Source organism: Hyla sarda, chromosome 5, assembly GCF_029499605.1.
Source record: "Hyla sarda isolate aHylSar1 chromosome 5, aHylSar1.hap1, whole genome shotgun sequence".
NCBI lineage: Eukaryota > Metazoa > Chordata > Amphibia > Anura > Hylidae > Hyla > Hyla sarda.
The window spans coordinates 168972549-169043823 of NC_079193.1; the positions used below are offsets into that span (position 1 = coordinate 168972549).

Consider the following 71275-nt stretch of genomic DNA (forward strand, 5'->3'; position numbering starts at 1 on the left):
CTCAGCTATGTTAATAAATAAACAGTTTTTGTTTTAATGTGACCTACTGATCCCTTTTTTTGTATATTTCACAAATGGGCGTACCATTTATTTTTTTTTTCATAATCTGGTCAGCCTTTAACCCCTTAAGGACTCTTTTTCACCCATTTTCACCTTAAGGATACACCCAATTTTATTTTTGCGTCTTTGTTTTTTCCTCCTCGCCTTCTAAAATACATAACTCTTTTATATTTCCATTCCCAGACCCATATGAGGGCTTGTTTTTTTGCATGACCAGTTGTACTTTGTAATTACATCACTCATTTTACCATTAAATGTATGTAATCCCAAAAAATTATTTTGTGTAAGGAAATTTAAACGAAAATCATAATTTTGCAAATTTGGGGGGGGCTTCGTTTTCGCGCTGTAAACTTCTTATTTTACCGTCTTCAGGGATTTGTGAGGGCTAATTTTTTGCTATGCAGTGCCGTACATTTACAGAGAATCTCCTTAAGGGGTTAAGAAAAGTGAGCAGTGGCTGCTAGTAATATAAATTACAAACAGGAGTACTCGGGCAAAAAAAAAAAAAAAAAAAAAAAACACACTGCTGCATTCACACCACGTTTTTGCAACACAGTTCCCGTATATGTTTTCAATATGAAAACCGTATGGAACCGTATTGAAAACCGTATGCATTGACTCTCCATTGAAAACCTTATGCCAAACAATGCATCCGGTTGCATCCGTTTTGCGTCTTGTACGGTTTTGTCCCATACCCATAAACGTAACCTTCCATGATTTTTGGTCTGGGTAAAAACCCTATTGAAACCGTATACTTTTTTTTTTTTAACATGGGAGTCAATGGGAACCGTAGAGAACCGTATATGCCTCCGGTTACATCCGGTTTGAACCATAAGTTTTTTTACTTTGCATTTTTTTTCTTGGAATTTCAATCAAACAAGTGAAACTTTATTCATAATGGAGTCTCAGTATACAGGACTTGGTCAGTAACCGTATGATGATAATATGTAGGGTGATAATATTTCCTCCTTAAATACTGGTGTTTTTTGATAACTATATGATTTATTTCAAGGTAAATGTGTTTATCACTGGAAATTGTCTTAGCTATGTTTATATATATATTAGTTCCAGAAAAAGCAGTACACCAAAATTCTGAAGTATATAGTAGATATAGCAGTAATGCAATTCTAAATCATCTATATATTTTTATGTGAATTGTCTTGCTTCCTGTAATTTTAGCCTATGAGCTAAGCTAGGACGCCCACAGAATCCTAAAACATAAGGACTATGAATCCCTTTTATGCTTTTTTTGACATTTTTATCATTGTATGCCTACAATGACACACCTCAAAGAATTACCGTACATTGGAGGCATCCATCATGAATTATTTCACATCTATTTAGTTCCTCCTAAATACTAAAAAATGTAGAAATACATGCATTGGTTTTAACAAGAAAGAGGAACAAAGAGTAAGTGGAATCATAGTTTAACTTTTTCATAGGAGGATCCAACACAGTGCATGCACGTAAAATCCAATAAGAACCTGTAATGATAGACCTGGGGAGGGGAACGGAATTTTGACAGAGTAACCTACACCTGTACATCATTGCCTGACACTAATAGCCCGCTACCACCATCTAGTGGACAATGCCATGTGAACAAGACACTGGGCATGTTCTAAAAAACAGGAAGACTTTATACCATGGAAAATGAAAGAAAAAAGCTAGTATTGATGTCTATAAGCCTAGCACCTTAAAAATTTCCCAGGGAAATATCTGAGAAACAAAACATATTACTGTCCTAAACTTAACCTTAAAAAAAATGTAAAATAAAAATTTTTAAATGATAGAATAGTCCCTCCCCTAATATAAAATAAAATGACCCTTCATTTCCTATTTTACAAAAAATAAAAATAATAAGGCTGTCCCCATAACAGGGTTAATCCCCATAACAGGACCTTTATATTAGATTGTATTCATTGTACTCACTGTATTATGCTGTGCCTTTTGCATAGCATTATACAGTGTGATCAGCATGACACTAATATAGCCTGGTAAGCAGCAGTTAAGGGGACCCTCCGTTGCTATTTTAGCTAATCAGACGCCCACAATCACGTTGTGCGGATCCCAGGCTATATGTTTATGTTCAGGCTATATGTTTGATACAGTGGTGCTGATCATATAGCTCAACAGTCTGCGTGCCCTCGGGGGTACTTAGCAGTTCTTCTGGGGGTACGTGAAAAAAAAAAATTGGGGCACAGTCATCGGAGGGAGCCTACAACTATATGGGGGTCCAAAGCTGGACAACATGGGGATTTTGTAAAAAGGCAATGTGCTGGAGTAAGGAGCCTAAAATTTTTGTCTGGCAGGTGCCATAAAGTCTTGGCCGGGACTTGTCTTTATCAGTCCAGTTTTTGTTTTAATGTGACCTACTGATCACTTTTTATGTTAATCGTATTGCAAATTTTTAGGGCATTTTTGTATATTTCGCAAAAATGGGTGTACCATTTTTTGCCATAATCTGGTCAGTCTTTAAGAGAAGTGAGCAGTGGCTGCTAGTAATATCAATTACAAACAGGAGTGTGTACCTTCCACGGTTTTTGGTCTGGGTAAAAACCCTATTGAAACCATATACTTTTTTTTTTTGTTTTGTTTTTTAACATGGGAGTCAATGGGAACCGTATGTGCGTACGGTTCCCGATTCCATCCAGTTTGCATCATACGTTTTTTTTTTACTTTGCAGTTTTTTTCTTGGAATTTCAATCAAACAAGTGAAACTTTATTCATAATGGAGTGAAAAGTTAAAAACGTATGTTTTTTTTCTTTAAAAAAACTGATGCAACCGGATATCATTTTCTCAAACCAAATACGGTCTTGTTTCTTCCAATATCAAATTGTAAGTATAATTAATACTGTGAAAAAATGCATGCTAATATATACCAGTTAAATGGATGGTATACACACAGCTGAAACATAAAATACAATAAATGACTTTATTTAAAAAAAAAAAAAAAAAAAAATTAATAACATTTCCAAAAAACATCCATCAGTGAGGTTTATAAAATTTGCTCTGAACGAAAACCCTGGGGACACAGAGGCCTTCTTTTTTGTTCACAGTCTCTCGCAGCACGTACTCACTGGAGACTTCCCTGTACCCAGCTTTTCTAAAAAGATGTTGTAAATATTCTGAAATAAAGGAAACAGCATGACTAAACTTAATAATGTAACAGCCAACTTCTCATTCTCTGAATAAAAAACTGTATACATTGATAGTTTATGGACAAGTTGCCTGGGTATTCCTAATTGGGTATTCTTATCGCAGTGAGCCCATGCTTGCACAGTAATCAGTCTTTTCGTCCTTGCCGGGGGTCTATATTAATTACAAACATGTTGCATGTGCCAGACTGATGTCACCAGAACGAAGCTTGCCTGATGTGTCAATCGGGCACCGGCATTTCGCCAAAAATATAACACACGATCCAGCACTTGAGACGAACTTGCAGCTTTATTAGGAATCACGGGAACACAGACAGGTAAAATCGGTACAAGACAACGTCAGACGCGTTTCAAGCGCATGCACGCTTTTCGCCCACTATTCAGAGCAGAGCGGCAAGTGGAAGGTAAAGGTGCTGATGGGAATAACCCCTTTAACCACTTCCAGATAGGCTTTTTAACCCACTTCCTGGCCACCCACACATATTTTCAGAATTTTTACTACACCCATGTAATTTAAAAATTTTGATTTTATATATTTATTTAGTTATTTTTAAATACCACAAAGTGACACTTAAGGCCATTGCTATATAATGCATGCCCCTTTTATTTAATAATTATTCTTATATATGTTTATTCAAACATTCATTTATTTATTTTTTACTTTACTGTATATACAGAAATCGAGAAGGCAGGCAATAGGCCGAGCGGTAGTTTGATGCCATGAGCCACGGCATTGGTCAGAACATCGCTGATTTGCTGGCAGGCATTGTGATGCGCTGACCACGACCGGACCAGGAAGAAGACAACGGCGGAGGAGTGAAGCAAGATACCGGGACACCAGCGGAAGGCGAGTCCTGTTTATTGTTTTATTTGCCGGTGTGAGGTGGTTTTTTGCGCCCCCGTAGATCCATGCGTCCGCTCCTCCCCCAGCTCTCCGAAGCTTTCCAAAGCTAGAGCTGGGGGAGGGCAGAGCAAGGGGAGGGAGGAGGTTCACGCCCCCTCCCTCATCTCTCCGAGCTCGGCTGGACGCAGATCTCTATGGCACGCCCCCTCCCTGAGGACATAGATCTCCACGGCAGGTCCCCTCCCTCATCTCCCCTCCCTGAGGACGTAAATCTCCACGGCAGGTCCCCTCCCTCATCTCCCCTCCCTGAGGACATAAATCTCCATGGCAGGTCCCCTCCCTCATCTCCCCTCCCTGAGGACGTAAATCTCCACGGCAGGTCCCCTCCCTCATCTCCCCTCCCGGAGGACATAAATCTCCATGGCAGGTCCCCTCCCTCATCTCCCCTCCCTGAGGACGTAAATCTCCACGGCAGGTCCCCTCCCTCATCTCCCCTCCCTGAGGACGTAAATCTCCACGGCAGGTCCCCTCCCTCATCTCCCCTCCGAGGACATAAATCTCCATGGCAGGTCCCCTCCCTCATCTCCCCTCCCTGAGGACGTAAATCTCCACGGCAGGTCCCCTTCCTCATCTCCCCTCCCTGAGGACATAAATCTCCATGGCAGGTCCCCTCCCTCATCTCCCCTCCCTGAGGACGTAAATCTCCACGGCAGGTCCCCTCCCTCATCTCCCCGAGCTGAAGACGTAGAGCAGTGCTCCCAATGAGCTCTATGTGTAAAGGGGGACATACTGTACGGGCTAAAGGGAGACATACTGTGGAGATCTACGTCCTCAGTTCGGGGAGATGAGAGGGGGCGTGTACTTCTCCCCGTGGAGATCTGCGTCCAGCCGAGCTCAGGGAGGGGAGATGAGGGAGGGGGGCGTGAACCTCCTCCCTCCCCTTGCTCTGCCCTCCCCTCTAGCTTCGGAAATCTTCGGAGAGCTGGGGGAGGAGCGGACGCATGGATCTACGGGGGCGCAAAAAAACACCTCACACCGGCAGCCCGAGCATTACGGAATAACATGATTTAAAAGGGTACTCCACTGGACATTTTTTGTTTTTAGCAACTGGTGCCAGAAAGTTAAGCAGATTTGTAAATTACTTCTACTAAAAAATCTTCCAGTACTTATCAGCTGCTGTATGATCCACAGGAAGTTTGCAGTATTCCTGGTATTCATTTTGCTAAATCCATCCCCCCCCAATTTACTTTCAAGGGACTTTTTCTAATGGCTCAGAATAGGTAAACAGGACTTTTATAATAATAAAAAAAAAAGATACTAAAACTTACCTGTAGTGAAAAAAAAAGACCGTGTTCCATCTTGCCTGACATAGAAGTTTTCTCCAAGTTTATTTCCTGTTTTAAAGCGTAACATGGCATGATCATTAACGCCATAGTCCCGAAATAAAACACAGCCGCCAGGTTTTAGCACCTGTAAATGAAAAAGGAAAGTGGGGATTATTGAAGCTTTTCTGGCGTAAAAAAACCAAAACAATTCTGCACCTTTTCTGTGTATTAGTCACTTTTGCAGCAACTCTGCCAAAGTGGTGTGGATTGAGCACAAAAGGGATGTGGTTTAAGTAAAGTGAGTTTTTAGCCACATTTATTATAAATTTAGCAACGTAAAAAAAATAAATAAAAAAAAATATAAAAATCCAACTCCACTCAATAGGTTGCATATAAACTACACCTTAAAATAAGTGCATTGAGAGAAAAGCCATAAATTCATCCTACATTGCAATACAGATTGGTATATTTTGTGCAGCTGAAATTAGCATAAAGAAACAGCAGCTTAAAAAAAAAAAAAAAAAAAAAAGCGTAAAAAAGTATCAAATAATAAAATGCCCACATGGTCTACAAGATTTAAAAAAATATATGATCACTGCTACATGTATAGCCAGGTGCCCATAAAGATGGCCAAGCTGCATCACAAAGACGCAGGAATCCTGAGGCAGAAACAACAAAAATCTACTATATATTGGAATACTTAGGGCCCATGCACATTATGGAAACTCAGCTCTGAATTATTTCAAGCATAATCCCGCCTGCAGGAGTCTCTGGCGGAATTGGCCCCAGTGACAGCAATGCCGTTCTGAGTGGAATTCCCAATAAAGATTGAACATGTTCACTCTTTCAGCAGAATCGGGATCCACCTGGGAAGAATCCGGATCCACCTGGACAGATGTGGTACTGTTTAGTCTTATATTTCTTTTTAATCTAGGACAACCCCTTACCAACTATGTGCAAGTGTGAGTCATTTTTTTCTAGAAAAGATTTGTCCTATGGGCCTTGGCCTAAACAGTGAAGGCTAAAGCCTCTTTCACACTGCCATTGTCATCCTGTAAATGATCCCTGTTATGCTCTCCCGACCTGAACTCCTGATAACGTCTGTCAAAGGATCCCATTAATGTCAATGGGACCTTCAGAGCATCCGTTATCACCAGTTGCAGTCACAGGGGTGTGGAAATGAAAAAAAAAACTACTTGTCCAAGGGACTAAAGCGGAACACAATCTACTTGTCCCTCAAGAAAATCCACTTGTCCTGGTAGATGAAATAATTTCAACCAAAATAGTACGATCCACCCCACTAGACCACCAGGGATGGATATAAGATCCCTCTAGACACTGACAGCGGTGATCTAATGGTTTAATAGCCGGTCACAGCAATCGCAGCATGCCAGGATATTAGCGGCGGGAGAGCTGTAGCTAGCACCCCCCCCCCCCCATCTGACCCCTATAACTCACTCCAATGTCTCCATATACAGGGATGTATGAGGGTAATCTTATGTGCCGTGATCTGTAGTTTTTATCAGAACCATTTATTATCAGAACTTTTATTAGGAAAGGGGCTTATTCACATATATACGCTCTTTTTAAAATATTTTAATCACTATTTCTCAGTCTTCATAGGGACTTATATATGGAGTATTTTGATTGGAAAACACTGAACAGCGCTGGGGGGGGTTCTGCTTCTCCAGTTTATATGCTGCATTTTATTTACTCTAATTTATGTGTCAGAAAATGCTGGAAGTTGCATTTAGTTACTAGATAACTACAACACCCAGCATGCCCTGATACAGCCTATAGATCTGTGGGTGTTGCAGCATGTTGCACTGTATAGTAGTCCAGTTAAGGTTATTGTGTAACAGCTGCAGAGCCATAGGCTGTGTCAAGGAATACAGGGAATTGCAGTTAGTAACTACAACACCCAGCATGCCCTGATGCAGCCTATGGCTCTGCAGCTGACCCAAACCAAAACTACAACTCCCAGCATGTTACACTTTATAGTTCTACAGTTTAGGTTATGGTGTAACATGCTGGGAGTTGTAGTTTTGGTTGGGGCGTGTTTGTGTGCATCCGTGGGGCTCTTGGTCAGCGGGTGAGTATGAAGGGGCGGGATTCTGGTGGTGCAATTTAGTGCAGGTGGCCAGAAGCCACTAAAAAAAAAAAAAAATTTGCACAACTGGCAGCAGCACTTCCGCCCAGTACAAAACATACATGCATACACATATCATACATACACCGGCCACTGCCCCCTATATCATACATTACATACATACAGACACATCATACATACACACATCACACACAGACAGATATCATACACACATCACACAGACAGATATCATACACACATCACACAGACAGACATCATACACACATCACACAGACAGACATCATACACACATCACACATACACTCAAACCATACATACACCATACATATGCACACATCATACATACACCCGCCGCTGCCCCCATCATACATTACATACACAGACATCATACACACATCATACATACACACATCACACACATATATATTTGCACAGGGAAAACACAGAGCAGGGGGGGGGGGGAGGGGAGAGAGGACGTCTATGACTGCTATGTGTGAGGAGGACAGACTGCACTGCATGGGGAGGATTTCTGTGTGTGAAGGAAGACAGACTGGGGCAGGTTCTCTTAGCAGCGGCCCCCGGCTACTGAAATCAGCTGGGGGCCGCCGCCCCCTCCATACACTCTGAGGTGCAGACTTGCATCGGCTCCTGCACCTCACACCGCCATTAAAGAAAAATAAGGGGGAAGTCGGCCTGTCCCTGCTAGCCTGATACAGGGCTAAATCTATAAAAAAAAAATTCACCTACCCGGCGCCCAAAACTACTTGTCCCGGGCGTCGGGCGATAGGATTTCCACATCCCTGCAGTCAGTTATGATTCTAGTCTGTTTTATTTTATTTTTTTTGGGACGGGCGAAATAACGGTGCATACACAAATTTTTTCATAGTTGCCAAGAAAAGTACATTTAGGTAAATTTTGAAGAAAAATATATTTCTATGGGAAATGTATTTATTCACCGGAAGCATCAATGCAGTATTTGCCACATAAAAAATGGCATGGTCATTTAAAGAGAGGGGATTTGGAGAAAAAGGAAGTAGCCAAGTAATGTGCTGATGATCAAGAAAGTGTCCAACACGGAATAAAGACAAGCCTGGAGAAAAAATGGGCCAAAAGCACTGTGGGCAGATGTTAGCTCGAAATTGCAGCATGCTCTGCAAAACCACATGTACCCAATGTTTTTTCTGCCATTGCTTTTCCCATATTTTTTAGACCAAAATACACAAAACAAAATCTGCGTCTAAAGGAAGCCTTATCATTAGATAGAACAATGCAAAAGCTACATTAGAAAGATTACCTTGTAAATATTTTCTACGGCAAGATACATTTTGTCTGGATGGATAGCTGAGAGAACAAAGATTAAAGTTGCAACATCCACACTGTCCACAGGGATATTGTCTGTCAAATTGTCTTTGGTCATATCACACTGAAAAGCTTTACAGGTCTCTGCATTGTAACAGGCATTTTGCTGTAAAAGCAGATACAAAATCCACAGGGTTAGATAGAAATATTATTTACATTTTCATTTATTGTATTTTTTTTTTTTTTTAGGTTTTGTTTTTATACATATTCACAGAAAAAGGTACCCAGTTTTAGGGTGCATTCACACCACGTTTGTGCCTCTGTGGCATGGATACGGCGGGAGAAGCTCAAAATCATCTGCCGACATATTTGCGCTGGACCCCATTCAATACAATGACCCGAACGGAAATACCTAGTGACTGACTAGTTCATGTCATTTTCTTACCATATTTACCCTCTTTCTCAGACTGAAAAAAATGAAGTTCAAACTAAAAAGCTACATATGGTCAGAAAATGACCCGGTCGCTAGGTGACTCCGTTTAGGTAATTGGATTGAGCTTTTATTGCCAGATTCATGCCATGGAGGCACAAAAGGTGGTGTGAATACACCCTTAGGGTACGTTCACACGTATAGGATCCTGCGCAAGATTTGTAACTGCAGATTAGAAGCTGTGCTCAGTCATTTCGTTTACATAGAGATCTGCAGCAGAAAATCCTCCCCATCAAATCTGCGTACGTGTGAACGTACCCTTAAGCTGGACACGCATACTAAGGCTTTGTTCACAAGTCTGCCAGATATTCATACAACTGACTTACCTCACTTACAATGAGGTCCAACCTAGTACAGTGACCCCCCCGACTTATGATGGCCCCGACATATGATCATTTCAACATATGATGGCCTCTCAGAGCCCATCGTATGTTGAACGCAGCCTCAACATATGATGCTGCTGTGTGTCGGGGCCATCGTACAAACAGCTATCTGACAGCGCTGACAACTTCAGCAACTGACAGATAGTTGTTTAATGTGCCCGTGTGTCCCGTTCTGCCTCCTGTTACTCACATGCTGTCCTGCTAACTCACGCAGGCTTCCACTATGAGCTCTGTGTAAGCCCCGCCCCCCAGTGCAGCTATAGCCAATAGCCTGGAGCATCTTGCTGCAGGCACCCAATGAGCTGCTGGCTGCCCTCCCCTTCCTTTCCTATAGAGCTGTAGTCGGCAGGATCGTAATGGAGGACATTCTGTCCCCCCTGAAGGTATTTAAAGAACTGTACAGTACTGTATGCGATGTCACACATCACATATAATACATATACACACTATACACCCCATACATCAATGTTTCCCTATCAGTGTGCCTCCAGCTGTTGCAACACTATAACTCCCAGCATGCCCAGATAGTCAATGGCTGTACATGCATGCTGGGAGTTGTAGTTGTGCAACAGCTGGAGGCACCCTGGTTTGTTAAACACTCCCCATACACTCCACATACAATGGTCATCCCAGAACCAATTAGCAGTTTCCCATAGAGATATGTATTCAACATACAATGGTTCCGAGGCCCCAGAACCAATTACCATTTTTACATAGACATATGTAATCGACATATGATGGTTTCAACATATGATAGTTCTCCTGGAACCAATTTATCATATGTTGAGGGACCACTGTATTTATTATTTAGACAACAGGAATACCGTACCGTAAAAAGTGAAATGGAATTAAAGATGGAAGCTCCAGCGCCTATCAGTTCTTAGAAGACAATGGCTCAGATAATTCAGTATGTGTGACTTAGAAGGACTAATGAACTATGGTCAGAATCGCTAATATTCAACTGGCTATTCAGTAGATTTTAGCAAACTAAGTGACTGGTGCAGGAACTGTAATTGAATACAATGCGATGTATGTAAAGTACAAACCTTCACAAATTGTATGGCTCTAGGAGAAAAGTCACAAGCATATACAAAGAGATGAGGGTCTTCTTCTAAGAGCGGAAATAAACAGTTGCCTACACCACAACCAGCCTCCAGCATAACCAGCCTTTGGTTGTCAAACTGAAAAACAGAACATGGGGCACAGTCAGTCACATCTTACTAAAGGGGTTAGGCACATCTTACTAAAGGGGTTAGGCACATCTTACTAAAGGGGTTAGGCACATCTTACTAAAGGAGTTAGGCACATCTTACTAAAGGGGTTAGGCACATCTTACTAAAGGGGTTAGGCACATCTTACTAAAGGGGTTAGGCACATCTTACTAAAGGGGTTAGGCACATCTTACTAAAGGGGTTAGGCACATCTTACTAAAGGGGTTAGGCACATCTTACTAAAGGAGTTAGGCACATCTTACTAAAGGGGTTAGGCACATCTTACTAAAGGGGTTAGGCACATCTTACTAAAGGGGTTAGGCACATCTTACTAAAGGGGTTAGGCACATCTTACTAAAGGGGTTAGGCACATCTTACTAAAGGGGTTAGGCACATCTTACTAAAGGGGTTAGGCACATCTTACTAAAGGGGTTAGGCACATCTTACTAAAGGGGTTAGGCACATCTTACTAAAGGAGTTAGGCACATCTTACTAAAGGGGTTAGGCACATCTTACTAAAGGGGTTAGGCACATCTTACTAAAGGGGTTAGGCACATCTTACTAAAGGGGTTAGGCACATCTTACTAAAGGAGTTAGGCACATCTTACTAAAGGGGTTAGGCACATCTTACTAAAGGGGTTAGGCACATCTTACTAAAGGGGTTAGGCACATCTTACTAAAGGGGTTAGGCACATCTTACTAAAGGGGTTAGGCACATCTTACTAAAGGGGTTAGGCACATCTTACTAAAGGGGTTAGGCACATCTTACTAAATGGGTTAGGCACATCTTACTAAAGGAGTTCTCAGCACAGGAAATTAAAAAATAACCATTAGAATAAAGGTGAACAGTGCTAGTGCTCTATTATATGGCTCGATCGTGAACTGTAAACAAGCTCTCATCTTGTAGATCAGTGCTCATGTACAGAGCCTTTACACAGCACGAGACTTGGGCAGGAAAAGCCATAGAAATAGCTGGGTTGTTAGTGCGGCCCTTTGCTGCAGTTATCCATCGGCAAGACACCTCCCATTACACAAGCATTTAGTCATGGGTGGGCTGATTTCTGGCCTGTCCGCCCAATCCTCACCCTGTGTAATTGGGCCTCTAGTTTAGCACAGTGGCTTCTTTACAGTTTTTCATTGAACAGTGGTATACCTGATCCCCCACAGTTCTCAGAGTCCAGGGGTTGGTCTCCCACCAGTCAGAATGTTATGGCCATCACCATACATAAATGAGTATATTTTTTTTAGGTGACAAAGGGCTAGTTCACCTCTGTGCTGGCAATGTAATTGCCTTGTTCTGTCACATGAGCAGAACAATGAACCCCATAGTAACATGGTTCATAAGGTCCATCAAGTTCAACCTTTATCCCTAATGAGTCCCTACTGAGTTGATCCAGAGGAAGGCAAAAAAAACCTCATACTAGAGGTAAAAATTCCTTCCCGACTCCAAATATGGCAGTCAGAATAAATCTCTGGATCAACGCTCTGTCCCTATAAATCTAGTATCCATAACCTATATTGTTATTAATCTCCCAAAATGCATCCAGGCCCCTTTTGAACTCTTTAACCGAGCTCACCATGACCACCTTCTCCGGGAGAGAATTCCACAGTCAGCTGCTCTTACAGGAAAGAACCGTAGAGGATGCCCCCTTGCGTAGAGGATGCCCCCTTGTTATAGATACAGTCCTGGGTATTAATAGATCATGGGAGAGATCTCTGTACGGTCCCCTGATATATTTATACATAGTTATTATGTCTCCCCTAAGTCTTCTTTTTTCTAAACTAAATAACCCCAATTCTGCTAATCTTTCTGGGTACTGTAGTCCTCCCATTCCCTGTATTACTCTGGTTGCCCATCTTTGAACGCTCTCCAGCTCCACTATATCTTTCTTGTACATTGGTGCCCAGTACTGTACACAGTATTCTATGTGTGGTCTGACTAGTGATTTGTACAGCGGTAGAATTATTTCCTTGTCGTGGGCATCTATGTCCCTATTGATGCACCCCATGATTTTATTTGCCTTGGCAGCAGCTGCCTGACACTGGTCACTACAGCTAAATTTACTGTTAAAGGACAACTGCAGCGCAATATACACTTATCCCCTATCTACAAGATAAGGGATAAGTGTTTGATCACGGGGGGTCCGACCGCTGGGACCCCCCACGATCTCCTGTACGGGGCCGCGGCTCTCCCGTGCAGGGGGCGTGCCTGCCGCAGCATGACCTTGCGGCCGGCACGCCTCCTCCATTCATCTCTATGGGAGAGCTGGGGAGGCAGTGTTCGTGCCTCCCTGGCTCTCCCCATAGAACTGTATGGGGACGGGGAGGAGACAGGGCGTCACCGTCTACCTCTAGGTCGACGGTACGCGCCTTAGCACTCACTATGAGCGCTAATGGTGGCGCCCCGTTAGGGAGATCTCGGGGGGTCCCAGCGGTCGGACCCCCCGCAGTCAAACACTTATCCCCTATATTGTAGATAGGGGATAAGTGTATATTGCGCTGCAGTTGTCCTTTAACTAAGACTCCCAAGTCCTTTTCCACGTCAGTCGTCCCAAGTGTTCTCCCATTTAATACATAATAATCCCAGCCCGGATTTTTCTTCCCCATGTGCATTACCTTACATTTATCAGTGTTGAACCTCATCTGCCACTTCCCAGCCCAAACCTCATACCTATCCAGATCCATTTGTAACAGTGCACTGTCCTCTATAGTGTTTACCACTTTACAGAGTTTAGTATCCTCTGCAAACATTGCTACTTTACTATTCAACCCCTCTACAAGGTCATTAATGAATAGGACTATATTGGAGACCCATAGGTTTCCATCAGGGTGTCCAATATTTCACCGGACAAAATAACACTTCAAGCATCACTATTTTGCCTAGTATTTCTTTGCATCCTGCAAGGCTTTTTTTTTTTTTGTATAACTGTTTATCTGCAACAGAGGCTTTTAATAGAACCTCTGATGCAGATGTGAACCCACAATCAAAGCAATAACCAAACACCCACATCTATATTATCCCACCTCTCTGCAAGCTTTAAGTTCCTCAAACTCCCTGGTGGTCCAATGCCTGTCCTTGAAGAAATTGGTGCTGTTTCTCTTGTAGAAGAGGTCCCAGTTCTTCTGCGCTTCTTTTTCTAACTTGAGTTGCTTGAATTCAGATACCAATACGGCATCATTTTGGACACTCTGAGCCACAGTAGTGTTTGGAGGTTCAGTCTTATCAACCTTTTTCGGGAATGGTAGCTCTGGAGAGGAAAATGGTCCACACGTCGAGTCAGTATCCACCATTGCATTGTCTCCATCCATGTTCTCTCATTCTAGTGGGAGAAAAAAAAAAAAAAGGTCATGTGTCCGAATTAGAAAAGAAGGTACTTATTATAGGGGTACTCCGCTGCTCTGTGTCGGAAGCTCCGCTCCCCAGCGTCCGGAAGTTTATTGTTCCGGACGCTGTGTGCGGGCTTCCGTGTTCAGGGCTGCCCCTCGTGACATCACGCCCGCCCCCTCAACGAAAGTCTATGGGAAGGGGGCGTGACAGCCATCACGCCCCCTTTGCATAGACTTTCGCTGAGGGGGCGGGTGTGACATCACAAGGGCGGGCGTGACGACACTAGGGGCGGCCCTGAACACGGAAGCCCGCACACAGCGTCCGGAACAATAAACTTCCGGACGCTGGGGAGCGGAGCTTCCGACACAGGGCAGCGGAGTACCCCTTTAAGTGTCGTCTACTATCCTTCTGCTCAGCTCTGGAAGCTTTGTCTTTCATAGTAAAGGACCTTCACACAAAGTATTTATTTTAAAATATAGGGGATGCAATGAAGTGACCAAGAGAAAAGGGAAGTGGCTATACATATATTATATATTCCTTTAGCCATTTAGCCACGTCATTGCATTATTTACATATATATATATATATATATATATATATATATATATATATATAGAATTTTTGCCTGGAACTGGGTCTTTTTTTTTTTTTTTTTAAGTCAATGGGGTATATCGGGCACAAATAATATGAAAATATGAAGGATCCCACACTGTGTTGTCATTTGTTGTACTTTCTGCCACCGCAGTGGTTGGTCGGCTGATCACTGGCTCTTTTACATAGGGCAATGATCACCATACACTCTGCATACAGTGAAGATCTGTGTGTGTGTAACGCATATGGAGGAAAGTCATGTTCACTCATTACAGTGTTTCCCAACCAGGGAGCCTTCAGCTGTTGCAAAACTACAACTCCCAGCATGCTGGGAGTTGTAGTTGTGCAACTGCTGGAGGCTCCCTGGTTGGGAAACACTGACTCTGGGGGAGATTTATTAACACCAGTTCAGAGGAAAAGTTGCTGAGTTGCCCATAGCAACTAATCAGGTTGCTTCTTTCATTATTACAGAGACCTGTGAAAAATGAAATAAGCCATCTGATTGGTTATGGGCAACTCAGCAACTTTTCCTCTGAGCAGGTTTTGATAAATCTCCCCCTGACTCATTGGAATCTGATGCTAAATTCACAGGTACCTACGTCTCGCTTCGCCGAGAGAACAGCCTGCTGCCTAGTCCCTTCCAGGCACGTGACTGATCACCTGGTCACAACGTCACCAAAGGTCCTTTCGCACTGTAGGGTTTAGCGTCTGCGTATGTCAGCAGTGCGCCTGCGCACCTTAGACGCTCAGAGAAGACGCACTTACTGCTTTGTTTATGTGACTGGCAGCCTAGTTTCCTACGCTCGGAGAAATGAACGGGACACCGCCCCCACCGCCTCTGGACCGGGAGGAACACGGGCTGAGGTTAGGAGAGAGCTTCGAGAAGAGGCCGCGCTCCTCCTTCCACACAGTGCGCTGTGAGTACCGGGTAGTGACGTCACGTAGCGGCTGCCAATCACGCGCTGCCTTTTCAAGTGACGTAATCGATGTTTATTGTTGTCCACTGACCGCTGTCATATTGCTGATGTCATTGTCAGTGACGTCTTGTAGATGAGTAAGAGCGCCCCTTTATTATGACTAGTGCCAGCCTGTGAGCCAATAATACAGGTAGCCAAATACTTATGTACGGTTTTATCAGTTTTTTTTCCCCTTACACAAAACCGTAGTCTAGTACGGTTTTATGGCCGGGTGAAAAACCAGATACAACCCATATACGTTTTATTTTTTTATTTTTTAAATGGTGGTCTATGGGAACCGTACTGAACCATATGCTCATATGGTTCCATCCGGGTTTTCACAATACGGTTTTGCAGTTTGCACATGCGCAGTGTGCGCTGAAAGTTCTTCCCACAAATAGAACAAGAAGAACTTTATTTAATTAAGGACAAACATAAAACCGTATCCGTTTTTTTTCTTTCAAAAAAGGTATTAAACCGTATGCAACCGGACATCCATTTTCAAACCGTATACGGTTTAAAACCGTACAGAGGTATATACGGTTGTATACGGTGTCCGGTTTTGAGACATACGTTTTTTTACAAAAAACCTGAAACAGGAACCTTATTGCAAAATCGAGATGTGAATGCAGCCTCAAAGAGGCTGAAGTTGGTTTCTTATTCGGCAGCTTCTTATTCACTGATGTTGGTTTCTTATTCGAGCATTTTCTTATAAATGACTATGACTAATAGACCTTTTCTCTTATTTCTCTACAGTAAACCTGTTTTTTATACATAAATGTTGAATATTATTTGGGAACAATCGAATTCAGAAAAAATAATCTAGATTGTGTTTTTGCTGAAAAAACTATAGTAAAAGATTGCTGAAAAAATATGCGTTTTGAATAATGGGTTAAACGCGGTTGTTGAAAAATTAAGAGTATGGGCCCCTCCATAATACCCAACTGTATCCAGCCTGGCCCAAACAGTGGATTGGCATTAAAATAGGTGCCAACCTTGCCAACTATGTACATTTTCAGTATTTTGAATAAGTGAGGAATTTAAGGGGTTAAATGCAGTTGGGCCACAGAATTAAGGGTGGAAAAATAAAGAATAAAGGCCCCTCCATAATATCCAACTGTATTCAGCCTGGCCCAAACAGTGGATTGGCAATAAAGGAGATATTCAGTGGTGAAAAACTTATCAGTTTCAGATCACGGGGGGTCCGACCGTTGGGGGGCCCCCCGCTATCTCCTGTACGGGACCCCACCAGCCCGCTGGAAGGAGGTGTGCTGACGCCCCCTCGATACAAGTCTATGGCAGAGCCGGAGTGCTACCGTCTACAATCTCCGGCTCTGCCATAGAGTTGTATTGAGGGGGCGTGTCGGCTGCCGCTTCTTGTGCTGGTCAGCACGCGCTATCTGGCCAGCGAGCTGGGGCCCCGTACAGAGAGATCGCGGGGGGCCCCAGCAGTCGGGCCCCCCTGCGATCGGAAACTTTTTTCACCACTGGACTACCCCTTTAAAACAGATGCCAACTATATGCATTTTCTACATTTTAAATAAGTAACTGACGAATTTAACCCCTTAAGGACTGAGGGCATACCCATACGCCTCCGTTTTAGAGTCCTTAAGGACTAAGGGCATATGTGTACGCTCGTGGGAATTCCGGTCCCCGCCGCTAGCCTGTCGGAGACCGGACCGGGTTTCCTGCTGAAATCATTCAGCAGGCCTCCCGGCACATCGCTGAGGGGGAGTCCTGAGATTTTCCACCGCAGCGCAAACTCCTAGCAGGAAACTCACCATAAACCCCCGCCACTGCAAATGTACCCTAAAAACACTACCCTACACTAACACAAAATAAAGAGTAAAACACTACATATACACCCCCTTACACTGCCCCCCCCCCCCCAATAAAAATGAAAAACGTATCGTACGGCAGTGTTTCCAAAACGCAGCCTCCAGCTGTTGCAAAAGAACAACTCCCAGCATTTTCGGACAGCCACTGACTGTCTAGGCATGCTGGCAGTTTAGCAACAGCTGGAGGCACCCTGTTTGAGAATCACTGCATAGAATACCCCTATGTCTACCCCTATGCAATCCCAAATTTAGTCCTCAAATGCGCATGGAGCTCTCTCTGTCGTGTTTCAAGGAAACTGTTTAGGGCCACATATGGGGTATTTCCGTACTCGGGAGAAATTACACTACAAATTTTGTGGGGCTTTTTCTCCTTTTACCCCTTATGAAAAGGAAAAGTTGGGGTCTACGCCAGTCTGTTAGTGTAAAAAAATAAGTGTATGGAAATCTATATATTTATAAAAAGAGAAGGACTGACTCATCAACGCCCAGCCCAATGCCTTGGACCTAGAAAGCTGAATTTTTTTCACAGGTCTTGTTTTTAAGACGTAGACAAGGAATAAGAAAGCATTTTTCGAAATCCAACCCTTAAGGGGGTGAAAAAGGGGTTGAAAGTTTGTATGGAAGTCCATCATTTTTGAAGCTAGAAGCATGAAACGTTGTTTTCAGGCTAACAATTAGAGGTAAAGAAATGCGTGTTTTAACGTTTTCTAAAATTCCACTCCTGAAGGGGTGAAACGGGTTCAATGTTTGTATGAATTAACCCTTTACTGCAGAATGCCGGGTATACCCGGTGCAGCGGCACGGGAGGGTTATGAAGCGAGCTCAGGAACTGAACTCGCATCATACCCACATGGTCCCGGCTGCTATAAGCATTCAGGACCCGTGGCTAATGCCGGACATCGCCGTTCTAGCAGATGTCCGGCATTAACTCTTTAGATGCGGTGATCAAAGATGCACAACAAGGCTCAGGAGTGAGAGCGCATTATGTACATTTGAGTCCTAAATTGGTGATTTGCAAAGCGGTGGCTGATTTCTACAGCGGTTCTAACATAAACGCAAAAAAAAAAAAAATTAAAAATTCCCACGTGTGACCCTATTTTGGAAACTACACCTCTCACGGAATGTAACAAGGGGTATAGTGAGCCTTAAATGGGCACTGTCATGAAATAAAAAAATTGATATGTTGTAGTACTTAAGTACTACAACATATCTCTAATATAGTTTAATAAAAAAAAAGTGATTTTAAACCAGTTTAAAATCACTTTTAAATTCGGCCACTAGGGGTCGCCCTCCTAGTGGCCGAATGCATTCGGCAGTGACGTCACTACAGAATTTCGTCTCATTTGAGCCTGGCAAATGAGTCGAAATTCCAGTCACTGCGGTGCTCGCTCCCGCCTGTCAATCAAACAGGCGAGAGCGAGCACAGTGAAATCCAGGGCTGCGCATTGGCTCCCTGGACTCTCACACTGGCCGCCTCCCTGCTGCATATTCTCCCTGCAGCAGGGAGGCACATGGCTCTTACCTCTGCTTACAGCCCCGGCTCCAGTGGGGATACGCCGCCTCCTCACTGCTCCTTGCAGCTGTGTACTGTCATTGCCGGGGGGAGCACGTTATATGGAGCAACAAGTGTATGCCCGGCTTCCTGTCATGCTCCTACACTCTGGTAACTCTCTCTATGGTTCTGGAGGACTTTCAATCCTCCAGAAACATAGAGACAGTTTCCAGAGTGTACGGGCATGACAGGAAGCCGGGCATACACTTGTTGCTTGCTACGGACCCCCGCTCAGGTGAGGGGGAGGGGGGGATGCGATATTGGTCGGGGGCTGGGTGTCTTCCAACACAGGGTGCCTTCAGTTGTTTCCCCACTACAACTCCCAGCATGCCCTGACAGCAAATAGATGTCAGGGCATGCTGGGAGTTGTGGTGGTGAAACAGCTGGAGGCACCCTGTCCTGAGAACTATGGGCGGAACTCGGCCCCCAGCAGGCATCAGTGACGTGGTGCCTGCTGGGGAAGTCTGCCTGGTAGTGAGCACACTACCAGGCAGACAAAATGCCATTTTTAAGATAATAAAAAAATAAATAAAGGCAGAGAGGGGGTTAGGGATAGATGGGCAATAGGCAGGGACAGAAAAAAAAAAAGAGGATGATGGGAGCTACCCTTTAACACTCCACAGGTGTTTGACGAATTTTCGTTAAAGTTGGATGGGAAAATGAGAAAAAAAATGTAACAAAATTTTACCCTACATTTTTACCCTAAATTTTTCATTTTCACAAGGGACAATAGGAAAAAAAGCCCCCCAAAATTTGTAACCCCATTTCTTTTGAGTAAGAACATACCCCATATGTGGATGTAAAGTGCTGTGTGGGTGAACTACAATGCTCAGAAGAAGGAGTGCCATTGGACTTTTGGAGAGAAAATTTGTCCGGAATTGAAGGCCTTGTGTGTTTACAAAGCCCCCATAGTGCCGGAACAATGGACCCCCCCCCACACACACACACATGGGACTCCATTTTGGAAACTACACCCCTCACGGAATGTAATAAGGCACCCCTTATTAAAGGGGTACTACCGTGGAAAACTTTTTTTAAATCAACTGGTGCCAGAAATTTTGGGGGATTTCTCTCCTTTTACTCCTTGTAAAAATTCTAAAACTGGGTCTACAAGAACATGCGAGTGTAAAAAATGAAGATTTTGAATTTTCTCCTTCACTTTGCTGCTATTCCTGTGAAACACCTAAAGGGTTAACACCTAAAGGGTTAACAAACTTTCTGAATGTCACTTTGAATACTTTGGGGGGGGGGTGCAGTTTCTATAATGGGGTAATTTATGGGGTATTTCTAACATGAAAGCCCTTCAAATCCACTTCAAACTGAACTGGTCCCTGAAAAATTCCGATTTTGAAATTTTCGTGAAAAATTTGAAAATTGCTGCTGAACTCTGAAGCCCTCTGGTGTCTTCCAAAAGTAAAAACATGTCACCTTTATGATGCCAACATTAAGTAGACATATTGGCCGGCATTTATCATTATAGGTGTAAGTGAAGCATTTTTTTACACCTTTTTTTGTGTGCCGGTAATGTGTAGGATCACCAAATTTATTAAATGGTCACAGAGCATTTGATACATTTTGTGCAGGTCACATTTTCTGAAATTTCTCTCTTAAAGGGAACCAATCATCAGATTTTACCCTATATAATGCTTGGCAAAGCGTTATATAGGGTAAAATTGTTGTCCTCACCATCCCCGGGGGACGCTCCTGCCCCCAGGGATGGTGAAGATATGAAGTTATAAACTAGTCACCGCCGCCGCCGTAAGTAGTCACCTGGGCGGGGAGCTCTTCTCATCTACTCCCGTTCTTCGGCCGGCAGCGACGCCCCCTCCGCTTGATTGATGGGCCGCGTCATTGTTCCGCTCACTGAACAGATGGAGCAGAGTGATGACGCGGCCCATCAATCACGCCCAGGGGGAGCGTCGCTGCCGGCCGAAGAACGGGAGTAGGTGAGAAGAGCTCCCCGCCCAGGTGACTACTTACGGCGGCGGCGGTGACTAGTTTATAACTTCATATCTTCCCCATCCCTGGGGGCAGGAGCATCCCCCGGGAATGTTGAAAATAAAGATTTTACCCTATATAACGCTTTGTCAAGCGTTATATAGGGTAAAATCTGATGATTGGTTCCCTTTAACCTACAACAAAAAGCTAAGCTAAGTCTGGGCTGGTAGTTTTAGAGATATTTCAGTGGACTTGCGCCTTTTTTGCGCCTTTTCATAAAAAGGCGCAGTTGATAAAACCCTTCCATATCATGTGTATTACAAAATCAGTGGATTGCAACTGAAAATCAGCAGAAATGTGTAAACCAAAAGGTGCAAAAAGGCGCAAATAAACCCTGCTTGCACCTTTTTTGCGCCTTTTGTAGACACAAAAAACAGTCTTAAGACAATGATAAATGTCAGCCATTGTATATTTGAATCAATATATAATTTATTTGGAATATCCATTTTCCTTACAAGCAGAGAGTTTCAAAGTTAGAAAAATGCAAAATTTTCATGAAATTGTGGGATTTTTCAGCAAGAAAGGATGCAGGGAACAAAGAAAATTTACCACTATGTTAAAGTAGAATATGTCATGGAAAAACAGTCTCGGAATCAGAATAAAAGGTAAAAGCATCTTAGAGTTATTAATCTGACAGTGGTCAGAATTGCAAAAAAGGGCTCAGTCCTTAAAGGAGATATCCAGTGGTGAAAAACGTATCCCCTATCCTAAGGATAGTGGATAAGTTTCAGATCACGGGGGGGTCCGACCGCTGGGCAATCTCCGGCTCTGCCATAGAGTTGCATTGAGGGGGCGTGCCGGCCGTCGCTTTGTGCGGTGGTCAACACGCGCTATCTGGCCAGCGAGCCGGGGCCCCGTACAGGAGATTGCGGGGGGCCCAAGTGGTCGGACCTCCCGCGATCTGAAACTTAACCCCTATCATAGCAAAATAAAGGCCAAAGATCCGGAAATCAAAGGAAGGCTTCAAGTTTATTCCACACCAAAGTGTATACATGTGCAACGTTTCGGCTAGGTGCCTTTGTCAAGCATAACAAATAATACAATGAAGCTTACTGAAATACCGTACATCAAGGTGCATTACAATTGGTCAAGAAACATGTGCGTTACATTCCCAGTGATTAGGTCATCCAACCTGCAGGATCTGATAGGTTGTGTATGTAAACATCACGCGATCATTAGCTGTCAAACATACCAAAGATATTCCAGACAAATCTGATATATAGAGGATAAATAGGGGCCTCCGTTTAGCTTCCTCATAGTACTTACATCATCTGATCATACATTGGCACAGCCAGCCCAGAAAAGTGTTGAAAGCGTACCTGTCATAGTGCAAAAAAAAGAAAAAAAGTGATATGTTACTCAGGACCCAATCCTGATCATGTGCATATAATTTTTATGTGTCTCTGACCTATATATCCAGAGATATAAGCATTTATCTGCTGGTGAGTTACTTTTTCATTGTGCAGGCTGGAGGGGGCGTGTCAGTCTGTCTCCCTCACAAGAGCAAGCCTGTGCAGTCAGCCAATCAGTACTCTCCACTCTGTAACCCTTTCCTCTCTGGTTGTATGCTGTGTCATGTTACACAGAGGAAGATACTTGGAGCTTGCCTGCAGTAATCAGAAGACATTATGGTGAATTTATAACAGGATAAAATGTATAAATATAAGAATAGATCTTTATAAAGTTACTGCAAGGATTTTTAAGATAAAAGTACAGCATTTTTATGAATACATGTTCTATCTGTTTTATCTTCTCCTAGTAAAGCTGGATGCTAATCAGCATAGCTGTCACTATGTGTGTCATTCATCTTTCACAGACTCCTGATTGTCTGATCAACTTCTTTGTCATTCAGGAGTCTGAGAAAGCTTTGACTATTTCAGCATGCTGGGAGTTGTAGTTTAGTAACAACTGAAGCTGCAATGTTTGTAAATAACTGTGTTAGAGCAGTGTTGCCTCCAGCTGTTTTAAAACTACAGCTCCCAGCATGTCCACACATCCTTTATCTGTAGTTTTGCATACACAATAGAAATCTCCTATACTGGATACCGGTATGCTTTACAGCAGGTATCCAGTATGCTGTAAAATCTAGACTAGTCTGTCTGGCTAAAAGACAGGCGACACCTAGTGGCGGCTATTTTGAGCTTGAATTTCAGGTGAAAATGTAAAATTGTTTTAACAGGTGTATATTGTGAAATGTCATATTATAATGAGTCCTGCAATATATGAAAAGTTTTTAACAATGACAGTGCCTCTTTAAGTTGACATATGACAGAGAAAATAATGCTTCTATATGTTACACACTGGGTCATGCAGATTCTTTACAAATCACCAGTTACTTATTCAAAATACTGAAAAGTATAAAGTTGGCAAGGTTGGCACCTGTTTTCTTACCAATTCGCTGTTAAGGCCAGGCTGGATACAGATGAGTATTATAGAGGGCGCCTTACTCTTTATTTTTCCATCCTTAATTCAGTGGCCCAATGGCGTTTAACCCCTTAAATTCCTCACTTATTCAAAATACTGAAAATGGACCTAGTTGGCAAGGTTGGCACCTATTTTAATGCCAATCCACTGTTTGGGCCAGGCTGGATACAGTTGGGTATTATGGAGGGGCCCTTACTCTTTATTTTTCAACACTTAGGTCAGTGGCCCAACCACGTTTAACCCCTTAAATTCATCAGTTACCGTACTTATTCAAAACGCATATTTTTTCATCCATTTTTTTACTATTGTTTTTCTGCAAAAACACAAACAATCTATATTTTTTTTTCTGAATTCGATTTTTCCCAAATAATATTCAACATTTATGTATAAAAAAAACAGATTTACTGCAGAGAAATGAGAGGAGAAAAGGTTTATTAGTCATAGTCATCTATAAGAAAATGCTCGAATAAGAAACCAACTTCAGTGAATAAGAAGCTGCCGAATAAGAAATCAACTTCAGCCTCATGCCAACTAGCTATAAGCCATGGGCCCTTACCAAGAGATCGGGACTAGTGACAGGTTTTTACCAGTGACAATCATTGTTGGGGAGGTTGTGATTGGCTGCTGTGGACCCTTTTGGTCTTAAAGTGGCAGGAGTTAAAGTGTCTATATGGGATTGGCGGGGACGACTGATATCAGCAATATGCAGTAGTTGAGACCATAACTCTATGGAAACCTGGTAATTAGTTTGAAGTTCCAAAATGTCATCCAAAAATAGGAAAAAGTGAGGATTTAAAAAAAATAAGTAGATACTTAAAGGAGAACTCTGGGATGTTCTAACTTATCTGCTATCCTAAGGATAGGGGATAAGTGTTAGATTGCCTCGGCTCCCTGCATTAAAGGAGCCGTTTCAACCACAGCACAAAGCAATGGCCAACACAGCCCCTCCATGCAGTTCTATGGCAGAGCCGGAGATTGCCGAAAGCAGTGCTCCGGCTCTCGCATAGAGTTGCATGGAGGGGGCTTGTCGTCCGCTGCTTCGTACGGTGGTCCTAAGGAAAGGAGATAAGTGTTAGATGGCGGGGGGTCCAACCGCTGGGGCCCCCCCATGATCTCCTGCATGGAGCCCCCCGCGATCTCCCGCACGGCACCCCAGCTCCCTGCATGAAAGGAGCTGTTTCGACCACAGCACGAAGCTGCGGCCAACATGCCCCCTCCATGTAGTTCTATGGCAGAGCCAGAGATTGCCGAAAGCAGCGCTCCGGCTCTCCCATAGAGCTGCATGGAGTGGGTGTGTCGGCCGCCGCTTTGTGCTGTGGTCAACACACCCCATTCATGCTGAGAACCGGGGCGCCGTGTGGGAGATCGTGGGGAGGAGTTGTCACATCCCGGAGTTCTCCTTTAATACAGATAAAGCAAGTTCTCAGAGAGCCCATAATAAAGTAAGAAAGAACTGCTGGAAGCTGTAAATCACTGTCTATGAGGACAGGAGCATGGTCCTGTACAGTACTCACAGTTGGGGAGATCTATCAAAACCTGTGCAGAAGAAAAGTCGACCAGTTGCCCAATACAACCAATCAGATAGCGCTGTGCACACAGTGGAATTTCCGCAGCATATGTTTCTGCTGTGAAGATCCAGAGTCCACAGAAAGAATTGACATATCTATTCTTTCTGCAGAGTCCGCATTGTCGTCTATTTCTGACCAGTCCTAGCGCCGGCCCCTTGCTGCCATTCATCTTATCTAGTCTGCCGCTATTTTAAATGCTTATTAAGTTTTTTACATTTCTCTAGATGTGAAGCTGTAACACAAGTGGTAGATATAGGTTACTACTCTACATGGTGCAGTGAGACAGCACATTGTATTTATTTGGCATTAGACTGGGTATTATGGATCACTTCCATACTTCTGATCAGAACATTGTATTAGGAATTGCTATTTATGCAGGTCCCTCGTGTGATGTACGATGTACTATTCAAGCCTTAGCCACTCATAACATGAATAAAAGGGGTACTCCACAGGAAGAAAAATTATTCAGACAAACTGGTGCCAGAAGGTTATACAGATTTTGTAAATTACCAATATTTAAAAATCTTAGGCCTTCCAGTACTTATCAGCTGCTGCATGCTCCTCAGGAAGTTGTGTAGTCCTTTCCAGTCTGACCACATTGTTTTCTGCTACCACCTCTGTACGTGTCAGGAACTGTTTAGAGAGAGAACAAGCCCTAAAGCAGACCTCTCCTGCTTTGGACAGTTCCTGACACAATATGCAAATCTGTTTAACTTTCTGGGACCAGTTAATTTGAGAACATTGACAAACTCACATTCTCACCTGTTTTTTTTTAGATGATTTTAAGCCAGCATCCATAGACACGTCGTGTGAAGGAGAACTTCAAGTAGGAAAAGGAGATGAAGTTAAAATTACTTTGCCTCACATCCCAGTAAGTGAAATGGTTCTGTTCAGATATTTAAGTTAAGCGGGCCTCTGCTCCTAGTGCTATATACAGTTAAAGGGGTATTCTGGCTTTATACGTCTTAACCCCTATGCAAAGGATAAGACGTATGATTGCAGGGGGTCAAGCCGCTGGGGACCCCCACGATCTCGGTGCAGCCCTCAGCATTCTGTGCCGGGCGCAGTGGCTGATCGGTTACATTACTGGTCCATTTATAGGGGTTTTCTTCTATAATGTTCTTTTTCTAGCTTTGTTCTGTGGTATTTATTACTTTCATTATATCATTATATGAGACTATATTTTCCACCATCGCCTGCCTAAGGAATTTTGTTCTTTATGCAATATATGAGATCACAGTCATGACATTTATGCATCAATTTCTGCTATTCAGAATTTTATGTGTTGCAATTCCTTCTATGCATTTGTGTGAACGGCGACATTTGTGTTTTTATATTTCTCATTTTTCATTATCCTAATATTAGATTTTTTTTTTTCTTTTTATCACCATGCCGTTGTTCACACAGTGCTTTGGAGAACTACTTATATTACTGTGTGGGTGTGCGCTAGGTAAACCCATGTTTCTCATGGGCTACTAGTGTTCAATCACACTGGTTTTTAATATATCACTTTCTTATATTTGCACTTGTCTTTTTATATTAGCATATAGTTAATAAAGATTCTACATTTGTCTCTTTTTATTTGTTCACATCATGCGATTGATGTCATTTTTGTACAAGTGCTTCATGTTCTCTATGTGAATGGATCCAGGTGTGAACGGGAGCTACTCTTGGCTAATTAGCTTTGGGTGTCTCCCCTCACCCCCACTTCCATATAAAAGAGTTCTTGGAACCTGTAATCATTGTATGACTAACGCCAGCACCTGGACGAAACGCGTCACTTCATCCCTGTAGCTGTTGCCTCGTTGATGTGAATAAAGCCACATGTTCCTGAACCGAGCTGGAGTTTACTTCCTTCATTTCTATTGTTCTGGGTGAGATCCACACCTTCTCCCTGCTCGGGATCCAGACCAGGGATAGAGCCGGAATACTTCTATTTTCTCAGATCGGTGTATGTTGTACCATATGTGCTGTAACACCAGATCTTAGTTAAATATATTACAGAATAACTCCCATTCTAATCACTCTCCTGGGAGTTGCTTGACTCCCTACGGAATAATTAGCTAGATGCGTCTCTTGCCATGCAGCTCCATGTGTTTTCCCATCTTATAATATAATAGCTGAAGGCATGCCCTATAGATGACAACACTGGATCCCCGCATAGGGATTATCTAAGATTAGAAAAAAAAGGTGAGTTCTTCAAGAAAACAGCACCACACCTGTCCTCTGGTTGGGTGTTATATTGCAGCTCAGTTGAAGTGAATGGAGTTGTAAAACCAAACAACCTGAAGCAGGTGAGGTGCTGTTTTGTACTCCTGAATATCCCCTTGAAGGCAATATTCACAGAGCCGAATTTTGAAGCGGAATTTGCTCGAAGAAAAAAAAATCTGCTTGGAAATTCTGTTGTTTTTAATGGGATTCTTCTGCACCGTGTACATGGTGGAAACATCTGCCACGGAAATCCCCATTCTGGCCTCTGCAGAAAGAATAAATATAGCAATTCTCTCTGCGGATTCTGCTCAGAAATGCATTGCCGTCTATGGAGATGGGACATTCCTAAGCTGTCGGCATACTCGCCTGCTGCTTGCGGAATGTTTCCATGGCCTAAGTAGATCTAATGCTGTATTGTGGATATCTGTGCCATTTTTTATATATACTGTGGATATGTAAAGGGCCTTTAGCCAACCTGTAAGATATCCTTATTAATGGACTTTATTATCGCTGTCTGTGAAGGGAATGATTCCAAGTCAAAGCAAGTTATATATAAAGCAATCATTTCTTAGAGAATTTCCTAATAAATATGTATAGGTACCACAAAAGTTAGCTTATTATTATATTGATGTTATAAGGGATAATCCAAAGGTGGCCTGACAAAAAGGAATCTTGTGGAATAGTTGATAAAGTATACAACTATGGTTGTGTGCAAATCGCGTTTAACACTGGAAAGTATATATTAACCGGGATGTGGTATTCCTATCACCCGACGTCCGGGACATGCAGTTCCGTGCGCCGGACAGGTGAATTTCCCTGACATTTAGCCCTGTTTTCGGGCAAGCAGAGCCGTACAGACAACCCAGCAGCGCTCAGAGTGTATGGAGCGGGCTCAAGTCCACTCCAAACCGGGCAGCCCTCAGCTGATTCCTGTAGCTGGGGGCCGCTGCTAATAGCCAGCTTACTGTGATCACCGTGGCCAACTATTTACCCTTTAGATTGCTGCTGTTGAAGCTGACAGCGGTGTCTAAAGAGACCTTTTCACCATCCCTAGTGGGGTGGATTGTCCCGCTGTGGTGGTGGTGGTGGTGGTGGTGGGGGGGGGGGGTTTGGGGTTGGGGGGTCTGGGGGAAGGGGGTGATTTCTGTATAGGCTCAATCAAGTGAGCACAGATCACACAGATTCCTTAGTAATGATTCATTCTTAAAGTCTCCTAAAGGACTAATAAAGTGTTTAAAAAAACAAAAAAGTTTTTAATAAAAGTTTAAAAAACACTTTCATATTAATAGTTCACATCACCCCCCCTTTTCCCATTTTCCATATAACAAATATGTAAACGTAGTAAAAATGAACATATTTGGTATTGGCGCATGCGTAATTGTTCGAACTATTAAATATAACATTATATATCCCGTACGGTTAATTGCGTTAAAAACAACACAGAATTGCGTTTATTTATAACATCATAACCCAGAAAAAAAATAAAAAGCGATTAAAAAGTCCCATCAATGCCAAAATTGTACCGATACAAACAACAGATTACGGCATAAAAAATTAACCCTCACACAGCCCAGTATATGAAAAAATAATAACATTATAGTGGTCAGAAAATGGCAATTAAAAAAAATTCTAAAAAGTTTAGAATTTGTAAAACATGATAGAAACAAATTTGGTATTGCTGTAATTATGGCGACCTAAAGTTTAAAAATAACATGTTAGTTTGACCTGGGCAAGGAGGAAGAAACGAAAGTGCAAAAACTAAATAAATAAACTAATAAAGACCTTGTTTACATAATATTTTTGTCACGATTATTTTGTGTACCAAAATGGTGGATTGCCATGAGGGACAAGTAGATTGTGTTCCGTTTTAGTCTCTTGGACAAGTAAAAAAAATTTTTGTTTTGTTTTTGTATTTTCTCACCCCTGATTAAACTGATTCCTGTGACAAATGAAATGCATACAATGACATCCATCACCAATAGGGTGCCTTTGTGAAAAAACATATATATTGTTTTTTTTCTATTTGCACTGGATACTATTGTGGTCCATATATATGTCCCCATAAGGATAATCTTTTGGCCTCCATCAGGCGAATAAATGCCTATGCCTATTAGTCCAGTATGTCAGCAATGGGGGTAAAGGGGCAGAACAGTCAGTGTCAGTATTGTATAGGAAAATAACACAGGAGCACCGTTAAAGAAATCATCCAGCAGATGGCCCTTCCTTTTTTTTTCTTTCTTTTTTTTCACCACTTTATTGACTTTTACACACAGCCATAAATCAGATAGATGGGAGTCCAATCTGTGTGACTTAAAGGGGTATTCCAGGAAAAAACTTTTTTTTATATATTAACTGGCTCCATAAAGTTAAACAGATTTCTAAATTACTTCTGTTAAAAAATCCTTCATCCAATAATTATCAGCTGCTGAAGTTGAGTTGTTGTTTTCTGTCTGGCAACAGTACTCTCTGCTGACATCTTGTCTCAGGAACTGCACAGAGTAGAAGAGGTTTGCTATGGGGATTTGCTTCTACTTTGGGCAGTTTCCGAGACAGGTGTCATCAGAGAGATCATCAGAGAGCACTTAGACAGAAAAGAACACAACTTCAGCAGCTCATAGTAGGGATGACCGATATCGTTTTTTTAGGGCCGATACCGATAATAGGTGGAGGTTAGGGCCGATAGCCGATAACTTATACCGATATTCCGGTATAAGTTATCGGCTATTTATCCCCCCGCGACACCGCTGCAGTTCATTGATTTAAAGTGGGCACTTTAAATCAATGCACTGCAGTGGCTTTTGCTGTACCATAGGCCGCCACCCGCTTCTCTCCCCCTGCCTGTCCGGGGGTCCTGAGACCTATCACCGCCACCGCTCCCCCTGCCGCACCGCGACCGCCGCCGCACCCGCGACCGCCCCCCCCTTAATTACCTGTTCCCGGGGTCCACTCCACATCTGGCTCCGGTGGCGTCCTCCTGAACTGTCACTGTGCGCACTGACGGTGACGTCACGTCACTCGTCATTGCGCACAGCGTAACGCAGGACGCACCAGGAGCAAGAAGTAGCGTGGGCTCCGGGAACAGGTAATTATAAAACCAGGGATGGGGGAGGCAATGGGGTCGGGGCGGTGGGGGGTGCGACGCGGTGCGGCGGGTCGGGGGGGGGGGGGGGTTCGGTCGCGGTGCGGTGGGGTCGGGGCATTATCGGCTTATCAGCAAGGTAATTGCCGATACCGATAATGCCCAAAATCGTGATTATCGGCCGATAATATCGGCCATACCGATAATCGGTCGATCCCTAGCTCATAGGTACTGAAAGGATTAAGATTTTTTAATAGAAGTAATTTACAAATCTGTAACTTTCTGGAGCCAGTTGATAAATAAAAAAGTTATTTTTAGGGAAGACTTACTGGGGGAGACTTATTAAAACCTGTCCAGAGGAAAAGTTGCTGAGTTGCCCATAGAAACCAATCAGATCGCTTCTTTCACTTTTCAGAGACCTTTTCAAAAATGAAAGAAGCTATCTGAAATCTGATTGGTTGCTATGGGCAACTCAGCAACTTTTCCTCTGGACAGGTTTTGCTAAATCTCTCCCACTAACTATCCTCACCATCCCTGCAGCCAGAAACGTCTCCAGGGGATAGTGAGGAAAAAGATTTTGCCATATATAGTCGTATGGAAAAGTTTAGCCCCCCTGACAATTTCCATGATTTTTATTTATAAAAAATTGGGTGTTTGGCTCAGCAATTTAATTGAGAGCTATCAAATATCTGAAAGGCACAGTAATATTTCAGTAGTGAAATGAGATTTATTGGATGAACAAAAAATGTGCGATCTGCATCAAAACAAAAGTAGACAGGTGCATATATTTGGCCACCCCAACAGAAATATCACCTCAATATTTAGTGGAGCCTCCTTTAGGAGAAATATCGGCCTCTAGAGGCTTCCTATAGCCTGTAATGAGTGTCTGGCAGAAGGGATTTCTCCTTGCAAAACATCTCCAGTTCAGTTAGTATTGATGGTGGCCGAGCATTGACAGCACCAGATTTTCAATGATATTCAGGTCTGGGGACTGGGATGGCCATTCCAGATCATTGTACTTGTTCCAGAGTAGATTTTGCCAGACTAGATTTTGAGCAGTGTTTTGGGTTGTCTTGTTGAAATATCCAGTCCCGGCGTAATTTCAACTTTGTGACTGATTCCTGTACATTATTTTTAAAGAAGAAATGCGGCGGAAAACGTTCATCTTCCATATGTGCCTGGGCAACAAAAACAATCCTAGGAACGTCACACTGCGGTCAGCGTATTGCCAGCCGTAGCGATGTCCTGCGATTGGCTGAGCCTACTGTCATGTAAGGAGCTCGGGCTGGCTCCTCACATGACAGAGCGCACAGCCCATCACCAGCCGAGGTGGGACATCGCTGTGGCAGTCAATACGCTGACCACAGTGTGACGTTTTGAGTCTAAGAAGCAGGGACCCAAGCAGTGCCGGAGGAACGGGACACCGATACCACCGCAACGGGGGAACGTAGGAAGGTGAGCTAAAGTTAGTTTTCTTTGTTTTTGCAGCCCGGGCACAGGGGAAGGTACGTTTTTTCCGTAGCATTTATCCCTTAAGTATCTGCTGATATTAAGTGGAATCCATGCGATCCTCAACTTTAAAGGGGTTATCCAGGAAAATAATAATAATAATAATAATAAAGCTGGCTTGTCCAAATGTGTGTTTGCATACCTGCTGATCCAAACACCCAGTTATTTATAAATGAAAATCATGGAACTTGTCAGAGCGCTTAAACTTTTGCATACGACTGTATAACGCGTTGCCATGTGTTATGTATGGGACAGGTTCCCAGATTTTTATTTTTTTTACAGATTACACCCAGATACATATATCTAATCTGTTTCTATTTTCTGATTGTAATATTTGTTTATAAAATTTTTGTATAAAATTACAGAGGCAGCAGTTTGCCTGTTTTTAACAGCATTTAGAAAATGCTTTACAGTAAGCAACACAGGACTTAAGCAACAATGGACAGGAGCTGTCCCATTGACATGAATCGGACATTCCACAGGGTGGGGTAGGCTGAGCTGTGAGCATCAGCTATTGTTTATCTAATGGTGTCACCTCTCACTCTAATGCTTTGTATATCCCTTTTCTGCAGCCTCCTCCTTATCATCACAGACAGAACAAGAGGTTTTAGTTTAGCACCCACCTTTAGCGGCTTCCGGAACCACTGGAGGTCCTCAGGCTGAGTCCATCTCGACCACGAGAACGGAGCATAGTGCCGTCACTGCTCCGCCCCCGTGTGACGTCACTATGCTCCGTCCCCGTGATCACCAGTAATCAGACCCGGAGTGAACACGCTCCGGGACTGATTCTAACTGGGGGCGGCGTGGAAGATTACGGGAGTCCCCAGTGGTGGGACCCCCGCGATCAGGCATCTTATCCCATATCCTTTGGATAGGGGATAAGATGTCTTAGCACCGGAGTACCCCGTTAATAATAGATTGTGTTCTGATAACACATTGGGGTTTATTTACTAAGAGTGGAGTGTAGGTTTCTTTTTGGTTTTTTTCCTACTGGTATTTTCCCAAGGTATTTACTTAGGTTTCCCTACAGAAATCCATCTATATTAGGGAAATATTTAGACATTCTATTAGATTAACCCTTTTGTCAATATCTTGTTTAGTAGTATTATAGGACAATGCGTGACAGCGAGTATATTTATGGACTCCCTTCTGTATTACAGGGTTCAACTCCTCCTATGACTGTATTCAAAGGAAACAAACGGCCCTACCAGAAGGACTGTGTGCTGATCATCAACCATGACACTGGGGAATACGTCCTGGAGAAGCTAAGTAGCAGTATACAAGTGAAGAAAACCAGGTACAGTTCAGTAGTCCTGCCCCACCTGGGGCACAGGGTTATGTATTCGGAGTATTACAATAATGACCCCCGTCCCTCCTTTATTTGTTTTTATGCTTAGATTTGCCATCAGTTAGATAAATCCAATCTCCAAGGAGACAATCTCAATGGGACTCTGTTGCATATACATTAACCACTTTTATAGTATGTGTTCTATGATTTACACTCACAACAGAAGTGGAAAAACAGCACCTCCCTCGCGGCAGCTATTTACACTATGCGTTTAGGGAAAAAGTCAATCTCCTTTGACCTGCACAATGGACTCCAGCACTGGTGCTCTATCAATAGAGTTTAGCCGTATGTATAAGAACAGAAGAAGCGGATGCCACTTACTGCTGTAGACATCTTCTTTTGTTGAAAATAAATCCACAGGTTTCCAAGAAGCAGAGAATACAAACAGGATTGCAGGAACGCCCCTGCAATCTAATTTGTGCTCCCTACTCCTTGGAAACCCATGCACCCGTGAGTGCCATCAGCAGTTATATGATATACACTCACTGGCCACTTTGTTAGGTAAATACCTATTCAATTTCTTGTTAACACAAATAGCTAATCTGCCAATCACATGGCAACAACTCAGTGCATGAAGACATGGGCAAGGCAACTAGGTGAAGTGTAAACCACGCATCAGAATGTGAAACAAAAGGGATTTAACAGACTTTGAAAGTCACATCGTTGTTGGTACCAGACGGACTGGTCTGAGTATTTCAGATGACTGGTTCCAGATCACAGGCAACAGGAGCTCAAATAACCACTCATTACAATCAATGTATGCAGAATACAATCTCTGAACTAACAAAACATTGAACCTAATAGCAGAAGGGTTACAGCAGCAAAAGAAAACACAAGTTGCCACTCATGTCAGCTAAGAACAGGAAACTGAGGCTACAATTCGCCCAGGCTCACCAAAATTGCATTCCAGCTGCGACTTTCAGATGTCAGGGTCAGAATTTAGAGTAAACAACATGAAAGCATGGATCCATCCCACCTGGTATCAATGGTTCAGGCTAGTTTTGGTGGTATAATAGTGGGAGACATTATCTCTGCACACTTTAGGCTCCTTAGTACCAATTGAGCATCATTTAAATGTGACGGCCTACCTGAGTATTGTTGCTGACCATGTCCATCCCTTTATGATCACAATGTACACATCATCTCATACATGACAATGAGTTCACTGTACTCCAATGGCCTCCACAGTCACCAGATCTCACTCCCATAGAGAACCTTTCAGATGTGGTGGAACGAAAAATAAGCATCGTGGATGTTCAGCCGACACATCTGCAACAACTACGAGATACCATCATGTCCATATGGACCAAAATCTCTGAGTAATGTTCCCAGCACCTTGTAAAAAGTATGCCACAAAAAATGATGCAAGTCCTGAAGGCTAAAAGCGGTCCAACCAGGTTGTGACATTTCCACAAGATGCCATCTTCTCAATGAGTTTTGTATAGGAGAGAATAAATAGGAAAAAAAGCTTATGAAAACATCATTGTCCATAGTAACCAATCACAGAACAACCTTAATTTCTTATAGTGTGCTTAACAAATGTAAGGTAGTTAACATCAATCTACATCACATGTGGGCGCACTTAGGAGGGGTTTCCTTGTAAACCTTCCTCAGAGCCACTCCCAGAAGAAAATATGACGTTAAATATAAAAATAATTTCTGCCACCACTAGAGGAGCTCCCTGCACATGAATTTATCATTACTAGAAGCTGTAGAAATCCCTTACAACCCTGTAAGTCCCCTATAGAGAAAGCTGAAGGCAAACAGAAGTCTACCATGTTACTTACTGTATTGGTGTAGAGAAAAGTAGGGCGTTTGACTCTTAGCATCAGAAAACTAGAGTTCCAATTGCTATAAAGACTTCTGGACCTATTTAGATGAAATACAGTAAAAGTATTGGGTGTTTTTCTTTTCTTCCATGGACTACACTATTTACTTTTAAACCATTCCAAAAAGTTATAATAATAACTGTGCACTGTAGTTGGTTGTATTATATAATACTAAAGGGGGATTTATCCGGATCGGCATCTCGCACTCCAGTCTAAATTAATCCCCTGCTAGTGTATGGGTAGACTCGATTTATGTAGATAAATTATTGGGCATAAATATTGCACATTTTTTATGCTTTTGCCAGGCACAATGGTGGTAGATGCTCCCCTAAGTGATACATTTTAACCTTTTTGAATGGCATGGAGGTGAAGCTATTGCTCCATTAAATGTCTTTTGAGCGCATGCTTGACTCCATTTAGTTTCTGCATGACTGCAGTAAAGAAGAACAGGGGCCCCAGCTATCACACTGTATGATAACAACCCTTCTGAGTTTGGCACTTTGGACATTGCTGCAGGAGAAAAAGCTTGGTTCACATGCAGCTGTTTTGTTTGTTTGTTTTCTTTTGCATTTTCTTTTTACATGCATGAAAAAATTAATAAGAAAAAGCACTGGTAAATTGCAGTCATTTTTCAATGCACTTATCAGGAATTTATAGGTAAAAGCAGAATTTTACAATTGTTATTCATCCTTTTTAGGGCTGAGGGCAGCAGCAAGATTCAAGCTCGGATAGAGCAGCAATCTGCCAGATCCTCGCAGCCACCTTCACAGTTTAAAACTCCATCAAAACCTTCTGCAGGACCTAAGACTTCACCCCTGAAGGATCATCCTTCTCCTGAACCTCAGCTGGATGACATTAAAAGAGGTAGGAGGGCATACATGTGCATTGTTCTCTCTTTTCTCTGATAATCATTTCAAACTATTTTTCATGTTCATTAAAATTCATTTCACATTTTTCATATTTTGTTATGTTTTAACTTTGTGTTTAACGCCTTAAAGGGGTACTCCGCCCCTAGACTTATCCCCTATCCAAAAGGTGAAAAGGTGAAAAAAGATGTCTGATCATGGGGGTCCCACTGCCGGGGACCCCCCATGATCTCCCTGCTGCACCCGGCGTTTGTTTAGAGCTTCGGGTGAAGCGCCCGGAGGTTCGTGATGTCACGACCATGCCCCGCTCATGACCACGCCCCCTCAATGTAAGTCTATGGAAGGGGGCATGACGGCCGACATGCCCCTTCCCATAGACTTGCATTGAGAGGGCGTAGCCGTGACATCACGAGCGGGACGTGGCCGTGACGGCATGAACCTGACGTATTTTTATACGTTTATGCCGTTTACCACGCAGGATCAAAAGTATAATATTTAAATACTAAATATTTTCGCACGCGGTGATACCAAATATGTTTTTTTTTTTTTTTTTTAATTCCTTTATGGGAAAAGGGGTTGATTATTCGTGAGGGGGCTTTTATATATATTTTTTTAAAATTTTTACAATATTTTTTACTCTTTTAACCCCTTAACGATCACGGACATAAATGTACGTCCTGGTTTGGCAGTACTTTGCGCACCAGGACGTACATTTACGTCCTGTGTATGACCACGAGCATCAGATCGCTGCTCGTGTCATACACGGCAGGTTCCGGCTGCTATCAGCAGCTGTGGACCCGCCGGTAATGGCCGACATCCGCGATCACGCGGATGTCCGCCATTAACCCCTCAGATGGCGTGATCTGTACGGCAATGCGCATGATGAAATAGAGGATCGGATCGCCCGCAGCGCTGCCACGGCGATCCGATCATCTGTAATGGCGGACACAGGTCCCCTCACCTGCCTCCGTCCATCTCCTGGCGTCTCCTGCTCTGGTCTGAGATCGAGCAGACCAGAGCAGAAGATCGATGATAATACTGAGCAGTGCTATGTCCTATGCATATCAGTGAACATTATTAGCAATAAAATTATTGCTATAGATAGTCCCCTATGGGGACATAAAAAGTGTTAAAAAAAAAAAAAAAAAAAGTTGAATAAAAAAGGGAAAAATCTCAATAAAAATTTAAATTGTCAGTTTTTCACATTTTACCCCCAAAAAGCGTACATTTTTTATTTTTTTTAAACATGTTTGGTATCGCCCCTGCGTAAATGTCAGCACTATCAAAATATATAATGTTAATGATCCCGTACGGTGAACAGTGTAAACATAATTTTTTATTTTTTTTAAGTCCAAAAATGCTGCTTTTTTGTCACATTTTATAAAAAATAAATGATATAAAAGTTTTATGTATTTAAATGTGGTATCGATAAAAAGTACAGATGACGATGCAAAAAATGAGCCCTCATACTGCCCTATATACAGAAAAATGAAAAAGTTATAGGTGGTCAAAATAGGGCAATTTTAGATTACTGATTTTGTACAAAAGGTTTTAGATTTTTTTTTTTAAGCGGTACAAAAATATAAAAGTATCTAGCCATGGGTATCATTTTAATCGTATTGACCCACAGAATAAATAACACATTTCATTTTTACCGTCAATTGTACAGTATGAAAACGAAACCCTCCAAAATGTGCAAAATTGTGGTTATCATTTAAATTTCCTCCCTAAAAAAATATATTTTTTGTGTTCGCCGTACATTTGGTAAAATCAGAGGTTTCATTACAAAGTACAATTGGTCACACTAAAAACAAGCCCTTATATGGGTCTGTAGATGGAAAAATAAAAGAGTTATGAATTTTAGAAGGCGAGGAGGAAAAAATGTAAACGCAGAAATAAAATTGGCCTGGTCCTTAAGGTGAAAATGGGCTTGGTCCTTAAGGGGTTAATTATATTCAATCATTTGGATTGCAGTGTACTATTCAGTATTATGTTATAACATAGTATTGATCAGCACTATAGGCGATCTCTTTGTACAGCCTGACTCTACAGGCTGCACAAAAACATCGGGCATCCTGCAAGCCGGAGACTGGTAAAGACCTCCGGCAGCCATTTTCTCTCACCGGACCCCTGTAATTGCAATGCGGGGGTCCAATGAGCCCACTCAAACCCACCGGCACCTTTAATTTTTCACAATGGACACTATGATCTGCATTAATCATGGCATCTATAGGGTTAATGGCGGACATCAGCAAGATCACTAATGTCTTCCATTATCAGCCAGAACTTTCCCCCAATGGAGCGAGCGCAGCTGCTGCACTCACTTAATAGCTGTGCCGTAAATGTAAATGGTGCATGTCCTTAACCCCTTAAGGACCGAGGTTTTTTCCGTTTTTGCATTTTCGTTTTTCCTTTGGATAGGGGATAAGATGTCTAAGCACCGGAGTACCCCTTTAAGGATGCAGCTCATTTTCACCTTAAGGAAGCCGCCCTTTTTTGCAAATCTGACCACTGTCACTTTAAGCATTCTGATTCCAAGATTAGTTTTTTCGTGACATATTCTACTTTAACGTAGCGGTAAATTTTTGTCGTTACTTGCATCCTTTCTTTGTGAAAAATCCCAAAATGTCATGAAAATTTAGAAAATTTAGCATTTTTCGAACTTTGAAACTCTCTGCTTGTAAGGAAAATGGATATTCCAAATAAATGATATATTGATTCACAAATACAATATGCCTACTTTATGTTTGCATCATAAAGTTGACATGTTTAAACTTTTTGAATACATTAGAAGACTTCAAAGTTCAGCAGCAATTTTCACGAAAATTTCAAAATCTGAATTTTTCAGGGACCAGTTAAGTTTAAAATGGATTTGAGGGGCCTTTCTGTGACAAATACCCCATAAATGACCCCATTGTAGAAACTGCACCCCTCAAAGTATTCAAAATGACATTCAGAAAGTTTAACCCTTTAGGTGTTTCACAAGAATAGCAGCAAAGTGGACGAGAAAAATCAAAATCTGCATTTTTTACACTAACATGTTATTTTAGCTCCATTGTTTTTCCATTTTTAAAAGTGATATAAGGAGAAAAAGTCCCCCAAAATTTGTAGCCCAATTTCTCTTGAGTATGGAAATACCTCATATGTTAACATAAAGTGCTCTGCAGGATCACAACATCGCTCAAGAGGGAAAGAGCAACTGTGGGATTTAAAAAAAATAATAATTTTGCTGTCATGGTTTTTGGGGGCCATTTTGCATTTAGGAAGCCCCCATGGTGCCAGAACAGCAAAATGACCCCCACATGGCATACTATTTTGGAAACTACACCCCTTAAGGAACGTAACAAGGGGTATATTGAGCCTTAACACCTCATAGGTGTTTGCCGACTTTGCGTTGAAGTTGGATGTGAAAATGGAAAATTTGATTTTTAACACTAAAATGATGGTGTTACCTCAAATTTTTCTTTTTCACAAGGGGTAATAGGAGAAAATGGACCCAAAAATAAATTTAAAGCCCAATTTCTCCTGATTAAGAAAATGCCCCATATGTGGATATTAAGTGCTCTGCTGGCACACTACAATGCTCAGAAGACAAGGAGCAAAATTTTGGCTTTTTGAAAGAGAATTATGCTGAAATGGTTTTTGGGGGGCATGTTGCATTTAGGAAGCCCCTATGGTGCCAGAACAGCAAAAAAAAGTGAGCCTTAACACCTCACGGGTGTTTGACGACTTTGCATTGAAGTTGGACGTGAAAATGGAAAATTTTATTTTTAGCACTAAAATGATGGTGTTACCCTAAATTTTTCTTTTTCATAAGGGGTAATAGGAGAAAATGGACCCCAAAATTTAAAGCCCAATTTCTCCCGATTAGGAAAACGCCCCATATGTGGACATAAAGTGCTCTGCTGGCGCACTACAGGTCTCAGAACAGAAGGAGCGCTATTGGACTTTTCGAGAGAGAATTTTGCTGAAATTGAAGTTGGGGGCCATGTGCATTTAGAAACCTCCCATGGTGCCAGAACAGCAGAAACCCCCCACATGTGACACCATTTTGGAAACTACACCCTTCCAGAAACGTAACAAGGGTTACAGTGAGTACTTACACCTCACAGGTTTTTTGAACAGTGGGCCGTAAAAGTGAAAAATTTGATTTTTAACACTAAAATGATGTTGTTAATCCAAATTTTTCATTTTCACATGGTGTAATAGGAGAAAATGGACCCTAAAATTTGTAGTTCAATTTCACCTGAGAGAGAAAATACCCCATATGTGGATGTAAAGTGCTCTGCTTTCCAGTGTGGGGGACCTCATCCGGAAAGTGTTGGCCGGGGACGATTCAGGGGCCCACAGTTCCAAAGATGAGGGCCTTTAGAACTTCCTCTTGAAACTGCAGGAATGTCCCTGTGTTGCCACGCGCTGGGACAGTACAAAAGAGTTATACATGGCAACCTGTACCATGTAGACCGCAACTTTTTTGTACCATGCCCATGTTTTGCGCATGGCATTATATGGCTTGAGGACTTGATCAGAAAGATCAACTTCCCCCATATACTGATTGTAGTCCAGAATACAATCAGGCTTGAGGACTGGTCCTTTGTACCTCTCACAGGGACAGGGATTTTCCCATGAATTGTGGACAGCATAAGTCTGCCTTTTGTCCTTATACCGGACCAGCAACATGTTTTCATGGGAAAAGGCATGGGACTCACCCCGGGGGATTGGAATTTGGAGGGGATAGGAAGGAAGGCCTCTTTGATTCTTCCGGACTTTCTCACAAGTGAGCGTGGATCTCGCGGCGTGGGATGTGAAGAGAGGGATACTAGTATAAAAGTTATCCACGTAAAAGTGGTAACCTTTATCTAGCAATAGATTCAATAGGGCCCCAAACTATTTTCCCGCTAACACCCAGAGTGGGGGACATTCTGGGGGTTCAATACGGGAATCTCGTCCCTCATACACCGAATCTCGTCCCTCATACACCATAAACTTGCAAGTGTACCCTGAGCTACTCTCTCAAAGTTTATACATCTTCACACCATATCGCGCTCGCTTGGTAGGGATGTATTGCCAGAAGCTGAGTCTTCCCTTAAAGCTGATAACGTTTTTTTGACCAGGCCCATATGCAGCAAGAGGCCCCAAAATTAGGGATCGACCGATTAACGGTTTGGCTGATATTATCGGCCGATAATCACGATTTTGGGCATTATCGGTATTGGCAATCACCTTGCTGATGAACCGATAATGCCCCCACCGCACCGCGATCGACCGCCCCCAACCCCCCCCCCCCCCCCCCCGACCCGCCGCACCGCGACCGGATGGGGTTAAACTGTTTGAGACTTGTTATTCCCCATGGCTGGGAGCAGATGTTTGCACAGTGAAATTATGATAAGGACGCAGCTGGATCTCTATTAAATGAACATGATACAGGGTTAACTCATGTCATTCCTTTCAATATACCACCGCTTTTACTTGTTTTCGTTTACAGCTGCTTGGAATGAGGGTTTGTTTTTTATTATTATTGCTTTTTCTACATCTTTGTATTTTGCTTTACACTTAAAGGGGTACTACCATGGAAAACTTTTTTTTTTTTTTTTTTTTATCAACTGGTGCCAGAAAGTTAAACAGATTTGTAAATTACTTCTATTAAAAACTCTTAATCCTTCCAGTACTTTTTAGGGGCTGTATACTACAGAGGAAATGTTTATCTTTTTGGATTTCTCTTATGTCACGACCACAGTGCTCTCTGCTGACCTCTGCTGTTCATTTTAGGAACTGTCCAAAGTAGGAGAAAATCCTCATAGCAAACATATGCTGCTCTGGACAGTTCCTAAAATGGACAGCAGAGGTCAGCAGAGAGCACTGTGGTCGTGACATAAGAGAAATCCAAAAAGATAAACATTTCCTCTGTAGTATACAGCCCCTAAAAAGTACTGGAAGGATTAAGAATTTTTTTAATAGAAGTAATTTACAAATCTGTTTAACTTTCTGGCACCAGTTGATTAATAAAAAAAGTTTTCCACGGTAGTACCTCTTTAACCTCTGCATATACAGGAGGATTTAAAATGGATGGTGCTAAATTATACACTATACATTATCTATTTAAGGCTTCTTTCACCCTACAGGTATCATCCATTATTACTCCCGGCAAAAAGTCCTGAAAACGGCCGGCAAAAAATCCCATTCATGTCAATGGGATTTTTTTTAACATCCTTTTGCATCAGGCATGTCCATTATTTCTAATGTCAGTTATTTTTGCCAGCACAAAAGACGGTGCATGCACAAATTTTTGGTGCGGCAAAAAAAATAGTGAAAAAACGGACGTTAAAATTTTACATTGAAGTCTATGTTAAAAAAAAAAAAAAACATCCGTTATCATCAGTTATTGTCAGGTTTTTTAACATCCATTTTTTGTACTGAGCATGCTCAGTACAGCTTTGCAAAAAAGGGTTAAAAACCTGATTAAAAAAAAATCTGATTTAACTGGTAATAACGGATGATAACGCATGAACAACATCAGGTTTTTTAAGAAAAAAAACCATTAAAGATATCGGATGATGGTCATCAGTTATCATCCGTTATTACCAGTTATTGCATCCTTTTTTTTTTCCATCCGTTATTGTAAAATAACGGCAGTAAAAAGGCAGGATGATACCTGTAGTGTGAAAGGGGCCTTAGTTATATCTATACACTACAAACATGTTTAAAGTGATTTCCTTTGGTGGCACAGCAGATGTCTAGAGTCCAGTGTCTCCCAACCAGGGTGCCTCCAGCTGTTGCAAAACTACAACTTCCAGCATGCCCCGACAGCCGAAGGCTGTCCGGGCATGCTAGGAGTTATAGTTTTGCAACAGCTGGAGACACCCTGGTTGGGAAACACTGGTCTAGACTGTAGTCCAGTTCAGTCCAGACGCATGCCAGCTTATCCTCAAACATGAACTGGTTCAGTGATGCGTTGTCTAATGTTATTCAGATCCTGTGGCTTTGTGTGTGTGTGTGGGGGGGGGGGGCGGGGGGGCGTATACACTGAGTTTTTGATGTAGCCCCACAGAAAAAAGTTGCAGCTGATGATCGGGAAGGGCTGCGCAACTTTGATGAGTCATTGTTTTTTGGTGCGGCCGATCCAAAATTCTGGAAGAGTTTTTTTTCAGGTATCGGCAAACATCCAATTGAATATGTGGAGGTGCATCAACCTGCTGTATCTTGTGAACTCTTTGAGCAGCCCGAACTTTTCCCATGAAATAAACACCAAGTTTCATATGGCTTCAGCCAACATGAAACACTGTCTCTATGCGGAGCACATTTACCAGATTTTAACTCTCGGTAAGAAAACCGTGCCGGAGCACTCACCTCTTACACACTTGCTTGAATAGAAGAGCGTCATTGAGCTGGCAGGTAAGCATAGTGCAGGGAGGTAGATAGATAGAACATACACGGGTGGGTTCAGCCGGTGGGTGACAGTCCGTATCGCGCTCTTCGCGCTTCGTCAGGCCAGAAGAGTGCAATACGGACTGTCGCCCACCGTGTATGTTCCATCTATCTACCTCCCTGCTCTATGCTTACCTGCCAGCTCAATAGAGAAGCTCTTCTGTTCAAGCAAGTGTGTATGAGGTGAGTGCTCCTGCCCCGTTTTCTTACCGAGGGTTTATGCTGAAACTGTGATTTGCTCGTGAGCACCACTACCTACACACATAGAGGGAGATTTATCAAAACCTGTCCAGAGGAAAAGTTGTCCAGTAGCCTATAGCAACCAATCAGATTGCTTCTTTCATTTTTAACAAGGCCTCTGCAAAATGAAAGAAGCGATCTGATTGGTTGCTATGAGCAACTCGGCAACTTTCCCTCTGGACAGGTTTTGATAAATCTCCCCCATAGAGGCTATATACCGCGCGTATGGCTCATGCTGAACCTGCGAGCACAGAAGTATCGTAGTGGCTTATACAGCTTGGACTGTGCCGGATCTCAGTTTGCTTTGGAAGATTACATTGACCAGATTTCTCTGTGTGTCAGCAGACCCCTTTCTTAAAAATTCCAATATACAAAAAGCTTTGAAAGAACAATTCAAATTTGTCTCTTAAAAATAAATGCTGTTATGTGATTGGTTGCGAAGGGTAACTAAGCCAGTTGTGCTTTTAATTTTCATTGTCACTGGCCATTTACTACTGATGTTACGTTACCTATGGGGATTTACTTGTGTGCCATCATTTTTGAAACACTATAGATGTATATGTCTTTATACATGTGCATTTCAGGTGTGCATGAGTATCATTGATGAACAATTTTCTCCTCACAATAGAGCTGAGGGCGGAGGTGGAGATCATCGAGCAGATGAGCAGTAGCAGCGGCAGCAGCTCCTCTGAATCAGCAAGCTCCTCGGGGAGCGATGATGACAGCTCCAGCAGCGGTGGAGAAGATGACACACACACATCGCCCTCACAGCAGTACAGCAACAGAGCGCCCATCTCCAACGGCACCAACAGACCCCAAGGAAGTACTCAACTGATGAACACACTTAGTAAGTGGAGCCCCCTGCTGTTCTCTCAGTGAAATCACAGTCACATTACATTTACTATGTGTCTGGAAAGTAAAAATGATATGTAGAAATATATACATAAAGGGGGAGATTTATCAAAACCTGTGCAGAGGAAGAGTGGTGCAGTTGCCCGTAGCAACCAATCAGATTGCTTCTATCATTTTCCACAGGCCTCTTTAGAGGCCTGTGGAAAATGAAAGAAGCAATCTGATTGGTTGCTATGGGCAACTGCACCACTCTTCCTCTGCACAGGTTTTGATAAATCTCCCCCAAAGAGAGCATTATGTTTACATCACAAAACTTGTTGTTCATTGTGCTTGAGGTGTCAGCAGACAGCACTGTGGTCAGACTCAAAAGAGCTACACAACTTTCTCTAAAGTATACAGTAATTTACAAATCTGTTTAAAGGGTAACTCTCATTAAAACAAATTTTTGCTATTGCTTATTGTAAATAAAAAATATTTCTAATATACCTTGTTTAAAAAAAAGTTTTCTATGTTTTCTTTGTGCTTAAAAAAGCTCCAGAGCACATTCCCCCCCCCCCCCCCATCTTATACACAGACTTTGGACCAAAGTCCAAACACAGAAAGTGCAGCCTGGAGTGCTGAGGGGGGGGTGTCCAGCCTCATCCAATCATAGCTCCTCTCACACTTAACTGCCATATGCTGTTGGTTGGACACACACCCCTCAGCACTCCAGGCTGCACTTCCTGTGTTTGGACTTCGGTCCAAAGTTTGCGTAAAAGGTGGGGGGAAAACTTGCTCTTTTTTAAGCACAAATAAAACATAGAAAATGTAATTTTTTTTAAACAAAGTATATTAGAAATATTTCGTATTTACCATAAGGAGTACAATAGCAAAAATTTGTTTTAATGAGAGTGCCCATTTAACTTTCTGGCACCAGTAGATTTGAAAAAAATTAATAAATAAAAAAAGTTTTCCACCGGTTACCCCTTTAAGGCATCTAACACACTCCCAGTGAAGTCAATGTGAGTGATATGTGTTTTCCATTAAATGTCTGTCTTGGTATTTCATTTTTGGTTAGAAATAGGAGCAGCTTACTTGTAACTTGTGATGCGCAATTTGATGCAGCAGTAAGCCAATGTCTAGCCCTAGACTAAATGTTATTGATTTAATTAGAGTGCGACTGCAAGCTGAGATGAAAGGTGTTCCGTCAGGATTCTAGTATATCCTACCGACACATAGGAAAATCACTTTAAAGGACATATGCAGCATAAACATTTTTTTATCTCCCAATGCCCGGGCTGCAATAACAAATAAAACAAACTTTAACGGATCCCGTTCCTCCGGTGCCGCAGGTCTATGGGCTTGGAACGTCACGGAGCCGTCAGCGTATCGCCGGCCGCAGTGATGTTCTGCCTCGTCCGGTGATAGGCTGGGCAAACTGTCATGTAAAGGAGCCCGGCCGGGACATCGCTGCGGCCGGCGATATGCTGACGGCTCCGTGACTTTCCAAGCCCATAGACCTGCAGCACCGGAGGAACGGACCCGATACCGGAGCAACGGGGGAACGAAGGAAGGGGAGTTTAAAGTTTGTTTTATTTGTTATTGCAGCCTGGGCACAGGGAGACAAAAATTTTTATGCTGCATATCTCCTTTAATATTGAGTGAGTGCCATAAATGTGTCCTGTTTTTTAGCTATCGTAAATGTTTATTAAGACCGTGTATGAATGGGAGAATATATTAAGATCGGCAACTCATACACTGGTCTGAAGTAAAGGTTCTCTGGCATTAGATGCACAGAATTTATCAAAAGGCACAAGACTTTTAAAGATGTACACCTTAAAAACAAAACTGGTATGGTGACCCCTACTAGTATGGTGGGGAGGCATTGGTTAAAGATTTTACACATAGAGCATCTCCCAGTGAACATGTGATGGAGGGCTGAAGCCTTTGTTCACTAGTACTAGATAGCTTGTGATATGTGTTGGATTACCTTACTAACCTCTAATTATTAACTGACTACATTATTATACACTGTGAGAGTCTGTCATTTTAATAGGGGTTACCATACCATTTTAGATTTGCAAAGTAAGAGACAAGTCTTTATATCCTGGGCTTTTGCAGCAGGGTTTGGTAGTTGTTTCAGATTATTTGATACCCCTTTCCCATCCTTTAGAGGATTCGTGTTTAACTGTAAAACGCCAGAGTAGATTTCCAATACAGTTCACGCCAGTTACTGGTGTGAACTATGGAGGCGAGGGCTTAAAGGGGTTCTCCGGTGGAAACTTTTTTTCTAAAAATCAACTGGTGCCAGAAGGTTAAACAGATTTGTAAATGACTTCTATTAAAAAATCTTAATCCTTCCAGTATTTATTAGCTTCTGTATGCTACAGAGGAAATTATTTTCGTTTTGAATTTCTTTTTTGTCTTCCTACAGTGCTCTTTGCTGACACCTGATGCCCGTATCAGGAACTGTCCAGAGCAGGAGAAAATCCCCCTAGCAAACCTATGCTGCTCTGGACAGTTCCTGACACGGACAGAAGTGTCAGCAGAGAGCACTATGGACAAGACAAAAAAGAAATTCAAAAAGAAAAGAATTTCCGATAAGTACTGAAAGGATTAAGATTTTTAAATAGAAGTCATTTACAAATCTGTTTATCTTTCTGGCACCAGTTCATTTGAAAAAAAAAAAGTTTTCCAACGGAGTACCCCTTTAAACCTCTTAAATTAAGTTAAACCTTAAACCTCTTAAGTACTACAACATATCTCCAATATAGTTTAATTAAAAAAAGTGATTTTAAAACAGTTTAAAATCACTTTTAAATTCGGCCACTAGGGGTCGCCCTCCTAGTGGCCGAATGCATTCAGCAGAGACGTCACTAATGAATTCCGACTCGTTGAAGCCTGCCAACGAGTCGAAATTCAATCACTGCTGTGCTCACTCCCGCCTGTCAATCAGACAGGTGGGGGCGAGCGCTTTGAAGGAAGAGGACGCGCGCAGGCTCGGGGACAAGGTAAAGTATTATGTTCACTGTATTATGTATACATGTATTATGTATACTGTTCACCTATACAGTTCACCTATACAGCTGGAGGGACACTGAATAGGTGAACTGAGGGGGAGTGGGTTGAGCGAAGCGGCGGGGCCGGGGGGGTTGCGGGCTGCGCGGCGGGGAGGGGGTACTCTTGGTTAACTAAGGGGGAGTGAGTTGAGCAGCGCGACGGGGGGGGTTGCGGGCTGCGCGGCGGGGAGCGGTATGTGCTCCGGTGTTTACCTATACAGGATGCCTCTAGTTGTTTCCCCACTACAACTCCCAGCATGCCCTGACAGCCAATAGATGTCAGGGCAAGCTGGGAGTTGCAGTGTGGAAACAGCTGGAGGCACCCTGTATAGGTGAACTACGGGCGTAAGTTTCGGCCCCAGCAGGCATCAGTGACGTGGTGCCTGCTGGGGAAGTCTGCCTGGTAGTGAGCACGCTACCAGGCAGACAAAAAAGCATTTTTAATATGTAAAAAAAAAAATTGAAGGCAGGGAGGGGGTTAGGGATAGATGGGTAATAGGCAGGGACAGAAGAAAAAAAAGTGATGGTGGGAGCTACCCTTTAAGTAAATTGCAAAAATTTGTACAAATGAGCTTTGCCACTTTGTTACACAAAAACTTATATATTATTATAAATAATAAAGTCCCCCTATATGTTTCCCACCTGCGGTATGTATCTCCCACCTAATGCAATTTTCGTTTTTCTTTTTATTAAATAGGACATGACTTACAGCTAAGTGAATCGGGAAGTGACAGCGATGACTAAGAAGAAATCTTTCTCTTGTATATATTTTATTTGATTGTGTACATAGAAGCACTGATGCCCCCAAATACTCAAGCCCCACAATAGTACAATAATATACTGCAATAGTTAGACTTTCACAAACACATATATATGCATGTTTGTGGACACTTGAATCCTCTGTGCATTAGACTTATGTTAAAGGGGTTTTCCTGGAAGAAACTACTCATGGCTATCAATAGTTGATCGTTGGGGAGTCGGCACCTGTCACCCCCACTGATCAGCTGTTCGGTGCCCTCACTACACTGAGAACGGAGCCAGAAGCGCATGGCTCTATACTCTGTGTAACAACGGCACTGGGTTATTGCATCCAACTTTTTCCAGCTCTGTTCTCAGTGTAGTGAGAGTGCCGAACAGCTTATTCGCAGCAGTGGCAGTTGTCATCATCCTGCTAATTGACTAGTCATTGCCTGTTCTGTGGATAAGCCATCAATATCTTATTTTTTATTTTTTTTGCTAGAAAACCTCTTTAAAGGGGTATTCCGCCCTAGACATCTTATCCCCTATCCAAAGGATATCAGATAAGATGTCTGATCGCTGGGGTCCCTGCTGCACCCGACGTCGGGTGCAGTGCCAAAGGCTTGTGACGTCACGGCCATGCTAGCTCACTGCAAGTCTATGGAAGGGGGCGTGACTCTGGGGAACCCCGTTACGGTCAAGCCCCCTCAATGCAAGTCTACGGGAGGGGGCGTGACGCAGTCACGCCCTCTCCCATAGACTTGCATTAAGGGGGCTTGACCGTGACATCACGAGCGGGGTGTGACGTCATCTGGCATGGAGCGAAGTTCACTCTGTGCACTGGATGTCTGGGGTGCCGCAGCCCAGAGGCAGATGTCTAGGGGCCGAGTACCTCTTTAATGTTAGCGTATCATCACTTGTTATGGTAACAACAGAAAGTTGATGAACCCTTAGATTCTTTGGAGACCATTGACATCAGTCTTTAAACAGTGGGTAAAATCCTCCTCCTCTTTCCATCATATTCTTATATATAAGGATAAAACTAGGGTTTAATATTTATTCATGTATGGTAAAGTTGTTTTAGCTCCGTCTATGTATATATGCATTGACAAAGTGAATCTCCTTTTTAAATATACTAGGATTTTTCATGTTGTGGTACATGTGATAAATCAGTAGTTAAGGAAGCAGTACCTTTTTACTAAGGTTTTGTTCTTTTCAGATGCTGTCACAAGTTTTCATATGGGACAATGTCATATATTCCCACATCCAAGTCAAGCGGTGGACTAGCATTCTGAGGCTTCAATCTATATAAAACCTGCCGATTTGGTAAAAAGGGTTTCACTTATAACAGTGTTCCCTTATCGGCGGCTCTCCATGATAGGAGTTGTAGTGCCACAACAGCTGAAAAGCCACTGCTTAGGGAACACTAACCTAACAGGGCTATAGGGGGGTATTTATCAAAGGATTTATGTGGTTTTTTTCACGTAACTTTGGCGCAATACTTTGGCGCAGTGTCTTTTTGCGCCAAAGTTTGGCGCATCTTCTCCACTATCATTTTTACAACTTTCTCAAAATCACACGGTCCTATGTGTGATTTTAACTTTAGTCAATAATTCATCATTTGTGCCAATCGATCTTTGGTGCAATTTTGGCGCAAATCCTGCTTTTTTGGCGCAAATCCCCGCGAAGAAATTTTGCACATGGAAAACACACCTAGCAATGTCAGAAAATGTAAAGGTGTAAAAATACATTAAAATTTTTTTTTTTGTGAAAGCAGCGACGCCTCCAGGGCTGCGCAATACTATTCTGCGACATAGTTGTCTCTGAGGGACCTTCACCCTCCGTTGAGCCAGCATTGGACATGGCCTCACAGGTTCAGGAAAGGTAAGCACTAAAGCAGTGGTCTCCAACCTGCGGACCTCCAGATGTTGCAAAACTACAACTCCCAGCATGCCCGGACAGCCAACGGCTGTCCGGGCATGCTGGGAATTGTAGTTTTGCAACATCTGGAGGTCCGCAGGTTGAAGACCACTGCACTAAAGTAACAAAAAAACAAAAACTACCCAAGTTGAAAATAAAATCCATTTCACATGGTGGCTGTAAACCCCACAAAAGAAAATAACTCATGTCGCTTGCTGATATACTGCAGGAGGGACTCCGAAATGACTGCTCTACAGGGTAAAATACGCTGTCCTCTGTGGTGGTAAGTTACTAACAACTTGCACCAAATGATAAATGTGGTGCATGTCCACGAAAACCAAAGTGAAAAAAAAAAGGGTAAAAAGAAACTGTCAACAGACAAAATTGATAAATACCCCCCAATGACCTTAAATGGGTGATGTCAGCTAAGATACTCTTGTGTGGGACTCCCCTCTATGGCGGGCGTATGCACTAATAGGGCATATGACCAGGATTTTTCTTTATGAACTCTTAAGTCTTTGTAGTAACCTTCCAGTTACATTTCTCATCCTCATAACATCAGAGGCTTGGAATGGAGCCATGTGCATGAAAGGATGCTTTACCTTATGCTGCAGATTTCCTGTTCAGCATGAAAAACATATGACATGTATGGTGTTAACAATAGCTTACGTGCACATCAGTTACAATGTAAAACATTGTGAGTCAAGTATGATAATGTGAGGCTAAGAATATATTATTCATGTCATCCAAACTACATTTAATGAATTGAACATTGGACTTTCTCCATTCACAAGCCACTCTGTGATGGCCCCAGATTTTTTTCTAGTAGAATATGCTCCTGTATGCTTTCTTCTAGGCACTTTTTGCTTTTGATGGGTAGCTGCATGAGTGTATTGAAAGTAAAGAGAAGGTATGATAATGGAGAGAGATCTGGTGTGGTCATGTAAAGTTCTGCAATATGTGGTAGTTTGTGGCAATGTGCCAGAGTAGGTCAAATGGATCAGCCTGGTTTCCTGGGTGTTCAGCTCGTAGAGGATACTTTAGACCTCTCCCGTTCATACTAGAAATTCTGTGTAGATTCCCGGTGCAGCAGCCTCCCATTAATTTCAGGGGAGTTAAGCTGGGCAGTTCACACATTGGAAGTTCCATTGCAGAATGTCCGATGAGGAATTGGATTCCTGCGAAAGATTAAACATGTTCAGAATCTGGGACAGAATTAAAGCAAGTCCACCGCTCCATCACAGTCCTAAACCCAGGGCACTGTTAGAAAGCGCTGTGGGGTTGCTGGCAAGCTCACTCTGCAGCTCCCTGTCACCTTGAGCTACTGCTTGTCTTTGGCACTGTCATACATTGCTGTGGGAGTTTGCCCCACCCCCGCAGGCATGGAATACCTATCCCATCACAGCCCTGAGCCCTCGGCACTGACAGAAATTGGCATTTTAAATCTCCTGCTTCCACAGCCGTCTATCCGGCACAGCCGCTGATCATCTCTGGCCTGTCGTGCAAGCACTGCGGACATCACAGCACTATCTCCTTACTGAATGTGTGAATGAGCCCTTAAACCGAGATCATGGAAATATATGGATAACACAGTTGCAGAACTTTTCATCGTGAACATTTTCCATATAATGGGATTGAATGAAGTGAACTGGTACTATGCTGATTGATGTATTTCTTTAAAATAAAGGCATTCCCTTAATTAATTTTTATGTCACATGTGTTAGAAATGTCTGTAGGGTCTGACCTTTGACACCCCCGCTTATCCTGAAACAGTGCCTGTTACCATTGTCAATGAGACAATTCTTGCACTCTTTTTGAGATACAGAAAATAAAGAGATTACAGACGCTTAGATAGCAAGCCTTCTGAAATAGGGGGGTTGGACACCTCAGGTTTGACCCTTATAATCAGACATTTATGACATATCAAATTATATGTTCATTAAGGGAAATTCCCTTTTAAGTTCCCTATTTTATTTTTTTAGAACATGGAAATATATTTTATATAGAGAATTTTGTTAATGTGTAAAATACAGTAAATCCTGTATCCTTTATTTTACCTGTATACATAACATATATTTTACTATTTATTTTTAGCGTTACTATATTGCTTATATGCAAGTATGTGAGATCAACATAATTAAAGTGCATTTTATATGCCTGATAAAGAAGATTGTTTTTTTAATTTTACTTTCTCTATTTTCAATCTATTTTAATTATTCTATGTACATTAAGAATAAGAACGAATAGGGATTTTAATATTTGGTGTTTCATACTGTGCCTGGTCCCTGCTGTAAAGATTATTTCATGGTGATCACTTAAACAGGCAGTGTGTTTTTCACAAGCTTTTGTCCACCAATGATGAGCTAATCACAGGTTGTCTCCACTGATCTACTATAATGTAAGTGGAAATTCGGCAGCACGTGTTCAGTTCACATGTGTAAAGCCCCACAGGTATGGACCCACTGTGCCACAAGTAGCAGCCGGCCAGGCAGGCAGAATGGGGCAAACTGACACTATAGATAGCCTCAGACGCAGCAGAGCTGAACAGGTGTTTGTAGCAGAAGCTGTGAGCACAGCTAGCCAAGATGGCCACAGGTGCAGCAGACAGAAACACTGGAACACAGCAGACTGAAACACATGTACAGCAGACAGACAGGATCAGGAACATAAGACAGGGTTCAGGGACCTTAACAATACAGGAAATACAACCACAATGCAACCATGCTGAGGCCAGGAACTGCAGGTGTGGTAGAATTATATAGGAAGTTCCTGTCTGATATTGGAGGAGGATCCAATAGTGAAAGCACACTGCCTCTATAAGATTCATACATAAATTTAGGTGCACTACTGTGGTAGATGTAGACGGTAACATATGACTAACCCTCAAAATGATGTTAAAATTGAGACATTAGACTGGCTAATGTCTCAATTTTAACATCATTTTGAGGGTTAGTTATATGTTACTGTCTACAGCTACCACAGTGGTGCACCAAAATGTATGTATTATTCTATATGTTACACATCCACACTTTTCATCGGGTGTAGGATGCCATTGTGACACTCGTAGTCTGCTGCAGGCATCCCCCATTGTATGCATTTTATGCTGGGGAATGCTCTTTGCAACGGACCACAAGCGCAGGATCTGCTCCGCCTGCATAAATGCACAACTGCATTTGGGGTTGAGTATTCTCTGCCATTTGAGACCATGTTTTTTTTCTTGTTGTTCAACTCTATAAGATTCAGCCAGTGCTTGTGTGTGGACCCTAGTGGACAGAACAGGAACTGCAGCAGGAGACCCACCAGAGCAGCAAGAGCAGATAATACAGCCAGGAGAACATATATATATATATATATATATATATATATATATATATATATATATATATATATATCATGGTATGGTCACTAGTTAAGAGTACTTTTGAGAGATATATATATATATATATCTCTCAAAAGTACTCTTAACTAGTGACCATACCATGATGGTCCATCTGCATTTACAGAGCCCATTTTCTAGCAGCATTTGATATAATCAAAGGGTACACAAAATAGGAGAACACCATATGGATAAAGGATATAATAGGAAATATTCAGATTATTTTGTAAACTTTAATAAGAAAGTCAAAATCTGCAGCGAGTGAACTAAAGGTAAGGTATATCACTACATATCATTGGACTCTTAGAGGTTACAGAAAATGCCTTGGCTTATTTTAGCTACTGGAGATTTTAGAAATATATTAAAATTACATTGGCTGGAGTCTAGGACCTCAAATCTTTATGTATATCACCCAAATTATAATGGTGGTAGCCAGAGATTTTCCTTAGGCTCTTTCCGCACTTCAGGCATCTGTTGCTCTTTAACCACTAGAATAGCATAGCATTCAGCACTATGACATGGTTATAAAAAAAAACACAACAACCGTCCAGCAGGAAATTGTATAGATGTAGAGATTACTTCTACTTAAAGGGGTACTCCGGTGGAAAACTATTTCTTTTTATTTATTTATTTATTTATTTTTAAATCAACTGGTGCCAGAAAGTTAAATAGGTTTCTAAATTACTTCTATTTAAATATCTTAATTCTTCCAGTACTTATCAGCTGTGGTAAACTACAGATGAAGTTGTATTTCTTTCTGGAATTATTTTCTGTCTGACCACAGTGCTCTCTGCTGACACCTCTGTCCATGTCAGGAGCTGTCCAGAGGAGAAGCAAATCCCCATAGTAAACCTCCTGCTCTGGACAGTTCCTGATATGGACAGAGGAGTCAGCAGAGAGCACTGCGGTCACACTGAAAAGAACTCCAGAAAGAAATAAAACTTCCTGTGGAGCATAAAGCAACTGATAAGTACTGAAAGGATTAAGATTTTTTAATAGAAGTAATTTACAAATCTGTTGAGCTTTCTGGCACTAGTTGTTTAAAAAAAAATAAAGTTTTCCACCGGAGTACCCCTTTTAAGGAGATGGTGCCCATCCAGCCAGCCTATCTAGCTCCACTTATCTATTTAATAGTTGTGTTCTTTCACCAGAAACCTTTTTATTGAGCAAATATTTACATCCATAACACTTATAATTGTAATGATTATAAATCTATTTTGCAATGTGTGGGGTTTGTTTTGCGTAATAGATATACATTGGGATCCTCCTGCATTTCTTTATTAAAAATATGTTAATTAATATTCAAGACGTATACATCTCTGTTCCACCCTCTATAATTGAGCAGTTACATATGACTGGCCCATTGTGCCATCTCCTTTTACTCCTTAGGCCCATTTCCATTTAATTCAGCTTTCTTCAAAGCCAGTGTAAGGTAACAAGCACACAGATAGAGAGAGAGATTATGACCTTTCACTATGACTCCCAAGCTTCTTTTAGCACATTGGGCCCAGTAGAGTTTTAACCCCTTAAGGACCGGGGGTTTTTCCGTTTTTGCATTTTCGTTTTTTGCTCCTTGCCTTTAAAAAATCATAACTCTTTCAATTTTGCACCTAAAAATCCATATGATGGCTTATTTTTTGCACCACCAATTCTACTTTGTAATGACGTCAGTCATTGTGCCCAAAAATCTACGGTGAAACGGGAAAAAAAATCATTGTGAGACAAAATTGAAAAAAAAAACGCCATTTTGTAACTTTTGGGGGCTTCCGTTTCTACGTAGTACATTTTTCGGTAAAAATGACACCTCATATGTATTCTGTAGGTCCATACGATTAAAATGATACCCTACTTATACAGGTTTGAATTTGTCGCACTTCTGGAAAAAATCATAACTTCATGCAGAAAAATGTATACGTTTAAAATTGTCATCTTCTGACCCCTATAACTTTTTTATTTTTCCGTGTATGGGGCGGTATGAGGGCTCATTTTTTGCGCCGTGATCTGAAGTTTTTAACGGTATCATTTTTGCATTGATAGGACTTATTGATCGCTTTTTATTCATTTTTTCATGATATAGAAAGTGACCAAAAATGCACTATTTTGGACTTTGGAATTTTTTTGCGCGCACGCCATTGACCGTGCGGTTTAATTAACGATATATTTTTATAATTCGGACATTTCCGCACGCGGCGATACCATTTATGTTTATTTTTATTTACACTGTGTTTTTTCTTTTATGGGAAAAGGGGGGTGATTCAAACTTTTAATAGGGAAGGGGTTAAATGATGTTTATTCACTTTTTTTTTGCACTTTTTTTTTGCAGTGTTATAGGTCCCATAGGGACCTATAACACTGCACACACTGATCTTTTACATTGATCACTGGTTTCTCATAAGAAACCAGTGATCGATGATTCTGCCGCATGACTGCTCATGCCTGGATCTCAGGCACTGAGCAGTCATTCGGCGATCGGACAGCGAGGAGGCAGGTAGGGGCCCTCCCGCTGTCCTGTCAGCTGTTCGGGATGCCGCGATTTCACCGCGGCTATCCCGAACAGCCCACTGAGCTAGCCGGCATGCTTTCGGTTTCACTTTAGACGCGGCGTTCAACTTTGAACGCCGCGTCTAAAGGGTTAATAGCGCGCGGCACAGCGATCAATGCCGCGCGCTATTAGCCACGGGTCCCGGCCGTTGTTAGAGGCCGGGCCCGACCCGCTATGACGCGGGGCCACGCCGTGGCCCCGCGTTATAGATCGGGAGTGGACACATGACGTTCCAGTACGTCATGTGTCCTTAAGGGGTTAAAGTTGTCTAAGCTGGTATCGATGTCCATGCTACATACAGTGGATATAAAAAGTGTACACATCCTTTTAAAATGCCAGGTTCTTGTGATGTTAAAGAATGAGACAAAAGTAAATAATGTTAGAATGTTTTCCATGTTTAACACCTTAAGAACCAAGGGCGTACCGATACACCCTTGGTCTTTGGTGCTTAAGGAGCAAGGGTGTACCTGTACGCCCTTGTCCCATTAACGGTGTTTGAAGCGTGCTCACGAGCTGAACATGCTTCATACCTGGTGGGTCCCGGTTGCTATCAGCAGCCAGGAGCCACAATTAATGCCGGGCATCACTGATAGGGCCGGCGCCCAGCATTAACCCTTTAGACACCGCGATCAAAGTTGATTACGGCATCTAAATGCTGGGTTAACAGTGCCAATTGGCTAAGCAGAGCTGATCAGGACCAACGCGGTGAAATCGCAATGTCCTGATTAGCTGAGTGGACAGCAGGAGGGCCCTCACCTGCCTCCTCGCCATCCGATCGGTCCTCTGCTGCTCCAGGAGGCCTCAGCAGGCCAGAGCAGCAGAGCAGCGATAACACTGATCAATGCTGAGTCATCGTCAACTTTCTAATGGACAGCTAAAGGTTTTGGGCTGAAATTGCTAAACTGGTGTTTAGACCTGTTCATAATTACTCCACCCTGACTAAGGCACCAGTTCCAGCAGAAGAAAAACAGCCCAAAAGCATGATTCTGCCACCACCATGCTTCATTGTAGGTATGGTGTTCTTTAAGTGATGTGCAGTTGTGTTTTTGTGCCAAACATACCTTTTGGAATTATGGCCAAAAAGTTCAATCTTAGTTTCCTTAGGCCATAACACATCTTTCCACATGCTTTTGGGGGACTTGATGTTTGTTTTGCAAATATCAGTCAGGCTTAGATGTTGTTCTTTATAAGAAAAGGCTTCCATCTTGACACCCTAATCCATAGCACATTTATATAAAGAATTTGGGAGCTCACAGCCAGTACTTACCAGAAATTCCTGCAGTTCACTTACTGTTTCATTAGGCCCTTTTTAAGCCTCCCTGACCAATTTTCTTCTTGTGAATTTTTGATGCTTAAGAAATTATTTTGTACCCTTCTCCTGGCTCATATCTTTCAACAATGAGGTTCCTCTGATGCTTTGGAAGCTCTCTGCGGACCATGGCTTTTGCTCTGAGATGCAACTAAGCATAGGTAAGGAAAATCCTACTAGTACAGCTGAACTTTGTGATTATCAGTCACTTTATCTCCTTAAAGGAAATCTGTCAGTATCACCTGCACTAAACCTGTCACACAGGCTTGTAGTGCGGGTGATGCTGACTAAAACGGTACTCACATTGGGGGAGATTTATCAAAACCTGTGCAGAGGCAAAGTTGCCCATAGCAACCAATCAGATCGCTTCTTTGATTTTTCACAGGCCTTGTTAAGAATGTAAGAAGCGAGCTGATTGGTTGCTACAGGCAATTGGACAACTTTGACTCTGCACAGGTTTTGATAAATCTCCCCCATTGTCCAGACTCACCTAGCCATTCCGCCGCAAATCACGTTTTTCCATTTATGCTAATGAGGGCCTTGGGGCATGGGAGGAGCTCCGATCCAAGCTTGGGGCTCGATGATGTCATTTTCACCGGGTGGCCGTTCCGCCCGGCTCATCAATATTGATAACCCTCCATCGGAGCTCCGGCCTTGCCCCAAGGCCCTCATTAGCATAAATAATAACATTTGATTTGCGGCCGAACGGCTGGGCAAATCTGGACAATGTGAGTACCGTTTTAATCAGCATCACCCACACTAGGAGCCTGTGTGACAGGTTTAGTGCGGGTGATACTACTGACAGATTTCCTTTAAGGACAATGGACGTAAATATATGTCCTGATGCAATGGGACTTAAAGGAGAGATCCAGTGCTAAAAAAAGTATCCCCTATCCTAAGGATAGGGGATGAGTTTCAGATCGCAGGGGCTCCGACCGAAAACACAAAAATGAAATTGGCCCAATCTTTAAGCCCAAAATGTTAAGAACGCAGGGCGTACATGTATGCCCTGGTCCCGTTACCGGCATTTAAAACACGCTCACGGGCTGAGAGTGCGTTAAACCAGGTTGGTCCTGGCTGTTACCAGCAGCCAGGACCCAGGGCTAATGCTGGGCATCACCGATCGGGCCGATGCCCGTTGTAGATAATAAAACCTGTACGCCCGTGGGAATTTCGTGCCAATGCCCGGGGGTACTGAAGGGACAGAAGCGATCGACCAATAGCAGATCGGGGGGGGGGGGTGGGGGTTTAACGTTCGGTACCCCCACTCTGCCCACCCACTGTAGTCCAGGCAGAGCAAGGGAACAGACAGTGACTGGCGCCAGAGGTCACTTACCCTCGGCGGGGATCCTTGGCGGCGATGACGTGCGGCAGGCTCCATGGATCCTACGGAAGGTGGTAAGTAGTTGCCTAGCAATATCTGGAGGGCTACAGTTTTGTGACCACTATCTTTCAGTGCATGCTGGGAGTTGTAGTTTTGCAACAGTTGTAGTTTTGCAATGGCTAGAGGTTTGCAACACGGGCGGGTTTACAGTGAGTTTCCTGCTTCAAGTTTGAGCTGCGGCAAATTTTCCGCCACAGCGCAAACTCCTAGCGGGAAACTCACCGTAAACCCCCGTCAGTGCGAATGTACCCTAAAAACACTACACTACAATAACATATAATAAAGGGTAAAACACTACATATACACCCCCTTACACTGTCTCCCCCCAATAAAAATGAAAAACGTATTGTACAGCAGTGTTTCCAAAACGGAGCCTCCAGCTGTTGCAAAACAACAACTCCCAGCATTTCCGGACAGCCACTGACTGTCCAGGCATGCTGGGAGTTTAGCAACAGCTGGAGGCACCCTGTTTGGGAATCACTGGCGTAGAATACCCCTATGTCCACCCCTATGCAATCCCTAATTTAGTCCTCAAATGCACCTGGCACTCTCTCACTTCAGAGCCCTGTCGTATTTCAAGGAAACAGTTTAGTGCCACATATGGGGTATCTCCGTACTCGGGAGAAATTACACTAAAAATTTTGGGGGGCTTTTTCTCCTTTTACCCCTTATGAAAAGGAAAAGTTGGAGTCTACACCAGCCTGTTAGTGTAAAATTTTTTTTTTTTTTTTACACTAACACGCTAACATGCTGGTGTTGCCCTTTACTTTTTATTTTCACAATAGGTAAAAGGAAAAAAAGACCCCCAAAATTTGTAACGCAATTTCTCCTGAGTACGGAGATACCCCATATGTGGGAGTAAAATGCTCTGCGGGCGCACAACAAGGCTCAGGAGCGAGAGCGCACTATGTAACTTTGAGGTCTAAATTGGTGATTTGCACAGGGGTGGCTGATTTTACAGCGGTTCTGACATAAACCCAAAAAAAGGAATACCCACATGTGATCCCATTTTGGAAACTACACCCCTCACGTAATGTAACAAGGGGTACAGTGAGCATTTACGCCCTACAGGTGTCTGACAGATTTTTGGAACAGTGGTCCGTGAAAATGAAAAATGTACTTTTTTTGTTTGCACAGCCCACTGTTCCAAAGATCTGTCAAACGCCAGTAGGGTGTAAATGCTCACTGTACCCCTTATTACATTCCGTGAGGGGTGAAGGTTCCAAAATGGGGTCACATGTGGGGGGGTCCACTGTTCTGGCACCACGGGGGGCTTTGTAAATGCACATGGCCCCCGACTTCCATTCCAAACAAATTATCTCTCTAAAAGCTCAATGGCGCTCCTTCTCTTCTGAGCATTGTAGTTCGCTCGCAGTGCACTTGACGTCCAAACATGGGGTATTTCCATACTCAGAAGAAATAGGGTTACAAATTTTGGGGGGCATTTTCTCCTATTACCCTTTGTAAAAAAAAAGTAAAATTTTAGTGGAAATTTTTTTTTTCATTTACACATCCGACTTTAACAAAAAGTTGTCAAACACCTGTGGGTGTTAGGGTTCACCGTACCCCTTGTTACGTTCCTTGAGGGGTGTCGTTTCCATAATAGTGTGCGATGTGGGGGTTTTTGCTGTCCTGGCACCATAGGGGCTTCCTAAATGGGACATGCCCCCCAAAAACCATTTCAGAAAAATTCACTCTCCTAAATCCCATTGTTGCTCCTTCCCTTCTGAGCCCTCTAGTGCACCCGCCGAACACTTGACATACACATATGAGGTATTTCCTTACTCGAGAGAAATTGGGTTACAAATTTTGAGAGGATTTTTTTCCTTTTACCCCTTGTAAAAATTCAAAAACTGGGTCTACAAGAACATGCCAGTGTAAAAAATGAAGATTTAGAAATTTCTCCTTCACTTTGCTGCTATTCCTGTGAAACACCTAAAGGGTTAACACACCTACTGAATGTCATTTTGAATACTTTGTGGGGTGTAGTTTTTATAATGGGGTCATTTATGGCGTATTTCTAATAAGAAGGCCCTTCAAATCCACTTCAAACCTGAACTGGTCCCTGAAAAATTCCAATTTTGAAAATTTTGCGAAAAATTGGAAAATTGCTGCTGAACTTGCTCTGGTGTCTTCCAAAAGTAAAAACTCATCAATTTTATGATGCAAACATAAAGTAGACATATTGTATATATGAATCAATATATAATTTATTTGGAATATCCATATTCCTTATAAGCAGAGAGCTTCAAAGTTAGAAAAATGAAACATTTTCAAATTTTTCATGAAATTTTAGAATTTTTCACCAAGAAAGGATGCAAGTATCGACGAAAATTTACCACTAGCATAAAGTAGAATATGTCACGAAAAAACAATCTCGGAATCAAATTTATAAGTAAAAGCATCCCAGAGTTATTAATGCTTAAAGTGACAGTGGTCAGATTTGCAAAAAAGGGTCATAATGGGCTCCGTCCCCAAGGAGTTAATAATAATCCTGAAATCTTTCCATTTTAGCCTGAAACTAAGCTGAGAATTCACGTTCTGTACAGATAATTTACGAGTAATGCATTTCTTTTCAGCACAGACAGGAGTGCAGTGAGAGGTGTCCCCAGTATATAGATAACACATGATTCACCACCAGTCACCTCAGAGATCAGCACCCCACTCCCTGTAGAATGACCTCTGAAAAAGGTCCCAGAGAATGTCCAGTACTATCTTCAATTCATCTAAATGGGACAGGTTATGTCTAATGTTATCTATGGTCCATGGATCCTGCTGTAAAGCATATCTCTAAATGCTTTTAGTGATACACTTTACAGTAGGACCCATGGGCCATAGATAACATTAATCACTAAATGCTGTTAAAAACAGCTCAGGCAAGATGACAGCCCCCATAATAATGTACAAAAAAAATTAAGTAAAAAAAATTACAATCAGAAAGTATAAACAGATTAGAAAAACAGAACATGTTTCAGTACCTGGCTCTAATTATGAAAAATATCCAGGTGATACTATCCCATTTAAAGGTACCCACAAACATACAAAAATATGTGGTGTCTCTGCCCAGTTATACGTTTCTTTTTGCTATTACAACAACAATAAATGTATACCTAAATCCAGTTTAGCACCATGTTTCCGAAACCCCACATCTATTCCCAGATCTATAAACCAGAGTAGTGGTAAGGCATATTTTTCAGAGTTCATTTTGAGGCTGGAATTCCACAGTTTCTTTTTGGCAAAAACGCCGTAAAAAATGGCAATATTCCCGCACGTCAGATGTTAGCTGCGAGTCAATAGTAAACTGCAAAATGCCAGATTCACTTGGTGTTTTTCAGTTTGGCATTTTTTTAATCCTTTTGGCGTTTTTCAGCAATTTCGGGCTCAGAGGCTGGATTTTCAAAACGCCCGACAAAAATTAGTTTGGCGTTTTTTGCCCTGAAATCGTGGCATTTTCCTCCCATAGAAGTCTATGGGAGAGCAAAAACGCCAAGAAAAACGCCATGTTGGTTTAAAATTTTGTGTTTTTGCAGGCGGTTTTTATTCTTTTTTGGACTTTAGCGATCCAAAAATGTGATGGAGATACCTTTTTTATTTAAATTTCATAGGGTACCATAAAAAATTAATAAAAAAGATACAGTAGTGATGGAAAAAATTGCATCTAACGGAGTTTATCTTTTTTTATTACGAAATGTTTATTAATTTTAACCCCTTAAGGACCAGACCATTTTACACCTTAAGGACCAGAGCGTTTTTTGCAATTCTGACCACTGTCACTTTAAACATTAATAACTCTGGAATGCTTTTAGTTATCATTCTGATTCCGAGATTGTTTGTTTGTTTTTTCGTGACATATTCTACTTTAACTTAGTGGTAAAATTTTATGGTAACTTGCATCCTTTCTTGGTGAAAAATCCCAAAATTTGATGAAAAAAATGAAAATTTTGCATTTTTCTAACTTTGAAGCTCTCTGCTTGTAAGGAAAATGGATATTCAAAATAAAACATTTTTGGGTTCACATATACAATATGTCTACTTTATGTTTGCATCATAAAATTTATGAGTTTTTACTTTTGGAAGACACCAGAGGGCTTCAAATTTCAGCAGCAATTTGGAAATTTTTCTCAAAATTTTCAAACTCGCTATTTTTCATGGACCAGTTCAGGTTTGAAGTGGATTTGAAGGGTCTTCATATTAGAAATACCCCATAAATGACCCCATTATAAAAACTACACCCCCCCAAAGTATTCAAAATGACATTCAATAAGTTTATTAACCCTTTAGGTGTTTCACAGGAATAGCAGAAACGTGAAGGAGAAAATTCACAATCTTCATTTTTTACACTCGCATGTTCTTGTAGACCCAATTTTTGAATTTTTGCAAGGGGTAAAAAGGAGAAAAATGTTACTTGTATTTGAAACCCAATTTCCCTCGAGTAAGCACATACCTCATATGTCTATGTTAATTGTTCGGCGGGCGCAGTAGAGGGCTCAGAAGGGAAGGAGCGTCAAATGGTTTTTGGGGGGCATGTCACCTTTAGGAAGCCCCTATGGTGCCAGGACAGCAAAAAAAAACCACATGGCATACCATTTTGGAAACTAGACCCCTCAGGGAACGTAACAAGGGGTAAAGTGAACCTTAATACCCCACAGGTGATTCACGACTTTTGCATATGTAAAAAAAAAAAAAAAAAAATGTTTTACCTAAAATGCTTGGTTTCCCAAAAATGTTACATTTTAAAAAGGATAATAGCAGAAAATACCCCCCAAAATTTGAAGCCCAATTTCTCCCGATTCAGAAAACACCCCATATGGGGGTGAAAAGTGCTCTGCTGGCGCACTACAGGTCTCAGAAGAGAAGGAGTCACATTTGGCTTTTTGAAAGCAAAGTTTGCTCTGGGGGCATGCCGCATTTAGGAAGCCCCTATGGTGCCAGAACCGCAAAAAAAAAAACACATGGCATACCATTTTGGAAACCAGACCCCTCGGGGAACGTAAAAAGGGGTAAAGTGAACCTTAATACCCTACAGGTGTTTCACGACTTTTGCATATGTTAAAAAAAAAAAAATTTTTACCTAAAATGCTTGGTTTCCCAAAATTTTTACATTTTTAAAAAGGGTAATAGCAGAAAATACCCCCCAAAATTTGAAGCCCAATTTCTCCCGATTCAGAAAACACCCCATATGGGGGTGAGAAGTGCTCTGCTGGCGCACTACAGGTCTCAGAAGAGAAGGAGTCACATTTGGCTTTTTGAAAGCAAATTTTGGTCTGGGGGCATGCCGCATTTAGGAAGCCCCTATGGTGCCAGAACAGCAAAAAAAAAACACATGGCATACCATTTTGGAAACTAGACCCCTCGTGGAACGTAACAAGGGGTAATGTGAACCTTAATACCCCACAGGTGTTTCACAACTTTTGCATATGTAAAAAAAAACAAAAAATTTTTTACCTAAAATGTTGGTTTCCCAAAAATTTTAGATTTTTAAAAAGGGTAATAGCAGAAAATACCCCCCCATAATTTGTAACACAATTTCTCCCGAGTACGGCGATACCCCATATGTGACCCTAAACTGTTGCCTTGAAATACGACAGGGCTCCAAAGTGAGAGCGCCATGCGCATTTGAGGCCTGAATTAGGGACTTGCATAGGGGTGGACAAAGGGGTATTCTACGCCAGTGATTCCCAAATAGGGTGCCTCCAGCTGTTGTAAAAGTCCCAGCATGCCTGGACAGTCAGTGGCTGTCTGGTAATACTGGGAGTAGTTGTTTTGCAACAGCTGGAGGCTCCGTTTTGGAAACAGTGGCGTACCAGACGTTTTTCATTTTTATTGGGGAGGGGATGGGGGCTGTGTAGGGGTATGTGTATACGTAGTGTTTTTTACTTTTTATTTTATTTTGTGGTAGTGTAGTGTAGTGTTTTTAGGGTACAGTCGCACGGGCGGGGGTTCACAGTAGTTTCTCGCTGGCAGTTTGAGCAGCGGCAGAAAATTTGCCTCAGCTCAAACTTGCAGCCGGATACTTACTGTAATCCTCCGCCCATGTGAGTGTACCCTTTACGTTCACATTGGGGGGGGGGACATCCAGCTGTTGCAAAACTACAACTCCCAGCATGTAGGGTCTATAAGTGCATGCTGGGAGTTGTAGTTTTGCAACAGTTGGAGGCTCCGTTTTGGAAACGGTGGCGTACCAGACGTTTTTCATTTTTATTGTAGGGGTATGTGTATATGTAGTGTTTTTTTACTTTTTATTTTATTGTGTGTTAGTGTAGTGTAGTGTTTTTAGGGTACAGTCACATGGGCGGGGGGTTCACAGTAGTTTCTCGCTGGCAGCTTGAGCTGCAGCAGAAAATTTGCTGCAGCTCAAACTTGCAGCCGGATACTTACTGTAATCCTCCGCCCATGTGAGTGTACCCTGTACATTCACATTGGGGGGGGGAACATCCAGCTGTTGCAAAACTACAACTCCCAGCATGTACGGTCTATCAGTGCATGCTGGGAGTTGTAGTTTTGCAACAGCTGGAGACACACAGGTTGTGAAACACCGAGTTTGGCAACAAACTCAGTGTTTTGCAACCAGTGTGCCTTCAGCTGTTGCAAAAGCTGCAACCCCCAGCATGTACGGACAGCGGAAGGGCATGCTGGGTGTTGTAGTTATGCAACAGCGGGAGGCATACTACTTTGGCTGGGGATGCTGGGGATTGTAGTTATGCAACAGCTGGAGACACACTGGTTTGCTACTTAACTCAGTGTGCCTTCAGCTGTTGCAAAACTACAACTCTCAGCAGTCACCGACAGCCAACGGGCATGCTGGGAGTTGTAGTTATGCAACCAGCAGATGCACCACTACAACTCCCAGCATGCACTTAAGCTGTTTGTGCAAGCTGGGAGTTGTAGTTACACAACAGCTGAAGGTACACTTTTCCATAGAAAGAATGTGCCTGCAGCTGTTGCAAAACCATAAGTCCCAGCATGCCCATAAGTGCATGCTGGGAGTTGTGGTGGTCTGCCTCCTGCTGTTGCATAACTACAGCTCCCAGCATGCCCTTTTTGCATGCTGGGAGCTGTTGCTAAGCAACAGCAGGAGGCTGTCACTCACCTCCTGCTGCTGCTTGATCGCCGCACAGGTCAGTCCCGCCGCCGCCGCCGTCGTCGCTCCTGGGGCCCCGATCCCAACATTAACGCCGGGGATCGGGGTCCCCAGCACCGGGGGGTCGTCTTCCCGCACCCGCTCACGTCCTCCGGAAGAGGGGCGGAGCGGGTGCGGGAGTGACACCCGCAGCAGGCGCCCTGATTGGTCGGCCGGTAATCCGGCCGACGAATCAGGGCGATCGTGAGGTGGCACCAGTCTCTGACGGCCCCGATCAGCCAGTAATTCCGGGTCACCGGGTCACTGGAGACCCGATTGACCCGGAATCGCCGCAGATCGCTGGACTGAATTGTCCAGCGATCTGTGGCCATCGCCGACATGGGGGGACATAATGACCCCCCTGGGCGATATGCCGCGATACCTGCTGAACGATTTCAGCAGGCATCGGGCACCGGCTCCCCTCCGGCTAGCGGCGGGGGGCCGGGAAAGGACAGGACGTACTCCTACGTCCTCGGTCCTTAAGGACTCGGAAATGGGGGCGTAGGAGTACGTCCATTGTCCTTAAGGGGTTAAAACAGGGATCAATTTATGTGAGCGGGTAAAGCACTAAAAATGTAGCCGACAATAATAAAAATTTAGTTTGTGTGTGTGTCTTCCACTTGTTTTTTTTTACATTTTTTAGGTAGTACTACTACTCCCAGCATGGAACACACTGTTCCATGATGGGAGTAATCGTACCTGTACTAATTGACAGATCGCCCATTGCGATCCTCCTGTATAATTTAATGATACGGCCAGCCGCTCTTCTATGGTCCCCTGCACTGACGTATATGTACACATATTCATATTTCCCGCAGAGAGCTGTGATTGGCCAGATGGTTCCAGCCAATCACAAATCTCTGTGGGAAATAGGAACATGTGTATGTATATGTCAGTGCAGGGGACCATAGAATAGCGGCCGGCCGCATCCATACATTATACAGGAGGATCACAGCGGGTGTCAGTAGTGATACCCGCGGTGATCTTTCCTTAACTACAAGTACTACTACTCCTAACATGGAGTACACTCTGCTCCATGCTGGGAGCTTTAGTACCTGCATTAACAGACAGATTGCATCATGTGTCAGAAATTACACTGGCTGCGATCTGTCTATTAATGCAGGTAGGTACTACAGCTCCCAGCATGGAGCAGAGTGTGCTCCATGTTGGGAGTAGTAGTACCTGCAGTTAAGAACAGATCACAGCGGGTATCACTTTTGACATCCGCTGCGATCGTCCTGGCCACTCACTCATTCATATTTTCCTCAGAGCTGTGATTGGCTGCAACCATCCGACCAATCACAGCTCTGGGTGGAAAATATGAACCAGTGATGTGAATAGAACAGAGCTGCTGTATAGAGCCGCATCTCTGCTATATAATGGACAATCGCATTGGGTGTCAGACTGATACCCGGGGCGATCTGCTTATAGTACAGGTACTACTACTCCCATCATGGAACAGTGTGTTCCATGCTGGGAATAGTAGTACTACATAAAAATGTGGGGAAAAAAGAGAAAAAAAATGTTAAACACACACACACTTTATAAAAAAAATGTATTAAAATTTTGTTATCAAAAAATAAACATTTAGTTAAATACATTTTTTACATCCCTACTGCATCCAAAAAAGGGGCCAAAAAAGGCTAATTCCACACAAAGGTAAAAAATGCCTAACTAAACGCAGGGAAAAACTGTGGCAGTTTTTCTGGTGTTTTTATGCCAAAAAAATTGCAGGGCAAAATCTCAGTGGAATCCTAGCCAAAAATTTTACCTCTGCACAGGTTTTGAGAAATCTACCTGTTAAAGGAGAAGTCCCATGCAGAACTTTTTTGTAGCATTATGCCTGAGCTGCCAGCATCTAAAACTATAAACTGGACTTACCTTCCCCCGCTCCCTTGGTGCTCCATTCCTCCGCTGCCATCTTCTTCCTGGTTGTCTGTGGTGAATGCATCACACTGCTGATTAGCAAATCGATGGTGACAGTGATGTCCTACCCCAGCCGCCAATAAGCTGAGCGGCAGTGTAATGCATTAAGCCCCGGCTCAATGCATAACACTGCTGCTCAGCCTTTCGCCAGCCAAGGCAGGACATCGATGTGGCCGGCGATTTGCTGATCAGCAGTGTGATTAGGGAAGAAGGAAAGAAGACTGCAGGGGATGACTGGAGCGGCAATACCGGGGCACCGAGGGAGTGGTGGCATGCATACGATTTGAATATATATATATGTATAGTGTGTGTGAATATATATATATATATATATATATATAAATGTGTGTGTATATATATAAATTGTGGTTGCATTTTTTTAGTGTCCAGAACATGACAAGGTCCCTACGATTCCATTCTTGGAAATGCTTCCATTTGGACCTATATAACAGCCTTAGATTCCAAACTGTCTGCAGTGAAGATTTTGCCAAGGTGACACGTTGTTATCTTAAGATGTGCTACATTTTGTATAACTATGCCAGCCTGACATTTATGATCATCGGTGTAGGTAAAGAACCATTGCTCCGGGAGAGACTCATACTGCTCTCAAGGCATTTTGCTTAATCAGCTGCCTAAATACATCTCCCCATAATTAGGTTACGTGCTCATTCACATTATGTTGCATTTGGGAATGATACCTCAAGCCTCATTTGAACTAATGGCTAATTGTAACCTATCCAATAAAGTAATCCTTACCTTAGGGTACGCTTACGTGTACTTTAAGTCATTTCCTTTTGATGTCACATAAAGTGTCACTTACTATTTGCATTGAAGAGAAATTCTTATGTATACTGTATGAGGAGTCTCAAAATGTCACAATTCTTAATTCAAGAGTATTTTTATGTGCACATATAAAGGATTATCAAGCCTTTCCAGTGAAGCCTCTTTTACCTGCCCCCTCTGAGGCTGGGTTCACACTACGGTTTGTAACTACGGTTCCCGTATACGGCTGGGAGGATGGGTGGGCGGGGCTTAATCGGCGCCTGCACTCGGCCGTATGCGGTTTCCCAACCGCAAGCAAAAATGTGGAATGGTCTAGCGATGGCCTCAATCTGCTGTTGAGAATAACACCCAGAGGTTTTCTCCCTGTGCCTGTGTCCAGTCTATCGACCTCCAATCTTCCCGTTTTTTGCAGGACCTGCCTGCTCAGCCAATCACTGGCCAAGACGGGTCTGCAACGAGTGGTTGTCTCAGAAGCAGGAAGAAGAGAAAAGATCAGGGATCCAGACTAGAAAAGTATTTCTTCTAACTATTTCTTCTTACCAGCACCATATTATTATTTTTTTTTAGAAAACACTGGATAACCCCTTTAACTCCTCTAGTAAAATGAAAGCTGCGAGGTTATTGTTTTGGGCAATAATGGCCATTTTACTTTGCCCTCCGAAATCCCAATAGGAAATTCCGCTGCATGAAGATAACAATTCTGTGTGGAAGAAATTCTAGAATGAGCACGTTCTGTTCTGAATCTGGGTGCATTCACATCTCGGATTTGTGTATCCGGCAGCCAGATACAGTGGGAGAATTTAACAACTGCCCCCTGCCGTATCTGTGCTTTGCCCCATTCATTTGAATAAGCTGCCCGTAGTCAGGTACTGTCTCCAGTTGGCTTATTTTCTGACATCGTAGGAGAGAGAGAAAAGAAGACAGGGGGCGCTCCTTTCGTTTGCGTATACCGACTTAGTGTGACCCTCCACCACACCTAAGTGATATACTCACAGATCGGATGGCAAGCCTTAGTCCCAGGTTTCCCGGGATCAATACTTGCAGTGGACCGGTGGGAGTATGGTTATGGTGGGTAATGGCTGCCGCACTCTGACCGGGACTGGACCCTTGCGCAAGGGCCAGTTTGAGCAACACGTGAAAATTGGGAAAAAAACAGTCTATAGAGGCGCCGTGCAAAACGTGGTAACAGATGGGAAGACTTGAGCCAGCACAGGACAATAAATATTTTATTTTGACAAAATGGACGACGAGTTTCGGCACACAGAGAGTGCCTTCCTCAGGTCCAAACATACAGTGCAAGTTCTGGGGTGGATCAGATGCAAGATTGCACTTTTGGGGTTCCTGTGATGAGCGGTGCTGGCATAGGTCTGCCTCAAGAGAGTCCTATTCAAACACCAGATACGGCCGGAAAATAAGCCAACTGGAGACACTACCTAAGGGCGACAAACAAATAAATGGCGTAGAGTGCAGATCTGGCGGCGACACAGCAGGAGGTGGTTATGAAATTCTCCCACTATATCCAGTTGCACAAATCCAAGATGTGAATGCCGCCTAAGGGTATGTTCACACGTACAGGATCTGCTGCATATTTTCACTGCATATTTTGTGCAAATGATTTTGCTACCCATTAACTCCAATGGGTGGCAAACTCGGCTGCAGAAAATATGCAGCAGAAATATACAGCAGATCCTGTACGTGTGAATATTCCCTAAGAGGGTGGTGTGGAGAGGTTTCACTGTACATGTTAAATACAAATGCAGTGTGATCCCTGCTTATGGCGCCATTCAGAGCATGTTTTGGGTCCTGTTGACAGTTTATTGACATTTTGCCTATTTAAAGACCAACAAAAATCTAAAAGAAAAATGTGTTCTTGCCCATAGCAACGGCTTAATTGACAGCTTCAGCATAGCAACCACTTAGTACGTAAGCACTGTTAACTGTCACTGACAACAAAGACAGTTCTTCTTTTGGACCCTTTCCCTGAATCTGCCCCATTGTTTATGGTGAGGGGCTTTTCGCGGACAGATCCTTATTGATGTACAGTGATCCCTCAACTTACAATGGCCTCAACATACAATGGTCTTTTCTGGACCATTGTAAGTTGAAACCAGACTCAACATACAATGAACAGACAGTCCAGATCTGCGAAACCTGTCAATGGCCGGAAGAACTGACCATTTAGAATGGGCAATTTACTGGTAAAACCCCTGTATTACTGAAGCGTATGCACTGACTGGTGTCTGGTAGCGCCCCCTACAGTACAGGGAGGTATTACATGTTCTGTACACTTTAACTGTACCAGGGTTACCTGCTCCTTTGGACTCCAGGTAAGGGCGACTCCATGTTACTTTTTTAGGACATTGGGGGAGATTTATCAAAACCTGTCCAGAGGAAAAGTTGCTGAGTTGCCCATAGCAACCAATCAGATTGCTTCTTTCATTTTTTTACAGACCTCTTTAAAAATGAAAGAAGTGATCTGATTGGTTGCTATGGGCAACTGGGCAACTTTTCCTCTGGACGGGTTTTGATAAACCTCCCCCATTGTGTGTACTGTACAGGACCCTGAAGAAGCTCCTGTCCTCTACATAGACCAGTGTTTCCCAAGCAGGGTGCCCCCAGCTGTTGCAAAACTACAACTCCCATCATG

General features: G+C 42.7%; 2 protein-coding genes across 6 annotated transcripts; one reads left to right on the forward strand and one right to left on the reverse strand.

Moving 5' to 3' along the window:
- Window positions 1-3015: 3015 nt before the first annotated feature.
- On the reverse strand, window positions 3016-15701 carry METTL6 (methyltransferase 6, tRNA N3-cytidine). 4 transcript variants are annotated; one of them, XM_056520690.1, is made up of 6 exons: window positions 15563-15701; window positions 13903-14198; window positions 10714-10848; window positions 8790-8960; window positions 5389-5530; window positions 3016-3186 (listed from the first exon to the last, which is right to left on the reverse strand). In XM_056520690.1, exons 2-6 carry the CDS (start codon window positions 14185-14187, stop codon window positions 3047-3049), a joined length of 873 nt encoding a protein of 290 aa, XP_056376665.1. In that variant the 5' UTR covers window positions 14188-14198; window positions 15563-15701; the 3' UTR covers window positions 3016-3046. The 4 variants fall into 4 exon arrangements, with proteins under 4 accessions (XP_056376665.1, XP_056376666.1, XP_056376667.1 ...); XM_056520691.1 differs by lacking the exon at window positions 15563-15701 and adding an exon at window positions 15393-15504; XM_056520692.1 differs by lacking the exon at window positions 15563-15701 and adding an exon at window positions 14915-15048.
- On the forward strand, window positions 15474-52359 carry EAF1 (ELL associated factor 1). Of its 2 annotated transcripts, none has more exons than XM_056520693.1 (6): window positions 15474-15714; window positions 25910-26004; window positions 33093-33229; window positions 35807-35973; window positions 44269-44487; window positions 48228-52359. In XM_056520693.1, exons 1-6 carry the CDS (start codon window positions 15609-15611, stop codon window positions 48272-48274), a joined length of 771 nt encoding a protein of 256 aa, XP_056376668.1. In that variant the 5' UTR covers window positions 15474-15608; the 3' UTR covers window positions 48275-52359. The 2 variants fall into 2 exon arrangements, with proteins under 2 accessions (XP_056376668.1, XP_056376669.1); XM_056520694.1 differs by lacking the exon at window positions 15474-15714 and adding an exon at window positions 15833-15851.
- The last annotated feature ends 18916 nt before the right edge of the window (window positions 52360-71275 follow it).

Coding starts and splice junctions, on each gene's coding strand:
- METTL6 (XM_056520690.1), bottom strand. CDS start 14,187: ATGGATGGAGACAATGCAATGGTGGATACTGACTCGACGTGTGGACCA. Junction 10,849..13,902: donor AACTTAAAGCTTGCAGAGAG/GTGGGATAATAT, acceptor TCTGTTTTTCAG/TTTGACAACCAAAGGCTGGT. Junction 8,961..10,713: donor GAGCCATACAATTTGTGAAG/GTTTGTACTTTA, acceptor CTGCTTTTACAG/CAAAATGCCTGTTACAATGC.
- EAF1 (XM_056520693.1), top strand. CDS start 15,609: ATGAACGGGACACCGCCCCCACCGCCTCTGGACCGGGAGGAACACGGG. Junction 33,230..35,806: donor ATACAAGTGAAGAAAACCAG/GTACAGTTCAGT, acceptor CATCCTTTTTAG/GGCTGAGGGCAGCAGCAAGA. Junction 35,974..44,268: donor GCTGGATGACATTAAAAGAG/GTAGGAGGGCAT, acceptor TCCTCACAATAG/AGCTGAGGGCGGAGGTGGAG.